The sequence below is a fragment of the Coffea arabica genome, chromosome 10e, assembly GCF_036785885.1.
Source record: "Coffea arabica cultivar ET-39 chromosome 10e, Coffea Arabica ET-39 HiFi, whole genome shotgun sequence".
NCBI classification, from domain to species: Eukaryota; Viridiplantae; Streptophyta; class Magnoliopsida; order Gentianales; family Rubiaceae; genus Coffea; species Coffea arabica.
The window spans coordinates 10,369,880-10,441,968 of record NC_092328.1 but is presented as its reverse complement, the minus strand read 5'-3'; the positions used below and the strand labels follow the sequence as shown (position 1 = coordinate 10,441,968).

The following is a 72,089-nucleotide window of genomic DNA, read 5'->3' as shown; positions in this document are numbered from 1 at the left end:
AGGATTTTTGTGTTGCAATCAATGATCCCAAAACCGCTGGTAATTACTTATACCCATCAGAACATGTTGCAAAACATTTTTCTTTTTCTAAGGACAATTTTCGTATCCTATCATGTTTGCCTTGACCTATAAGTTCTCTCTTTATTATTATTATTATTATTATTATTATTATTATTATTATTTTCACAACATCGTGCATGATACCTAACAAGACATGCAAAAATCAATGTGGGTTTGTTTAGTCTCATTATTACATTATTAACAGCTAGTTTTTTTAATGCAGTGTTTGTGAACGGAAAGATTTGTAAGGACCCAAAGGTCGTGAACGCCAATGATTTCTTCTTTCAGGGACTGAACATACCTCGAAATACAGCAAATCGACAAGGTTCTAATGTTACTGCTGTGAACGTCAACAATCTAGCTGGGCTCAACACTTTGGGAGTTTCCCTAGCTCGTCTCGATTTCGCTCCTTATGGCCTAAACCCACCCCATACTCATCCTCGTGCAACCGAGGTCCTATTCGTGTTAGAGGGCACTCTTAATGTTGGGTTTGTCACTTCAAATCCACCAAATAACATGAAAAATCAACTCTTTACGAAAACGTTGAATCCAGGAGATGTTTTCGTGTTCCCTGAAGGTCTGATTCACTTCCAATTTAATGTTGCGAAGACGAATGCTGTTGCATTTGCTGGTTTTGGCAGCCAAAATCCAGGAGTCATTACTATTGCAAATGCAGTCTTTGGATCAGATCCTCTCATTTCTGCAGATGTTCTCGCCAAGGCATTCCAAGTCGACAAGAAAGTCATTGACTTACTTGAGGCACAGTTTTTGAAATGATCCATGGATTTGTTCTAAATTTCTACTAGCATGACTCTTGTGCTATATATGCACAGGGCATTGTAATGATTGATTTGTAATACTACTTTATTAAATGTATGAGAATAAAGTGATATTTTGTTAATTACTTAATCTGTCCTTTTAGATCAAGTAATTTTTGCATATACAAGTCAACAAGGAAGAAAAAAGGAGTTATGTTGAATTACCAAACGTCACGTGGCTTGTCCAAGCTCAAAATAAAATGGTTAGTACACAAATTGAAGGTGACAGCGTCAGAAAATAATGACCTTGCTGAGTTTTATTGATTAGACTTCATTCCAACGTTGTCGAGTAGAGGACTGAATTATTAAAATTTGAGAAACGTAAATTAATTGGCATCAAATAACTCGCTACAAAATTCTCTTAGAAGAGTTAGCTTAACACCAAAGTTATCTCTTCTGTTTGCTAAACAAAAAAATTTGCACCGGGTTAATGTTCTTTTATGGATATAACAAATAAAATGGCTGAACAAAAACAAAGAATTCGACCGCGATCCTAATGTGCCAAAATACAAAAATGTGCCAAAACAAAAAATTGAAACTTTTTGAATGCTACTAAGAATTCGACCGCGATCCTAATGGATCCATTTATGGATCCAGTTTGACAGATTTCGACAAAATTTTCACAATTCTCTGGATTGAATCCGGACATTAAATCCATTTCAGTTTCCATAGAATCCAACCCCGGATTCTCAATTTTGAAAAATCTTCAGCATGTTCTTAGGCAAGGCAGAACTAAGGGCAGGGAGGGGCCACCATCTCATAAATTCTAGAAATTCATGTTTTGTCTTCTATAAAAGTTTAAGAATTTTTAAAATATTCTATATATATTTAGCCATTTGCTCCCAAGTTTCTAGAAAATCATGCTTTTTCTTTTAAAAGTTTGAGAATTTCAAAATTACCTATATGCATTAAGCTATTTGTCCCTCGAAACTTTTCAAAAATTTTTATATTGACTCCAAAGTTTATATGTGTATGCATTTCACACCCTCAAATTAAATTTTCTAATTCTGCTACTATTATCAGCAAAAATTTGATCAGGATCTAACATGTCAAATATATTTTTTTTATACTCCTAAAGGAAGTGTATAAAAACGGGAATATTGTTTGTACTTCTTTAAACAAGGAACCACATTGTTTGCGGTGTATATGTGATGAATAGCATAATTTACTGCATTAATCCAAAAGAAAATTTGTGTGGTACATCTTTAAGCCTTTATATCACAGGCCATGTACATCACGATCAAATCATAAAGGACTTTTGCATAGATATAACTATCTAGAATATCTGCAACATGAGAAGTAAGCTTGATCAGTGGCCTAAACGTGGGGCTTCAACAGTGGCGGAGCCCGAAATAATTGTTAGTGGGAGCAAAAATAATATCAAAATTTCTTCCTTATCTTTCCTAAAAGTAGTACATAACAACAATATTCACATAAACTATATTACATCTATTTAGTGGGGATCTTGTATATTCACATGGAAGTCTTTTATTGGTTTTTGGAGCAACAATTGGACATGCCAAGTAGTCGCTTTGAACAGATATAAAAATTTCTATTCAATGAGTAATATAACACAAAATTACATAATAATACAATAATTTTCCTTAAAAAATATATGAAAAACCTTTTAAAGTAACCACAGAGCTATAGTTTTCTAAGGCACAAGGATATAAAACTTCTTGTTTTATTAAAAAGTCACCTCCACTTTCTTGAAAAAAAAAATTAGGTTTACTTTATTTTTACTAAGCAACACAATTACTCTATATTTTTACTTTTACTGAAAAATTCACAAAATTCATTTTGTTTATGTAGAAGGCCATTGTTTTGAATTTTGCAACGTTTCATTTTCATTAAGTTACAAAACTAATTATATATATACACACAACATAATGGGGGTACAATTGAAAATTTTTCAAAATTACATGGGTCATAATAGGGGCATAACTGAAAAATTCTACTATTACATGAGTAATAGTAAAAATTTATTATGAATGGTGTTCATTTTTTAATATAATTTTTAAATTAATTTTTTGGGGTGTAATGGAGAAAAATTCTTTTCAGTGCAATGAAGAGGAGCCTAGGCTATTAGATCTTATCTCCCATAAAAATCAAGATCTATTTGAAGTCGAATTTGTTTATTTATTATTAATTTTTAATGTAATTTTATCACTTTATAAAATATATGTTAATTAAGCCTTGATTTTATCACTTTATCACTTTAATTTTTAATGTAATTTTATCGAGCCTTGTTGAGTCATAACAAACCAAATGATATATAAATTTGAACTCAATTTGATAACATAGCGAATCTTAATCACTAGGGTCAGCTGAGTGGCCAAAAAAGGGTTTTAAGAGTCTTCAAGTTGCTATCACAACTAGAATCAGTAGGAAGATTTAAGAGAATTAAAGATGAAGAAGAATATAGGGGAAGGAGTGTAGAATGAAGACAGAAAGAGAAAGAGAAAAACAAAGAAAGATAGGAAGAGAGCGAAAGAGAGAGAGAATTGAGCAAGGAGGAAGAATCTTTTTTTTTTTTTAGTGCGTTGGAGGACTCAAGGCCCACTAGCTTTCTACAAGCCTTGGGGTAGCAACCCCTATAATATTTTCAAGTAAAAGACTCCTCATACTATCTGGTGGTTCTTGCACAATTGTCAATCCCATGTCCTGTTCCATATTGCGCTTAGGTAAACAATCAGCTACTCTATTTCCTTCTCTTCATGTATGGATTATCTTGCACTCCCAATCTCTTTTCACCCACTCTAGAATCATCTTCACCAAGTTTGCATACGGTCCCTCCCTATTCTTCTCCTTTATCAGCATAATACTGGTTAGTGAATCTATTTCTACCTCAATCTTCCCGATGCCTTCCTCCCATGCAAGTTCCAAACCCCGGATTATGCCCCATAGCTCAGCAGTGGCATTGCTAATTATTCCTAAGTTTGTGCAAAATCCCCTTTTCCAGATTCCCATTTCATCCCTAATAACTCCTCCTACCCCAACTTTCCCAGAATCTTTCATTCAGTTATCCGATACAATTTCTGTTATATCTCTTGCCTTTAATACGTAGCCATTAGTATTCTGACCTGTGCTAGGCACAGATTTATATTTCAATTCAAAACAATACTTATATATTATTGTATAGGATAAAGTATATGAAAAGACAAAAAAAATCAAAGAAGTGTTTACTTAACATGTTAAAAAAGGTTTATTTCGTAAATTCAAAATGAACTTTCTTAATTTTAATATTTTAAATAAGTTGAAACCAAATTTTGTTAACCTATTGTTTGTCAATATATGATAACAATTTGAATGAAATAATTTAACATATAACAATTTATATGATAGAGCAATTATAAACTTATTCATTAATATATCATGTTATACCTATATATCAAAATTTTTAACATTAAAAATATAAAGTACAACTAATTCATTTTCCTCAATTTTAGAAAATTATTTCTCCTATCTTTTACCTGCTAACTGGCTATCTGCTACCTTCTATGACTTTCAAACTTTTTACCACAGTGCCATTTTTCCTGTCATATCCCCATAATCCCATCCTTTCTTGTCCCCCTCTCTCCGTCCAATCTTGTAATAGTTCACCTTCCTTTTTCGACTTTTTCCACCACTGTTTAACTCCTTGTTATTGTCTTTCCCTCACCTATAGCTAGCCTCTAGCTCTCTATCATTGCCCCCCTCCCCCCCCCCCCAATTTTCTATTATTTTCCTTTCACCATTCTCCTAAACCCTATAAATCCATAATTTGTTTTTTTAGGCTAGTAATATTTTTTTTATTCAATGATTTCATAATTTAGGATTCACAAATGGTACCATTATTGATATTTTTAATCCAAGACCAACGAATATTATTTTCTTTTTGTTTTCTATATAATTTGCCCCTTTAGTTAGAATTACTAAGTTGAAGGGTAAAATATTGTTATTTACTTTTTTACTTTTAGTAGGTTTGGTAATTTTTCCTCTTTATTTACCATCACATTAATATATTTCAAATCAAATCCTATATAAGTGGGCCACTTCTTACTTTTAAATTCAAAAAACATGAAAGGATATATAACAATTTAAAAAATTCAAAATTCTATTAAAAAAAAGGAGTTATAAGCATTCGGATTTAATCATTCTGAAAACTCTTCTTGCAATACATATAGATATTTGTAAAAATAACTGCCACTAAAGTAAACGACCTAGTCTAGGGCGTGTAATCACTCATATTACAAACGGCAAGTTACTTTATGTAAAATGGACAATTATAATAATTTTAAGTTCCTGGCATTCCCTTGTCCTTAAAACACAGCTTCTTCTCAAGCTTGAAAAGTAGGAAATTGATGGTCGATAAAACTCTTATCTTCCTATGAAGCTTTATCTTCCTCTTTGATGGTTCCTTTTTTTTTTTTGTCGCAACGGTAACATTCTTATAATCTAATCTATCCTAATCTAGGGGGACAGGGAGCTGATAAGAGTAGAAACTCCATCTGAGAAAGCCATTGAAAACAGCCACATATAGTGGCAATTTGGTGGGAGACAAGGGTTGAACCCTTGCCGACCTCCCAACACCACCAAAACTTAAGTGTTTGACAGTGACCACCAGGCGTCGTAATCCATTTTTGAAAAATAAAGTAAGTGATTAGAAAAATATGGTTTTTTTGATTAATTTTTATTTCAAAGTTGGTTTTTGATTTCAGAGGATAAATAAAGAAAAAAAGGGCCTAAATGGGACTTAAAATATGTGACGATTTTAGCCTAAAATAAGTCTAAAAAGAGTTTTAAGAAAAAAATAGGAGTCACCACTTGGTATTGAGTTAAGGTATATCAAATCACCCAAAATGTGTTTTTTTTTTTAAATAAAACCTTTTTTAGACAACTCCAGGTCTTCGAAAAACAAGAAAAAAGAGTTTGAGAATCACAGTTGAAGAAAGGGAAGGCAAAGACTTGATCAAAGGCACCCTCTTTCAATCTAACCAAAGCTAGTTGCGAGATTTAGTCGAAAATTTTTTTAGTCTAACCTATAAAACTTATCACATTTAGATGTTTCTACATGGATGCAAATCTAGACCTAATGGATATCGAGATGGTCGAAATATCTCTTGAAAAGTTAATTGGTACAAATCACATTAATTGTGATGCCCAAAAATGATTCTTAGAAGAGGTCACGAATATGCAAAAATGGGACCCGAAGAAAAGAAGAATTATAATATGTGACCTAAAGGAATGAATTGCAACATAACAAGTACGGGGGACTAAGATTCGTGACTCTATTTTCCTTTTTATAGAGAGGATGAGAGTGTGCTAAGATTAAAAGCCACAATCATTCATTTCCCATATTTGAAGGGTGACTCTCCTAACCTAATTAAGCAAATGAACTAGTCTATTTCTAATTTCCTAAATGGAATACAAGTCTAAATATCATGTTTCACGCACATAGGGATAAGGGAGATAATATATAGAGGAAATATTATACAAGATGAGAAAGTATCCTAAAAATGAAAAATATGTATGAAATGCAATGAATGTCATGCAAAAAATGCGATTCTATCGCGAGACGACCTAAAGGGTCTAGCATTGAGTTAGCCCATTTTTACAAGTCTTCACTAGCGTTGGACTAGTGAGAAATCGGGGAGAAAGACCACAACTAGTGTTGGACTAGTGTGGTGACGTCATACATTTGTTATAACTAAATAAATCATATAAAGCATAATTAAAACAAATAAACACATAATGCACATAGAACACATAACACATAAGCATAATTTCTAGATGCAAAACCCTAATGAAAGCAAATAAACAAGTAAACACACAAGAATGCAAGCACACAAGCAAATAAATGCAAATAAAAATTGAATTATTACATTCGGGGCCCTAACTACAATCTAAGAGGGAAACTTTAAAAATAATAACCTAACTATTACATTTATCTAACTAAATACATTTTTAGCAAAAATTAAAACCTATCTATTACATAGGCTACCTAAATACATGTCCTGGGCACCTATCCATTATAATTTGACATTTTAATGCCTTTCAGATAATCATCAAAATTGAATAAAATAAATGAAACTTAAATTGAATAAAAATGAATAATTAAAAGAAAAAGCACTCAAAACATGCAATTACATATAAAAAACACATTGGAGCACATAAAAGAATTTAAAATAATAAAAGAGATTGCCTCCCTTGAAGTTGTGGTTAAATGGAGTGAAATTTGCCCTACTTATACTCCAAAATCAATAAAATGATCAAGGCACCAATTTAATTATAAAGAAATGGAAATAATCATGAAATCTACCAATTAAATCACTTAAATGAAGTATAATTAATAATTAAAGAAGAAAAGTAACTTATATTTAAGAAATCAAAACTATTGGGGACTCAATTGCAAAAATTAAGAAAGTTTTTGAGGTCAAATTATAATTGTAACAAATATTAGAGGTCAAAATTAAAGAAAAATAAAATTTAGAGACCAAAATGCATATAAATTAGAGACCTAATTGAAAGAAAACTCAAGGTTTAGGGCATATTGTAGTTACACAAAAGTTCAGGGACTTATCTGCAAAAAAAATTTCTGGTTTCTTGACAAATCAGGCCACCGAGCCATTTTCCTTATTTCTTTGGGCCAGAATTCTCTAAGCCCAGTCGAAAGTCCAAGAAAACAAGTAGGCCAACCCATCTTTTTTTACCAATCAAGCTCAACCGAAAAAGCGTGGGTTTTGTCGTCCCAAACCCGTGCCAAAACCCATAAAATCAAACTAAAACACCCTTGCAGCAACCCTTATCTCACATAAATGGAACAAAATGCTGCACTAGAGAGAGAGGAAGAGAGGGAGGTGGTGGAACGAGAGAAAAAGAGAGAGCAGAGGGAGAAAAGAGGAAAAAAGAGCAGAAAATTTCTGGAGCCAGGGTTGAGTTGTTCAGCCCTCTTTCTGATCAAAATTCTAGTCTTTTAGGCATTTTTTTTTTATTTCTGCACACTCTCCGAAGTCAATAGAGAAAATTTTGTTCAGAAATCTTGTGGAAACAATCACTGGAAGTCCATCGTATTTAGCCTCAAACTCGCTGCAGTCGGAATTCTTGAACTTCTGCAACAAAGCTAGTTTTTCATCTTCCAACATCTGGGTTCATTTGCTTGTGATTTCCCACGTTATTTTGGCTCTTTAAAGTGCTAAAAGGTAACTTCATTCATCCCTTTTCATATTTGCTCAAATCCTCACCAAATTCGTGAGATTCTCGTAACTTTTGCTTGTTCTTTCTTGCTGGCTTTCTTATCCATGTTGCATCATGTTAAGTTGGATTTATATCACATAAGATTGTTTAAATAGTCCATTTGAATGGTGGATTTGTAGTTGGGTTGCATAAAACCTTGTGTGTTTGGAAGATAATATGAGTTTTGCGGTAATCATTCTCATGCGTTCATAGAGAGTTGGTGGGTCTGCAACTCCTCTTCAAGCTTCGAACCAGATGCATTGAGTTTTCAGAAAATTGCACTTAGACCCCATAATTTTTACATAATTTCACTATGGCTCAAAACCTTCTGCAAATGAACCATTTTGTCCCCTTTTAAATTTTAATCATCTTTTGCATATTTTAAACATGTTTTTGGACAGATTAAGTTTGGATTTTAGGGCATAAATAAACCTTAATGATTTTTGTTGATTTAATATGTTAGTTGGGTTTTGTAAGAAAGGGAGTTTTTGGGTTTAGGGTTAGTTTGATTGGGTTTGGCAAGTGGATTTTAGTTTATTTTTATCAGTTTTCGCGTGGGCTCGGAACGACAAAACCCACACTTTTTTCTGTTGGGCTTGATTGGTGAAAAAAGATGGGTTGGCCTGCTTGTTTTCTTGGACTTCCAACTGGCCTTTGGGAATTGTGGCCCAAAGAAATAAGAAAAATGGCTTGAAATGTCAAGAAACCAGAAAATCTTTTTGCAGATTAGTCCCTAAACTTTTGTGTAACTATCATATGGCACAAAAACCTTTAGTTTTCTTTCAATTAGGTCTCTAATTTAATTACATTTTGATCCCTAAATATTATTTTCTTTAATTTGACCCTTAATACTTGTAATAATTATAATTTGACCACAAAAACTTTCTTAATGTTTACAATTAGGTCCCTAATCGTTTTGATTTCTTAAATATAAGTTACTTTTCTTCTTTAATTGTTAATTATACTTCATTTTAGTGATTTAATTGGTAAATTTCATGATTATTTCAATTTCTTTATAATTAAATTAGTGTCTTTATCATTTTGTTTATTTTGGAGCATAAGCAGGGCAAATTTCACCCCATTTAACCACAACTTCAAGGGAGGTAATTTCTTTTATTATTTTAAATTCTTTTATGTGCTCTAATGTGTTTTTTTATATGTAATTGCATGTTTTGAGTGCTTTTTCTTTTAATTATTCATTTTTATTCAATTTAAGTTTCATTTATTTTATTCAATTTTGATGATTATCTGAAAGGCATTAAAATGTCAAATTATAATAGATAGGTGCCTAAGACATGTATTTAGGTAGCCTATGTAATAGATAGGTTTTAATTTTTGCTAAAACTGTATTTAGTTAGATAAATGTAATAGTTAGGTTATTATTTTTAAAGTTTCCCTCTTAGATTGTAGTTAGAGCCCTTTATTTGCATTTATTTGCTTGTGTGCTTGCATTCTTGTGTGTTTACTTGTTTATTTGCTTTCATTAGGGTTTTGCATCTAGAAATTATGCTTATGTGTTATGTGTTCTATGTGCATTATGTGTTTATTTGTTTTAATTATGTTTTATATGATTTATTTAGTTATAATAAATGTATGACGTCACCACACTAGTCCAACGCTAGTTGTGGCCTTTCTCTCCGATTTCTCACTAGTCCAACGCTAGTGAAGACTTGTAAAAATGGGCTAACTCAATGCTAGACCCTTTAGGCCGTCTCGCGATAGAATCGCATTTTTTGCATGACATTCATCGCATTTCATACATATTTTTCATTTTTAGGATACTTTCTCATCTTGTATAATATTTCCTCTATATATTATCTCTCTTATCCCTATGTGCGTGAAACATGATATTTAGACTTGTATTCCATTTAGGAAATTAGAAATAGACTAGTTCATTTGCTTAATTAAGTTAGGAGAGTCACCCTTCAAATATGGGAAAGGAACGATTGTGGCTTTTAATCTTAGCACGCTCTCATCCTCTCTATAAAAAGGAAAATAGAGTCACGAATTTTAGTCCCCCGTACCTGTTATGTTGCATTTCACTCCTTTAGGTCACATATTATAATTCTTCTTTTCGTCAAGTCCCATTTTTGCATATTCGTGACCTCTTCTAAGAATCATTTTTGGGCATCACAATTAATGTGATTTGCACCAATTAAATTTTGAAGAGATATTTCGACCATCTCGATATCCATTAGGTCTAGATTTGCATTCATGTAGAAACATCTAAATGTGATAAGTTTTATAGGTTAGACTAAAATAATTTTCGACTAAATCTCGCAACTAGCCTTTGCTAGGTTGAAAGGGTGCTTTAGATTAAATCTTTGCCTTCCCTTTCTTCAACCGTGACTTTTGAACTCTTTTCTCTTGTTTTTCGAAAATCTGGAGTCGTTTAAAAGGGGTTTTATTTTTTTTTATTTTAAAAAATACATTTTTGGTGACTTGGTACACTTTAATTCAATACCAAGTGGTAATTCCTAATTTTTTCTTAAAACCCTTTTAGACTTATTTTGGGCTAAAATTGTCACATATTTTAAGTCCCATTTAGGTTATTTTTCTTTATTTATCCTCTAAAGTCAAAATCCAACTTTCAAATAAAAATTAATCAAAAATCATATTTTTCTAATCACTTATTTTATTTTTCAAAAATGGGGCGCGATAGTTGGCGGCTCTACTGGGGACTTTTAGAGAGTCCAAGCATTTGGTTTAGTTGATTCTTTTCTTTTTCTAACCCTTCTACATATCACATTGGAATGTTATAGGTTGCATTTTTCCTTTTTAGAGTTTTTTGCATTTCACACACGTAATCATCTCTCGATATCCGTGTATGCAATGAATAATTTATTTATTTACTTTCATTTACTTATGTTTATCGCGCTTTGCATCATGGGGTGGTATACCTACTCTAGAACCTTCACACATGTTTAATGTTATTTAATCCCTCCCCTCAAAGGAACACTTCATACGTGCATATGCTATTTCTTTATAATCCTTCATCTTATTTTCTTTTTAGTGGCTGTCACACCACTCCTCCCTATTAGGATTAGAATTGATCCACTTGGACATGTGACCGTGGCACAACGTGGGCGTAGCAATGTCTAAGGGATCATTCGAACCACCGACTGAAGATCTTGGGATTGATGACCCTTCGCCTCTTGGTCTGAAGGTTTGGGAGTCTGAAATCTTATCGAGTCTAGATGCATTAGTGAGCCCAACTTCATGTATACATGTTAAAAATTGCCCAGGATAGAGTCAACCTTATCATATTAAGCACACTAGACACGAGGGGAGGGATTTTACCCATTTTCTCTTCTTTTATATTTCTGTATCATTTTATTATTCCAACGTGCTATGTGTTCTTTATTAATTGAACTAATCTCTCTTTGTTTTTTCTTCTCTTGCATTCACAAATCTTAGAAATAAAAGTCCTGACATGGTACTCATTTAGGACAGACTACCTTTTGTAAATAGCACGTTTAAATTTTAGTTATTGCATTAATACTATGTACATATTTCATGTTATTTTAGACTTACCCCAACATCTAAATGGGGCACCTTTAGGTCATATTTTAATTATTATATTGTGTATTTATTCATTTTAATAAAATGTCATCATGCATCAACAATAAAGGGAATGCTGCATAGGGAATCCCACGTTACGAATAAACCACCTTCGTCTCGGATATATAATCTAATGAGACTTGCACGTTTATATTTTTTGTATCATCCAAAGGAGTAGTGCACAAGGTAAGGTAGGATCCGATCCCTTCCATGATGACGACATTGAGAATGATGGAACAGCTTTTGCACATTAGAATATGAGTCTCAAATAATCATTTATTAGCCATTTTATCAAAATTGGTAAAAATCCCTTGCGTAAAGGACGCTAAGTTGAAAAAATTTACAAATGATTCCTTATTGTTGAGATAATAAATATATCAAGATCAAATCTTACTTTTAGAAGGCTCATAGACTAATGTATTGCAACAAATTTGTGAGATTTGAATCTACAAATAGGTGGATAATTCAGTCTTTTTTCGAATAAATCGTCAATTGCATCCAATCCATTTTACCAATTTATTCATTTTTGAATTCCATCCAATTCTTTTGACCAATTTATTCATTTTTAGGATAATTCAGGCACTTTTTTTTTGAATAAATCATCAATTTCATCCGATCTATTTGACCAATTTATTCATTTTTATGACAATCCAGTTAATTTTGCAAAAATTTTCAATTTTATCCAATCCATTTTACCAGTTTATTCACTTTTAGAACAATTTAGTCAATTTTTGAATAAACTATCAACTCTATCTGATCTATTTGATCTATTTATTTATTTTTAGGACAATCCAGTCAATTTTGAATAAATCATCAATTTCATCCAATTATTTTGACCAATTTATTTATTTTTAGGACAATCCAATCAATTTTGAATAAATTATCAATTCCATCCAATCCATTTGATCAATTATTCATTTTTATGACAATCCAGTCAATTTTGAATAAATTCTCAATTTTATCCAATTCATTTTATCAGTTTATTCACTTTTAGAGCAATCTAGTCAATTTTTGAATAATCCATCAAACTCCATCCGATCTATTTGATCAATTTATTCATTTTTAGAACAATCCAATCAATTTTGAATAAATCGTCAATTTAACCCAATCCATTTGACCAATTTATTCACTTTTAGGACAATCCAATCAATTTTTAAATATATCGCCAATTTCATTCAATCTATTTGACTCGTTTATTTACTTTTAGGATAACCTAGTCAATTTTTGAATAAACCATCAATTCCATCTGATCCATTTGACCCCTTTATTCTCTTTTAGGGTTTCGATCTATAGATCACTGTAAAAACTAGTCGAGACATTGCAATCTTTTGAAAAATAACATCTTTCATACTAAATTGACTTTTAACATCATTTTATGTATTGATCAAAACAATCAATCCATTCGAACTTTATCCTTATTTTGTTAGGTCAAATGTTTTCAGTCACTCTAATTAGCCAAATTTTTCAAATTGCTTTTCACTCGAATATCAATAAATTGATCGGATCCATCAGGTATTGAATGGTTTCCACCCCAGATGATTGCATTTTTCACGTTAGTCCAACCCTTGGCATAAAAGGATTTTCCCATAGAACATGCATACCGATTTTATATTTTTGCTTACTAACTCTGGGTATTTTTCTTTTATTTGTTCCCCTCCCCTTCATTTATAAAAGATGTTTCAATAAGGTAAAAAAAATATTTTTTTCTATATCAGATATCAATTATGGTTTGATAAATTTTGAAAAAATAACAAGTATTACTTGATTTTTGGGCAGACCCTATAATGTAAACAAAAAAAAAACTTGGAGAATCCATCTGGAAGCCGCTAGTCTGAAACATCTAAGAGATTTCATAATTACTTGTCAAAAAAAATCCTTTTTGAAAGTGTATTCTTTAGAGATTTTCTTTTCTCATTTGTATTATAGTTGAGTAAAAATTTCGTTTAGACAATTATTGTTTTGTATATATTCATGTACATTTCATTCTTTATTTGCTCATTAAGAGATTTCATGATGGACTTTAAAAATAAAACTAAGTTGAGATTTTTCAATCTCTTGCCTGAAAATTCACAAGTGTATATTTAATTTTCTAAAATCTTTGCATATATTAAATTTGTGATCCAGACTATTCGATGAGAGCGTTCAAAATCGAAAGAGTAGTTTGTTTTAAAAGACCAACTACGATACCTTTTTTCTTTCATTTTACAATTCATATTTTGTCCGCTTCTATCAAGCCTTCAAAATCAATCACATTGGTTGACAATGTTCAAAGTAGGACAATTTTTATTTTGGAAATGCCCACTGTGTCTAACCAGATTCAATCCACATCTGAATGAAAGCAAAAATGTATATTACTCTTATTTGTTTTGAAAATTTGCAATGATACTTTAGGCATTCGTTTCTCTATCTATACAGATTTTATCATTTGTTCTCCCATTAGAGCCTTTAAATGTACAATTTTGTTTCACATAAGAGCCTTAGTGATCATAACCCTACATTGAAAAAATTTTCAAATGTCAAAAGGGAATGAATTCTCCCAATGGGCTATTCTTTATTTTGGTTGCCATACGAAATAAGAATGATACTTTAACCATCATTTTTACAATCTAAACATTGTTTATCCTTTGCATCCTTATTTGAGTTTAAATTGATGGTTCGTTTCAAAAGCACTTATGATCGCACCTCACATTGGAGAAGAAAATTGGAGAATTTTTCAAAAATAGCAAAAATGCTAAAATTAAAAAAAAGAATAGAAAGAAACTACAAGTTGGGGGAATTTGATCCTACCATTAATATTTGGACTCCAATTTTGAAAAAAAGAGAGAGGGCATCTATACTCTAAAAGTTAGGGGGTTTTCAATTCTATTATTAATTTCGGTATTGGCAAAAAAAGAGAGAAAGAAAAGAAAATGAAAAGAAAATGAAAAGAAAATGAAAAGAAAAATGCAAAGAGATTTAATGCTGAAATTCCCTTGTGATTAATGATAAAAGTCAAGATGGAGTCCAAGATCTTTGAATCCAAAACTGGGGCAATTTTTGAAAAGAAATGCGATTTTAAGTGCAATGTCCTTGAAAATCTTGTTTCTTTTAGCTATCGTTATTAGAACCACATTACAAGTTCATAAAATCCATTGCTGACTTATCTTTTATGACAATTCGAAATAAGGATCATGCCTCTAAGAAATCTACCAATCACTCGTGATCATAAGACCATAACCTGTTTCTATATGTTTAACTATCGTTTCTACCCATATATTACAAGTTTATAGAGCTTATATGTTGACTGAATTCTCTCAAAGAAATAAGAGCGATAAACTATTCACTTTTACCAAGATGTGATATTAAATGAGTTAAACATAATTTCGGCACAAAAGCAAAATAGATACTGACATACCATTTCTCATAACCACCTCAAAATAAAAAATAACACCCACTTGATTGGTCCTGAAAAATGATGAGCTAACAAGAAGGGGTAACCATTTTCCCTCAACACCGATCTTCAAGTGAGGAAGAGATCTTTTGCAATTTGGTTTTGTTTTAAGAGGTTCATCATGGAATCTTCTACATGAGTCTAAACACGACATTTAAATTTCTTCATTTGAAAAATGCAATTTCTACTGTACATCAATTCATATTGCAAGTTAGTACGTGATTATTTTCTAAATTTTAGAAAACAAAGTTTTCTTGTTCTATCCAAATAAATGGATAGTCATCCGAACAAAATTTTTTGCAACTAAAATAGGTCCAAACTAGGGCAAATTTTTGTAATAAATTTGTAAGATTTCAAAAAATAGGTTCAAATTGGGGCAAATTTTTTGTAATACATTTATGAGATTTCGCCCAAGAATCAAGTAATATACTTTTGAATCTATTGTTCAAAATTCGATTTTGATAAGACCGTTCCTTTCATAAATAGTAATTGCATCATTTTTCAAATAAAGTAAGAAATTTTTTTGTGAAAATTCAAGTGCATGTTGTAATTTGGCAAAACCTCTCTGTGCAGGTATTTATGACTGAAAATGACGAAGAAGTGCAAGTCAGAATTTTACAAATTTGAAGGTCAATCACAAATAAAAAGGAGTAATAATACTACATGGCAAAGTGGAGGATTGGCTTATTCATTCAAAATGAGTACAAACTTCAAGAAAAAAAATGAAGAAGAGAAGTCCAATCAGAATTAAATTGGGGCAATTTTTAGTTCAAAAAAACAGCCAAATGGGGGCAAGTTTTGAAAAATGCGATTTCATAAGTTATTTCAAATCGTTTATTTTGTTGAATTTGGGTTTTATCTCACCAACCTTTATCTTGTTGGGTTTGGATTTTATCTCACTAACATTTATTTTGTTGAGTTTGGGTTTTATCTCACCTACTATTTATTATGTTCGATTTGGGTTTTATCCCATCAACCGTGTCGGATTTGGATTTTATTTCACCGACCATTTATTTTGTTAGATTTGGGTTTTATCCCACCAACCGTGTCGGATTTGGGTTTTATCCCACCGACCATTTATTTTGTTGAATTTTGATTTTATTCCACCAACCGTGTCGGGTTTGGGTTTTATCCTATCGACCGTTTATTTTGTTGGGTTTGAATTTTATCCCACCAACCATATCAGGTTTGATTTTTATCCCACCGACTGTTTATTTTGTCGAGTTTAGATTTTATCCCACCGACCTTTATTTTATCGGGTTTGGATTTTATTCCACCGACCGTTTATTTTGTTGGATTTGGATTTATCCCACCAACCGTATCAAGTTTGGGTTTTATCCCACCGATCGTTTATTTTGTTGGGATTGAGTCTTATCCCACCAATCTTTATTTTGTTGGGTTTAGGTTTTATCCTACCAATCATTTATTTCGTTGGGTTTGAATTTTATCCCACTAACTTTTATTTTATTGGGTTTGGATTTTATCCCATTAATCGTTCACTTTTTCGGATTTGGGTTTTATCCCACCAGTCCTTTTATTTTTTACGTTTAAATTTTCTGATTCATTAAGTTTTGCTAACTGTTTCGATTATAGTTGAGTCAGATAGGCGAGTAATTTGATGTCTACGTCTTTGTCTGGAGTTTCTTCAAAACCGAGACAAAAAGGGGCAAGTTGGAGACATCAAAATTTTACCTTAGTTTAGTTTATTTTTTTATTTATTATTATTATTATTACTTTATTTTTTTGTTTTATTTATTTATCTATTTATTCCTTTTCATGTCATGATATTTTTATTTTTCTTAAGAAAATCATTTCAATACATTTTTTTAGAAAATTAGAAAGAAAAGAAAAGAAAGGCAGAAAAAATCAAAATCAGATTTTTACAAAAAAAAAAAAAAAATCATTCCCACGAGCACACACACCATTCTTCTTCAATGGTACAAACCCATAAACCAGAAAACAGTACAAGGAAGATGCAGCTGCCATTTGATCACATTTCCACTCTATTTTTTTTTTTTTTTTGCATTTTTTCTTTCCATTCAAGCCCCTCGGTACAGAGATACGTAACCACAACCAGAAACATCAAGAAAGATCTAGAATCAAACTATCTAATGGCTCTGAAAGTGTCACAAAAAATGGGTTTCATAGGATCCATTGAGATGTGGGTTTGGCAACCCTTATCTCATATAAATGGAAAAAAAGGTGCATTAGAGAGAGAGGAAGAGAGGGAGGCGGCGGAACGAGAGAAAAAGAGAGAAAGCAGAGGGAGAAAAGAGGAAAAAAGAGCAGAAAATTTTTGAAGCCAGGGTTGAGTGTTCAGCCCTATTTCCGATCACGATTCTAGTCATTTAGGCATTTTGTTGATTTCTGCACACTCTCTGAAGTCAATAGAGAAAATTTTGTTGAGAAACCTTGTGGAAACAATCACTGGAAGTCCATCGTATTCAGCCTCAAACTCGCTGCAGTCGGAATTCTTGAACTTCTGCAACAAAGCTAGTTTTTCATCTTCCAACATCTGGGTTCATTTGCTTGTGATTTCCCACGTTATTTTGGCTCTTTAAAGCGCTAAAAGGTAACTTCATTCATCCCTTTTCTGTCATATTTGCTCAAATCCTCGCCAAAGTCGTGAGATTCTCGTTGCTTTTGTTTGTTCTTTCTTGTTGGCTTTCTTATCCATGTTGCATCATGTTAAGTTGGATTTATATCACATAAGATTGTTTAAATAGTCCATTTGGATGGTGGATTTGTAGTTGGGTTGCATAAATACTTGTGTGGTTGGAAGATAATATGAGTTTTGCGGTAATCATTCTCATGTGTTCATAGAGAGTTGCTGGGTCTGCAACTCCCCTTCAAGCTTCGAACTAGATGCATGGAGTTTTCAGAAAATTGCACTTAGACTCCATGATTTTTACATATTTTCACTATGGCTCAAAAACTTCTGCAAATGATCCATTTTGTCCCCTTTTAAATTTTAATCATCTTTTGCATATTTTAAACATGTTTTTAGACCGATTAATTTTGGATTTTAGGGGATAAATAAACCTTAATGATTTTTGTTGATTTAATATTTTGGTTGGGTTTTGTAAGAAAGAGAATTTTTGGGTTTAGGGTTAGTCTAATTATTCTAGATCTTTCTTGATGTTTCTGGTTGTGGTTACGTATCACTGTACTGAGGGGCTTGAATGGAAAGAAAAAGTGCAAAAAAAATCGAGTGGAAATGGGATCAAATGGCAGCTACATCTTCCTTGTACTGTTTTTTAGTTTATGGGTTTGTACCATTGAAGAAAAATGGCGCGCAAGCTCGTGGGAATGATTTTTTTTTTTTTTTGCAAAAATCTGATTTTGATTTTTTTCTGCCTTTTTTTTCTTTTCTTTCTAATTTTCTAAAAAATGTATTGAAATGATTTTCTTAAGAAAAATAAAAATATCATGAAATGAAAAGGAATAAATAGATAAATAAATAAAACAAAAATAAAAGTAATAATAATAATACTAAATAAACAAATAAACTAAGGTAAAATTTTGGTGTCTACACCAGACCAAAGGGCTAGTGGTTAATGGTTCCATTTTATTAGGTACTAAATAACTGGCTTTGAGTTCCTCAAAATAACCCTTCTCTGTAACACTTTCTCTAGTTCCAAAAGACAATGGTCAAAAAATATAGGTGGCAAACTAACTCATTTAACTAAATTTACTCATACCTGCCAATAAATAGATGGGTATAAGTATCTTAAATTTTTGCATATGGGTATAAATGGATTACTCAATAATACCCATTAAATCCAATTACCCATTTAGAATTGTCTTCCCCCAAGTTTCCTCTCTTCCCCTACCCATTTTTTTTTGAATTTTTTATTTTGTCATGATGTTAACTACTTTTGTTTAATTATTATTATTATTTGTTGGTTTTATCTTATCATTTTATTTTCTCTTAGTTTGTTAACTTACTCATTTTTCAGCATTACCAATTTATGATAAGTTTTAGGGGTTCAAAATTTTTGAATTAAGTTTTTATGTTAACTTTTATAATACTTAGTTCAAATTTTTATATTTTTATTATTCAATTATTAAATGGTATATATTTTTGTGACATAAAGTGCGGATGGAAAAAAATTGGTATTTAGGTTTATTGAGTATTATAAGTAAACATTTAAAACTAATGATGGGTGCAAAGAGTGGTATAAATTGATGACTTAGTTTGGAAAAATGAATTTAAATGAGTTTACAAATAGTTAAAATAAATGGGTTATAAATGGGTAATTGAGTTAGCCAATTTATTTTTTGACTTATCCATTTTTACCCATCTAATTAAATAGGTATAAATGGATTGACTCACTTATACCCATTACTCATTTTACCCAATCTAAACCCGTCCAAGTCATTCATTTTGACACTTCTATCAAAAAGTATCCATTTCTGGCAACATAGAAGTAATACTGTGATCAGTCCCAATTTTCTTTTTTAGTAACGAAACATGAAAACACTCGATGAATATGTGTTGGTGGTGGAAGTTTTAGCTTATAAGCAACATTTCCAACCTCAAGATCTAGTACGGGCCATAATATTTGGTTGATAGTTTTAAATTTTTCCCAATGGCCACTGTTTGTTGTTTGTAAGGCTGCAATTTGAGAAATGCCCAATCTCCAACCAAAAACCCTCTTTCAGTCCTATGCTACTCAACATAGTACTTCATTCGATTCTGTGCCTTAACCAAATTCTCCTTGATGTTGGATAATACCTGAAGTCTGTCCTATACTAAAGCAGCTGCAGTAGGTATTGGAGCATCAAGGAATGGCCCAAAGAAAGATGATTTGGTTGATAGCCACATAACACTTCAAAAGGAGTGAGCTACAAACTAGTATGGAATTTGGTGTTATACTAGAATTCTGCCAAAGGGATCCAATTACTCCATTGCCTAGGATGCTCACTGCACTTGCACCTTAGGTAGTTTTCAAGGCACTGATTCACCCTTTCATTTTGGCCATCCGATTGAGGATGGTGAGAAGAGCTATAATGAAGGTTTGTGCCTATCATCTTAAACAATTCCTGCCAAGATCTGCTAATAAACACCATATCCCTAATGCTTTTGGTAAATCATGAAGTCTATAAATATTTTCAATGAGCAACTGAGCCACTTGTTTGGTAGTAAAAGGATGAGTGAGTGCAATGAAGTGACTGAATTTTGTCAAAAGGTCCACCACCACTAATCTGGTGTAAAACCCTTAGATAGTGGCAATTGTTCAATAAAATCCATTGTTAAATGGGACCAAGCTTGAGTAGGTACAGGAATTGGTTGCAGTAGACATGGATAAGGCATGTTTTCACTTTTTCTTCTTTGGCAAACATCACTAGTTCTCACGAACTGTAGCACATCATTTTTCATGTGAGGCCAATAAAAGAGTGTATTGACTTGATGTAGGCATCCTTTTTGCCTAGAGTGTCCTCCTACAGCTAAGGTATGTAAAGCTTTGATTATTTTGATTCTGGTCTCATTGACAGTCCCCACATATAGTCTACTTTTGAACTTGAGCAGTCCATTCTCCAAAGAATATCTAGGATTGGAGTTTGGATCCAACAAAAGTGGAGCAATGATATCCTGAGCAAACACATCTCTCTCATAACTTTGTAATAACTCATTCATCCATATTGGTTGAGCTGAGGATAAGACATATAGGGTTCCAATTTATGATCCAGACTCTATATTCTCCAAGATCCTCCTTCTAGAGAGAGCATCTGCTGCAACTATTGTCGGTCCCCTTTTTGTTTGGATTTCATAATCCAATCCCAACAGTTTTCTAAGCCACTTATACTGCAGTGAGTTAGTGAGCCTTTGTTCCAACAAGTATTTGAGATCGAGCTTGACGATTTGTCCTGATTACAAAATGATGGCCAACCAACTGATGTTTCCACTTAGTTACTGCCATTACTGAATCAAGCAGCTCTTTTTCATAAACTAATATATGGAGGTTTTGAGGTGATGAAGCTTTACTGAGAAAAGCTATTAGTTGTCATTTTTGCATCAGGACACCCAATTTCCAATCGATAGGCATCAGTTTCTATTATAAATAGAATTTCAAAGTTAGGCATGCTTAAAATTGAGGTTGTAGTCATTGCCTGCTTTAATGCCTCAAATGCTGATTGAGCATCAGAATCCCAAACAAAGCCATCTTTTTGAGTCATTGAGTTAATGGTTACATATGATTCCATAGCCCTTGATAAACCTTCTATAATAGCCTGGGGTTCCCTTAACTCCTTGACAGTCTTTGGAACTTATCTAAGAAAGAATGCACTCTACTTTTGAATCATCCATCTTTTTCGAATATAATATGTCCTAAATACAGCATAGAAGTCTGAGCAAAAGTGTATTTAGACAGCGTACAATAAAGCTGATTTTCTGCCAATAATCCTAGTAAAATCTGTAGGTGCTGCACATGCATTTCTAAGGTAGGACTATAAACAAGAAAATCATCAAAGAAGACTAATACAAATTTCCTCAAGTATGGTTGAAAGATTTGCTTCATTAGAGTTTGAAAAGTAGTTGGAGCACTTGTCAATCCAAAAGGCATCACCAGGAATTCAAAGCGTCCATGGTGAGTCTGAAAAGCTATTTTGGGAACATCTATAGCTTTAACCCTCAATTGATGATATCCAACTCTAAGATCTTATTTAGAGAGATTTTTGTGCCATGCAGTTCATGTAATAGCTCATCAATATTGGGAATAGGAAATCTTTCCTTGACAGTCATTTTATTCAATTTCCTATAGTCTACATACAACCTCCAAGTGTTGTCCTTCTTTTTAACCAACAAAACATGAGATGCAAAAGCGCTGCCACAATGTTTTATAATTCCATTGGTTAACATTTCAGCAACTTGCTGCTCAATTTCAGCTTTATGGGCATAAGGATACCTGCATGGTTTTAATTTGAAAGGCTTAGCTCCTAGTTTGAGTGTAATTTGGTGATCCAATGATCTCACTAGTGGCAAGCCTTGTGGAGTACTCTCAAATACTTTGGAAAATTGTTGCAACACAGCTTTGACTTCTCCAAGAGCTTTACTAACTTGTACATTTATCTTGTCCAATTGCATGGAAGCACGACATCTTTTTTGTCCTGTCTAAATGTCCTGAGGTCCTTCCTTTCACCAACTCCATCACTGGTTAATTAATAAAGCCAAATGTACCAGTTCCCTCTCATTGTTGAGAGCAATGCTTAACTCATGGAAATCAAAGGTAATTGGACTGAGATGGCACATCCAATCTCAAAGGTAATTGGACTGAGATGGTACATCCAATCAACACCGAAGATTATGTCCCAACCACCAAGTTCTATGATTCTCAAGACAAATCTCAACTGATGTTCTTGAATCTTCCATGGCACCCTTAAATAGATTGCTCCGCTTGTAACACTAGATCCATCAACCAATTTCATAGAGAAAGGCTGAACTATCTGGAAAGGTAATTCCAAGAACTTGACCAGTCCATAATGAATAAAGCTATCAGTACTGCCTGTATCAACCAACTGGCAACATGATCGATTTCCTTCTCATAACCCTAGAAAGTGCATTCAGAGATAATTTTGCTAATTCACATGGCCTCCTTTTCTGTTCATCTTGCTTCCCAATGACATCTTTATAGATCCCTTTATCATCTTCTTCACGAACTAAGAAGTTTAAATGCCCCATCTTGCATTGATATACCACACCAATTTTTTTCCCACACTTAAAGCATAACCTTTTCTCTGCTGAGATTTTCTTGGAATCCTTTGATATTGAGTTAACTTTCTTGAAATTGGGTGCTATGGTAGGAACCTTATCAAAGCACTAGAGGGATTATGACTTCCTGCACTGTTCTTGTATATTCCAAACTTGGATTCTAATATAGTTTTGCCATGATACTTAGAGTGTTTCTTTTGCAGATCTATTGAGTATTCCTATAGTTTTGCAACTTTAAACACTTTAGACAAAGACCCTGTTTGATAATCCAATTCAATACTTAAAATTAATGGATTTAGATTTTAACATATTCAGATCGTTTGATAACCAAAAATTGAATATCTGAATTAATTTAAGTGGCACTAAATTTCCTGAGCAAAAGTTGCTCTCAAAATTAAGTGATAAATTATTCACTTATTAGTGAATGTGATATGTACTCAAATATATTAGATTTAATACTTAGTAATTCAATAACTTAATGGATTCAGAATTCAAATTTTAGATTTCAGACTTTAGCTTTATTAAAAGAACCCAAAGTCTCTAGTTGAACATCTTCACCATGGGCTTAACTTCTTTCTTTAGCCCACTAATAAAGCTAGATTTGAAATATGCCTCATCTAGCTTAGGATTCTTGAGTAGCATAAGGGTTTTTAACTCAAATTTTTCTTGGCAATATTCTATTGACCATGTTTGTTGCAATTTGTTGAATTCTTCCACTACATCTCTTGATCCTCTTACTGTAAATCTTTCACAAAGTAATTCCCTAAATTTAGGCCAAGAAATGCTGGGTTTTTAAAGTTTAATCGCTTGAAACTAGTTGTCAGCCTTTCCCTCAAAGAACATATCTCTATTATCCATCTTCTGGCCATGCAGACTTTGATAATTCACAAAATATTTGTGACATTTTCTCAGCCATTATCTAGGGCTACCAGAAGAAAACATAGGCAATTCAATCTTTGAAGAATTTGGAATAGGAATTTTACCCCTTTTATCTTGCAACAACATGTTGGAGTTGACTTATGGAACTAATCTCTGATGAGGTGATGGAGTGGGAAGAATTGGCCCCTTCTCTTTCAATATTAGCTTAACAAAAGCATTGAAATTCTGATCTAAGTTTCCAATCATGGCATCTAACTACCTATTATTTCCTTCCAACTCTTCGCGGAATTGCTGCTGCAAATTCTGCTATAGAGTTTGCTAACAACTCACTTGAAATGCAGCCATTGAGTCCAACCCTTCTTGAAGGCGAGTTTCTTGTCGCTTGATTGTTCCTCAAGAGAACGATATCTGGCAATGTTGTTAAACTCGGACCGAATAGCGACTAGGCATTAGACCAGGGGTCAACTGGTTGGATCAGTCAAACTGTTCTAAAAAATTCACTGATATCAGCATGATGTCATAATTATTTTTATATTTTTATGAGTTTCCAAAATATTGAAATTAAGTTCTTGGTTATGTCAACCAACTCTACAAAATATTCCAAACATATTAGACTTACAATTAAACATACATCTAGAAATTATATATAAAAATGTAATTTCATGGCTAAAATATGTCAGTTCTCCAAAATTACTTGAAAAACTAAATTAAAACAAATTAATGCAAGTTGGAATCATTGATGCTAAATTGATAAGATGATAGGAATGAAAAATTCTTGATTTAGATCATTTAGGGAAGCAAGTGATTTTGGTGTTTACACTAAGTGGGTAGCGTTTTCTTATTTCTATTAATAAATAAAAATTTTAATTTTGTAACTCAAATTATGTTTGGAGAAAACAAGAATTAAAGTTTAAGAACCGAGTCAATCAGTCAAATCAGATCACTGGTTTAGCTGATTTTTGACCAAAGTGATTTTGCATTACAAACTAGGAAGAAAACCGATTCACGATCAAACTGACCATTCCGATTTGGGTCTAACAAGACTAATATCTAGGTTTTCCACCATGAAATTAGTCTCAATGCGACAAGGGCTAGAATCAATAGAAAGGTTTTAGTAGCTTAGAGTTGAAGATAAAGAAGCATAAGTGCAGAAATGAAAACAGAAAGAGAAAAGAAAAAGAAGACAGAAAGAGAAAGAGGAAAAGAGAGAGATATGAAGAGAGCGAGAATTGAGCAGGGAGGGAGAATTTTTCATTTAGTTATCAAATACCAATTTCAGTTACATCCCTTGCCTTTAATACATAACTGCCACTAAAATCTATATCTATATGTATTGTAGGGAGAGTCTTTAGCATGGTTAAATTAGAATGCTTATAACTCCTCATTCTTTTTTTTTATATAGAATTTTGAATTTTTTAAATTATTATATATCGTTTCATGTCTTTTGAATTTAAAAGTAAGAAGTAGCCCACTTATGTAGGAATTTGATTTGAAATCTATTAATGTGAGGGTAAATAAAGAGAAAAAATCACCAACCCTACTAAAAGTAAAAAAGTAAATAACAATATTTTACCCTTCAACTTTGTAATCAAAAGGGCAAATTATATAGAAAACAAAAAGAAAATAATATTCATTGGTCATGGATTTAAAATATCAATAATGGTACCATTTGTGAATCCTAAATTATGAAATCACTGAATAAAAAACAAAGTATTACTAGTCTAAAAACAGAGTATGGATTTAAAGGGTTTGGAAGAATGGTGAAAGGAAAATAATAAGGAATTGGGTGGTAATAATAGAAAACTGGAGGTTAGCTATACGCAAGGGAAAGACAATAACGAGAAGTTAAAGAGTAGTGGAAAAAGTCAAAAAAGGAAGGTGAGCTATCACAAGATTGGACGAGAGAGGGAAGAAGAAAGAACGGGATTGTGGGGATATGACAGGAAGGATAGCACCGTGGTAAGAGATCTGAAAGTCATGGAAGGCAACAGATAGCCAATTAGCAGGTCAAAGATGGGAGAAATAATTTTCTAAAATTGAAGAAAATGAATTAGTTATACTTTATATTTTTAATGTTAAAAATTTTGATATAAAGGTATAACATGATATATTGATAAATAAGTTTATAATTGCTCTATCATGTAAATAATTATATATTAAATTATTTTATTCAAATTGTTATCATTTATTGACAAACAATAGGTTAACAAAATTTGATTTCAACTTATTTAAGATATTAAAATTAAGAAAGTCCATTTTGTATTTACGAAATAATTTTTTTTTAAACATGTTAAGCATACACTTCTTTGAATTGTTTTTGCCTTTTTCATATACTTTATCCTATAGTATAATATATAAGTATTGTTTTGAATTGAAATATAAATCCATGCATAGTATAGGTCAAAATACTAGTATACAATGTAGTTTAGGGCTTTTAATCACCCTTATTACAAAGGGGTAATTTCATAAACCTCCTTTGAGATTTCTGACTATTTCGCTGGCCTTCCTCCAAATTTCATAAATTACACTAACCTCTCTTGAAATTAATTATCTTGTAACATTATAAGACTAGACATGTAAGTTAACTGTTTGGTTGGTGAGTGTTCTGGATAATTACAAACTATTGCAATCATTGGTTAATTGGCTTGAGGTTTTAACTTAGTACTGTATAGTGCAGAAAAATTTTGAAAATTAGTAAATGTTTCCACCCTCTCTGTGCACATTTCCCCTGTCGAATTGTGAGACTCTAAGTACACAAATTTTTTTCTTGGCATGTATTAAGGATGCAATTGCTATAAGACAAATTTACCTACCCAAGTTGAAGTTCGACAGAAGCGTAAATGAGTGGTGGGGGGCGACAAACCAGTGGTGACACGAGAGCCATTGCCGTTGGTGATGGAACTTTGATGGTGACACCACTGCCACTACCGTTAATGATGGTCTAGAGAGTGATTGGTAAAATTATAAAGACTATTAACGTTAAGAGACGTTGACATGTATTGCACGCTCTCTTGTAGACTTGTACTCTATAACTTATTACCGTATATATACTGATGAGATACCGCCATTTGGAAAGCATTTAGAGAGAATGTGACTGTATAATGGTTGCATATTTACGCTTGAAATTAAACTAAGAGAATAATGGTCTTCTTTAATATCCTGAACGAATTAGGATGATGCAGAAGAAAAATTATTTCCACTATATTGGAAAATATTTGGAATCAACCAAAAGTAAAGTGGAAAAATATGGGCACTCAACTACGGACAGGAAAACTGCAAGGCATATAATATAGGGATAATTTTAGAAACTTCTCTTGAGGTTTCTAACAATTTGACATAGCACTTTTGAATTTTGAAAAAATCACTTGCCTTCCCTATTTTTGACTTTTTGTGCATTATCGACCCATTTCAAAATAAATTATTAAAACACTCATTTTTGAAATAGAGAAAAAATTAAAAGTATATTACAAATGCTTGAAATCAAAAGGCAAATTGTGTGAATGTGCAATTTTAGGGATACAATATAACCATAGTTGCTTTAAGGTATAAATAATTTATTTTAAGAGTATATTTAAGGTGTTTTCAAGCCAAAAATATTGTTAACTACAAAGTGTTCATAGTCTACTTGAGGAGTTTTTTCAAATTATTATAATTTTTGAAAACTTGGAAAAAATTTAAATTATGTTTACAAACTCATTTGATATGTTTTCAAAGATCAAAAGAAGTTATTCTTTTACTAAAAAATGCTTTTGAATTTATAAATTTAATATTTATTGTGCCAACTAATGGCATGAACACTATTAAAATGTTTTTTAATCTTGTTAATATCCTATAATTCTTAACTACAAAACCATATCTGTGAAGTTTTTAAAAGTTTAAAGGATTAACTACATTTGTTATGAAAACTAAAAGGTGCAGAAGAAAAGGGCAATATTGGATTGAATACAAATTCTCTATCCAAAAATGAGTTTTCCTAATAATATATTTTAAAATGGATTTATAATGTTATAAAAAGTTAAAAATAAGGGAGGTAAGTGATATTTTTTAAATTTCAAGAATGCTAAATGATATTGTCACAAACTTCAGGGGAGGTTTCTGAAATTATCCCTATAATATATGTAGCCTTCTTATTATAAGCACTTCTATCATTTCTAGTTCAAAGGCCCGAACTAATATGTAACATAAACTCGAGAACGAATATGTTTTGAATCCTTGAAGATCATGTTTGAGCATGTTTGCATAGAAATTATGTTCAGTTCCTCTTATTTATTATTAAATATCAACTTTTTTTGCTTGATTTGCTTCAATTAATTCAATGTCTAACAATCACATAGTGGGTTTTTGTTTTAGGACTTGTATTGGAGGAATGGAGCTAATAAAGCATCCAGGTATTTAATCAAGTGTTAGTTAACTGAATGCTCAAAGTTCTCTAGTATTTTGTTAAATTCTGCTGAAAAAGATTAAATTTTTTGGTGATTTTCCAACTTTGGTGGTGATATTAAATGTAGTTATTTGGATGTTAATTCCAATGGGGGATGCATAATGGGGCGCCAGTCAGGATTGCCAATATCAATTATTATTGGGTAATAGTTAGCTAGCTTTGCTAAATTTTTCTCTATTAGGTGATCGATATTGAACCTCTCAACTGTTATGGCGGCTAATTATTAGTTGTAAGATGTGATTTGACATATGAATTGATAACAATGTCGTGGAAATTAGAAACAAAGTCATCTTCAAGTTTTTTAATAAATGGTAATATTTGAAGCTACTTAATCTCACCTTGGCTTTTCAATGTTTTATGAATGTATACGTGAATTAAAAGATGCGTTTTGTGGTGATTGAACATAACCTTTAACTTCCTGCAGAGCTCGCCTATGATGCTTCAGATTTGATTTGACAAATGAATTGATAATAATGTTGTTGAAATTAGAAACAAAGTCATCTTTTTCAATAACATGGTAATAATTGAAGTCTACTTAATCAACCCTTGGCTTTTCAATGTTTTAGGAATATATACGTAAAAATAATTGCAGTCTACTTAATCACTCCTTGGCTTTTCAATGTTTTCGGAATATATACGTAATAACATGGTAATAATTTAAGACTACTTAATCACCTATTGGTTTTCAATGTTTTAGGATTGTACATGTGAATTAAAAGATGCATTTTGTGGTGGTTGAACATAACTTTAACTTGCTGTAGAGCTCTCCTATGATGCTTCAGACTTGAGGGATAGGGAATTAGATATGCGGATGTAAATTGGAAATGCAAAAAAGATTTGGCCATGCAGATCGGGGAAAAAGTTATCTTTGATGCATCTTGAACAATCAATTAGAGTCTTCTAATTCTTTCCCCATCTATATCTTGGTGAGTCCCATATACTACCCAAATAAAAGCTGGAGCTCCTAATGCTGGGTTCAAGTCCGAGTATTACTACCCAAATACTTGACCAAGGAGAAATAGCTCAGCATTGGTCAAATTTTGGCAATTTTTCTAACAAGACAGTCATGTGTTTGATAGGAAAAGACTTGGGGGGAACTTTCTTAGTATTCATGTTTAGCAAAATTGGGCTCTCAGGTACTAATAGTGGGGTTCTTTTTATCTTTTCTGGGGCTTTGTTGAATAATTACACTCTCCAAGAGATTAAATTATTTATTTATTTTTTACAGATAAATATTTCAATCTTGCACATTTAAGTTGAATTGATGAAGGTTTCTTGGTATTGAGATCCATTGGTTATGTGCATTGGAATTTCAATTTTGTCCCTTTAATTGCTTTACCATACTTGCTTTACCATACGAGTCAATGGCATTGGTACCAATATGCGTCGTACAAAGAGCAATTCAGAAACCTGCGAAGTTGTTAATGATGTAACGGTGAATGCCATTCTCTTGAGAGTAAGGATGACAATGTTTGACATGACACGATAACACGATTAAAATTAATAGATTTTCGCATGATCCGAACTTTAGTAAGTCATTATTGGACAAACCCTATGAGTGACACAACCCATTAACAAATAGGTTATGACATGACATAACACGAAAGTCTAATGGGTTGAGTTAGTCTTGAAAATTTATGACACGAACACAATAATGACATGACACGATAAGTACACGACTCGACCTATTGTCATCCCCAGCTACTTAAAAGTCGACAAAAGAGGAGCTCAAATGGATTGCTTGACACACATCATATTTCTTATGTAAGTATGTAATTTACTAACATCCTTAAATTATGAATTGATGCAATCAAATTTTCAGTATTTGAGTTTTGAGTAATCCCGGTGACTGTTTAGAGAATGCAAGAATTAAAAAACCTAATTGACTAGATGCAACCTCAATTCCTTTATTCTTATCTCAATTCTTTGAAGTTTCAAATAAGCCGCATCTCAAATCTTTGAAGTTTCACTTATTATTCCGCAACATGCACTTCGATTAGTATTAAAATGGACCGAACCCTCTCAAGATTAATCTCCGTGCAACGAACGGGGTTTAAAACTAGTTAAACTAAGAAAGAGAATAATGGGTTTCTTTAATATCCTGAACGAATTAACAAGATGTAAAAAAATTTATTTCCACTACAGGAGAAAATATTTGGATCTGCCAAAATTCAACGGTAAAAAAATGGGCACTCAACCACGGACAGGAAAAACTAAGACGTATAATATATGTAGCCTTCTAATTATAAGCACTTTTATCATTTCTAGTTCAAAGACCCAAACTAATATGTTACATAAACTCAAGAAAGAATATGCAATATTATATTTAGATCGTTTAATTTCTAATGAGATAATTTCACGTTTTGTTTTTCGTATAATATGGAATTTGACACAAATTAATCCTACTTATTTAGGACACCATGCTACTCATAGTACCATGGTGTTCTAAATAAGCAGTACTAACTAAATCAGGTTATAACAAAACTGTTTACCATTTTGGTTAATTGTTTACAACTTTTAATTTGGAATTTAAGATGCCACATGTTGGAGGAATTCATTTGGGAGAATATTGTTTATTGAATTCTTGATTTATACAACAATATAATGCTTATATTTATAGCCTTTACAAAATGAACCTAGACACTTAAAACCAATGAATTTAAACTAACATTATACAAGATAAGATCTTAATTGATGCTAATGAACAGTAATTGATATAAAAATAATAGTTTAAATTAGCATCTCCCCGAACTCAAGATGGTTGCAAGAAAACTAGGGTTGCAAACGAACCGAGCCGCTCGAGAGCGTCGAGTCAAGCTAGACTCGAGTTCGATACTCGAGTCGAAATCGAGCTCAAAATATTAAACTCGTTAGCTCGCAAGCTCGAGTATATATATATAAATATATATATTATATATTTTTTATTTTAAGTATATATATATTTTTTATTTTAAGTATAAAATTACATATATATTCTTAATATTTTTTAAGGAAAAATATTATTTTATTTATTTATTTTTAAAATAAAATAATTATTTTTTTATTTTTTTCGAGCTCGAGCTCTGCTCGAATCAAGTCGAGCTCGAGCTTGAGTTTTAAATTGTCAACTCTTCGAGTTCGAACTCGACTTTAATAAAATTAAGTCAAGATTCGACTCGATTAGATCAAAATTCGACTCGACTCGGCTCGTTTGCAGCCTTAAAGGAAACCAACTCCAGTTTGCACATGATCAGATCATTTGGGAGAAAATTATATAAGGTAAGATCCTGATCGATGCTAATGAACAGTAATTGATATAACAGAATATTTTACATTAACGGCACAAGTGACCATACCTAATTGAAATTCAAACTAATTTCAAATATATCATTTTAATTGTATATAGCTAATCTGGTATCAAGCCTTAAACTTGCCGTATGCATCTTTTCTTACCGTAGAAAAAGGCAAAGAGGATTTTTATTGCTTTAGTTGAACTACAAAGAAAGGCTTTCGAACATCTCTTATCCTTAACGTAACACCTCGATTAGCATCGGCGTTAAAAGGGTTAAAGGCACTCAACCCCCAACATTTGTTGTCCTTTGCGCTTGCCTACCGTTATTTTTGTCGAGCTCCGTCCCATCTATTAAGTCACATCAGTTTTTACCATTTTTAAAAGTTTTGATTTTACCTTTATCTTCATTTTTCTCTATTCTTCCTTTCCCTGCCTAGACTTCTCATGTCACACATTTCTACAATGAAATCATTTTTTTTTTTGGGAAGCTGAGTTTCCAAAATATTTCACTTCTACTGAATATAAATCTAAGGATATTAAGTAAATTCAAAATTTTGTTTTTTAAAATTATGTGATATTCTTTTTTCTAATAGTTTTATAATTGTTTGTGTACGTGAAATGATTTTGTTTTTCATATCATAGGGAACTTGACACAAATTAATCCTACTTATTAGGACATCACCTTACTAATTAAATCAGGTTTATTACAACTACTAATTTTGGAATTTAAGACGCTACCTGTGGCCATGCCTGATTAAAATCTAAATCAATTTCAAATATCATTTTAATTGTATATTTATATAGATAATTAGGGATCCAGTATTCCCTGCATCCATCTATTCTTATCCAAGGGAAATGCAAGAGATATTTATTCCTCTAGTTGAACTAGTAAAAAGGGCTTTTGAGCATCTCTTTTCCTTAACACGTAAGTATATATATATATATATATATATATATATATATATATATCCTTTTCAAGAAGTACCTCAGGCCAGTCTGGAATTAATGTACTTTCTGTATTTCCAAAAACCAGGTCATGAAAAGTAATCGCCTAAAAGCTGGATTGGTATTGGTATTTAAGTTGCAATCATGACCTTTTCAAATCAACTAACACCACTAACTGAATATTAAGAAGACTTAATTTGCAAACAAGATTAGTTGTGGTACGAAATTTCTCTGGATTTATAATGGGTAGAAGTGCATGAGTATTAACTTCTTAACTTCTAGAAACAATTACTCCTAGTAAGGTTTGACTAGGTGCTATGGAAAATTACAATGGCATTGGATAGTACGTTCTATCACAAAACCTTTTTTTGAGTTTGGATCAGATTAGTGCTCTAATTTATTATTGCACATACAACTTAGTATATTTAGTTAGAGGATTCGAATCCACCCAAACTTTTATTTAATAAAAAAAATATTTTGTGAGGGTATCTAAATCTAAAAAAGATAAGATTAATTTCTGGCTGCTCCTCGTAGCTAATTTTTTAGAATTTACCACACTATTCTTCTTGGGAATTATTTTCGTTTAACGGCTAAAAAATATGGAAGGTTAAAAAAAAAAGCACCAAATCATCCACAGGTGACAGTTGATTGCAGAATTCTAAGAGGAAATGGAGTGGTACATGTAAAATTAAGTTTTTGTAATAGCAGTCTATTTTCAATAATACCTTATGTATATCCTTCAAAAATAATGTAAAATTAAGCATCAATCAAGGCTCTCTAAGGAGTAAGTTCAAAGTATTAGTTGTATTCAGAACATTCAAAGATAGCATCTCACTAGTACCTGTTGGAAGACCTTACGAGGAATTCAAAAATTAGATCACGAACAATTCAAACTTTTTGCCATCAAAGTAAAACTCTAATCAGGAAATTAACACTGATAGGGGACCGTTCCGATTGGTATATACCTTTCTTGTTCTTTTTTTTTTTTTTCATAGGAGCAGGAAGGGAAAAACCAATATTGAATGCTCAGAATGTTAGCTAGATAAATGCATCTACTTTTTTTTTTTTTTTGGTCAATTGTTAACCCTACTTCTACTCCTACGCTATTCTAATCTAACTACGGGGGAGACCCAACTAGATCTATGGGGGACCGATGGAAACAGAACCACCACCGGACCAGACGGATGCGTGATAAATTGATGGTGGCACAAATGTGGCAAATTGGTAGGAGGCAAGATATTGAACCCTTGCCTCCCACCCCACCAAAGCCTCAAAGACTTGGTGGTGGCCATCAGCCTAAGGCTGATGGTTAGATAAATGCATCTACTCAGTTGTTGAGAAAAGATTCATCTTGCTGTGACTTAATATTTAAGTATAAAAAGTCACCAACCTAACCTGTAGACCTAGGTGTCAATCAGGTGTAATTGTCTTCATGTGATAGAGATAAACTTGGCGAATAGTCAAATGAAATATGCCCATATATAGCTTCAAATCTTTGCCCAAATGCCTCGAACCATCAACTAAAGAGTTAGTGTAAGAAATACTAGATCTCGTCCACAATTACCATGGGAGCTCCATTCCTGATAACCATAGCCACAATGGCACTATTTTCATCCCTTGCTATCGCTTCTGATCCTAGCCCTGTGCAGGATTTTTGTGTTGCAATCAATAATCCCAAAACTGCTGGTAATTCCTTATACCTATCAGAGAATGTTGCAAAACATTTCTCTTTTTCTAAGTACAATTTTCGTGTCCTGTCATGTTTTGGCTTGAGTTTTAAGTTCTCTCTTTATTACTACTCCCTCCGTTCTATTTATTTAGTCATGTTTGGAGAATCCAACCTTTTAAGAATAGTGATTTGACTGTGATGATTGTGCTTCTCTTTTTAATTTTACCCCCACAAATTCAAAATTTAAATTTAAATGGTAACATGCATATGATTAGAAAGAAAATTCATATTGGAAAGAGAGATTAAAATGTGTTTTGACTTTTGTAACATAACAATTGTCTTAGGATATCCCAAAATAGAATGGAAAGTTTGACACTTTCAATGAGACGGATGAAGTATTATTATTATTTTCACAACATCGTGGGTTTGTTTTTTCCGCATTGTCACATTATTAACAGCTAGTTTTTTGAATGCAGTGTTTGTGAACGGAAAGATTTGCAAGGATCCAAAGGTTGTGAATGCCAACGATTTCTTCTTCCACGGATTTAACATACCTGGAAATACAAACAATCCAGTTGGTTCTAATGTCACTCGTGTGCTTGTCGACAATCTACCAGGGCTCAACACTTTTGGAATTTCCCTAGCTCGTATCGACTTCGCTCCTTATGGTGTAAACACACCTCATACTCATCCGCGTGCAACCGAGGTCATATTTGCGGTAGAGGGCACTCTGGCTGCTAGTTTTGTCACTTCAAATCCACCAAATAACATGAAAAATCGCCTTTTTACCAAAGTCTTGAATCCAGGAGATGTTTTTGTGTTCCCACAAGGTCTGGTTCACTTCATACAAAATCTTGGGAAGACGAAGGCTCTTGCATTTTCCGCTTTTAGCAGCCAAAATCCAGGGGTCAATACTATTGCAAATGTAGTCTTTGGAACAGAGCCCCCCATTTCTCTAGGTGTTCTTACTAAGGCATTCCAAGTTGACAAGAAAGTCATTGACGCTCTTGAGGCACAGTTTTCTTGAGACAACTCGAAAGGATCCATGGACTTGTCCTAAATTCTACTAGCATGACTTTTGTGCAATGTATGCACAGGGCATTGCAAAGATTGATATGATAATATCATAAAACTGTGTTATATGTGTGAGCATAAAGTGATATGTTATTAAATAAGTTAATCTCTCCTTTTTAGTTCAAGTTATTTTTGTTGAAATGGAAGAAAAAATGAAGATGACAGCGTTAGAAAATAATGACCTTGGTGAGTTTTACTGATTCGACTTGATTTCGACATTGTTCGGGTAGAGGACTGAATTATTAAAATTTGGCAAACGTAAATTAATCGGCATCAGATAACTCGCTACAAAATCGACTAAAAGAAGTTAGCTAAACAATATAGGTATCTCTTCTGTTTCTCAGTAAACATTTAGTTAGGGTCTATCATGTCAAAATATTTTTGATACTTCTAAGGCTATATATATTGCTTGTATATAAACAGGAATATATATTGCTTGTATATAAACAGGAATATATATTGCTTGTGCTTCTTCAAAGAAGGAACCGCCTAGTGTCTGCCCACATCCTTCGTCCTGTGTCAAATTCCCAGCGATAAACATAACATGCAACCGTGCTGCAAGGCTAGGCTAGAATGCCTAATGCTTGTGTCACGACGCTCTAAAACCAACTCAGGTACCGTTTTGCGAATTGCCGAATTCTTGGGCAATTATCAAAGAGGCAAAAAAAGACAAATATTGGCTAGTCATCATTATTAAGAAATTTAATTGTTATTTTTGTAGCGGTAATTGAAGAACACAAAGGAAAAAGGAAAAAATTTTAGATTGAATTGACACATAAAAGAAATTTTAAATTGACGTAGGGATTGTTGCTCAGTTTGCCATAGCATCGCCCAGCCATTCTCTGATAGGTATAAGGAATAAGCCCCAGAGTGAAATGACGTAGGTACTTCTCAGGTCTAAGAATGAATATTCAACTTTGTCTAAGAATGGATTCACGACAAACCAAATAAGCACAAAGTCCAACTTACCTCTACAAGGGCAAAGTTCAATACAAATAACATTTCATTAGGTTTGTCTTCTGTTTTTTTACTCTTTTTGGGTTGATGGATTTATGACAAAGCAAATAAGCACAAAGTCCACCTTACACCAAAAAGGGCAAAGTTCAACATCATCATTAGGGGCGGTTAACAACAAATCACCCGTTCGAGTAGTTCGATCAAAAAAACTCGTGAGGTTTCAATATATACATTAGTGTATAAATGGAAGGTCTTGAATTTAGAACATTTTTCTTACACTCCTCCTTCGATACCACCCAATCCATTCCTCCTCCAATTATTTATTTAAATTCTATATTTTTATTTATTATTATGAAATGTTGATTATATTCTTCGTTTAAAATCATATATAAAATAAAAAATTTTATTAGGTGAGCTCAATTAAGTTCAATTCAATTCTATTAGACTCGATTGAATTCGAGTTTAAGTGAATTGAAGTTCTAAAAGCTCAACCAGTAAAAAGTAATAGTTAGCACGCAAACACCACAATTTCTGTGGCACGATTCAAATTCAACATCCAGCTTACCATTTGAAACAATAACAAGTGGAAAAAATTAAACCAACAGCCCCAAAAAAAAAAAGAAAAAGCTCTTCGGCTAGCTCCACACGCCCGTGAAAACTGCACCTCCATTGGCGGCTGGCTGGAGACTTGAATCATGAACACTGTCTCTACAGCCGCGGAGGCTGTTGAAACTCTTCGACATCGTTGAAGAAGCGTGGACTACAAAGGCCGTCCGGTCAAGCGATCCAAATCCAGTCGATGAAGATAACTAAATCAGGTTTGTAACAAAACTAATTACCTTTTTAGTTAATTGTTTACAACTTCTAATTTGGAATTTAAGACGCCACCTGTGACTATACCATATTAAAATCTAAATCAATTTCAAATATCATTTTAAATGTATATAGATAATCAGGGATCAAGTCTTTCCTGCATCTATCTATTCTTATCCTAGGAAAAGGCAAGAGATATTTATTCGTCTAGTTGAACTAGTAACAAAGACTTTGGAGCATCCCTTATCCTTCACGGAAGTACATATATCATTTTCAGGAAAGAGGCAAAGAAATTCCTCTGGTCAGTCTGGTAGTGAATGATTTTTCAATTACGTGGTTGGAATTAACTACTTTCCATATTTTCAAAAACCAGGTCATGATAAATGATTACCTAGAATTAGAGCTGGATTAGTATTGGAGTTTAAGTTGCAATCATGACCTTTTTGAATCAACCAACACCACTAACTGAATATTAAGAAGACTTTGCAAATGAGATTATTTGTGGAACAAAATTTATCGGGATTTACAGTGGGCAGAAGTGCATGAATATTAACTTCTTAACTCCTAGAATAAATAGGGTTTGACTAGGTGATATGGAAAAATAGAATGGCCTGGGATAGTACCCTTTATCACAAAACCTTTGAGTTTGGAACAAGTTAATGCTCTATTCATTATTGCATATCCAACTAAGTATATTTAGTCAGAGGATCTAATCTTAAAAAGGATAATTAAGATTGAATTTCTGGCTGCTTCTCATAGCTAACTCTCTTGCACCAAGGAGTAATTTCGAAGTATTTTTAACAGATGTTTTTGACTACTCCCTTTATTTTAAGGGCAAATTTGTCAAATCAAATTTTGATCTCTCAGACGTGATTTCTGTACTCCATCTGCCAAGACATCCCTCGGATCATGCACCATTGAAAATTACTTTTTCTGATCGATCAGACAATAGTCCACGACCTTTCAGATTTTTGAATGTCTGGACGAGCAAACCAGAACTATTGGATGTGATTCGACGGGCTTGGAATCAAGATGTGAGTGGATCTCCGCTACGTGTTTTGTGCTCTAAATTATTGGCAACGAGGAGGGCTATTCATACATGGAACAAGCAACATTTTGGGAATATATTTGATGCTGTACGTTCTGTGGAAGTGGTGGTCAAACAAGCAGAAGAATCGATGGATCAATATGCATCGGAGGAATTTCAGGTTGAGCTCAGTAAGGCTCAGGCAGAGTTGCGGAATGCATTGTCAATAGAAGAGCAATTTTGGAGCCAAAAAGCCAGGGCAAAATGGCTTAAATAGGGAGATCGCAATTCAAAATATTTCCATGCGGTTGTAAGACAGAGACGGATTAAAGGAATGATACACCGAATCAAAAAGTCAAACGGAGTTTGGGTGGACACCAATGCTGATATAGCAACTGAGGCCATATCATATTTCTCTGATCTCTTCACTGGCTATCTTGAGTCATCTTCTGATATGCGACATATGATTCCGCACATGATATCGGAAGAGGAAAATAGAAAATTGGAAGAAGTGCCTTCGATTGAAGAGATTCATCGAGTCCTGAAGTCAATGGATGGGGATAGTGCTGCTGGCCCCGATGGCTTCACAGGCAAATTTTTTACATTCGCCTGGGAAATTATTGCCCAAGATGTCTACAAGGCAATTCTCAGCTTTTTCTGTGGGGCAGAGTTGCCTCGATTTATCACCTCTACCTCAATTGTATTAATTCCAAAAAACCAAATCCTCAGGAGTTTTCTCATTATAGGCCAATCAGTCTGTGTAACTTCTTCAACAAATTGTTATCCAGGATCTTAGCTGATAGAGTGACTTCTCTATTGCCCAAAATTATTTCGCCCCAGCAGACAGGCTTTGTGAAGGACCGTAATATAACAGAAAATTTTTTACTAGCACAGGAGGTAGTGTCGGGTATTGGGAAAAAGACTAGAGGTGGTAATGTGGTAATGAAGCTGGACATGTCTAAGGCATATGACCGAGTGGCATGGGATCATATCATTGGTGTTCTCAGGAGATTTGGCTTTGGAGAAAGATTCATTGATTTGGTTTGGCGATTGATCTCCAATGTCTGGTTCTCTATCATTATAAATGGGGAATCGCATGGTTTCTTTAAATCTACACGAGGCCTACGTCAGGGTGATCCATTATCGCCTGATTTATTCATTATAGGAGCTAAGGTGTTATCTAGAGGATTGAATAATCTTGCTATGCAATCGGGGTTTGTGGGTTTCAAAGTCCCCTTTGCATGTCCTACTATAACTCATTTGGCTTTTGCGGATTATATTCTAATTTTTTCAAATGGATCCTCTTATTCTCTAAAGCTTATCATGCAAGTGCTAGATGCGTATCAAAGGTGTTCTGGACAATTGATAAATGTGCTGAAAAGTTGCTACTTAGTACATCCCTCGATATCACCGGCAAGAAGAAGGGTGATTGAACGTATCACCAAATTTAATTATCAACCATTTCCGATACGTTATTTGGGATTCCCCCTCTACTTTGGCAGATGTAAATCATCATATTTTGGGGAAGTTTGCCAATCTATCCTAGGGAGAATAAGGTCATGGAAATCAAGGATGCTTTCTCTTGGAGGCAAAATAGTTCTAATCAAACATGTGTTGGCAACGATGCCAGTACATCTGTTGTCAGCAGCGGTTATCCCGGGTAAGGTATTTAGAACTATAGAAAAAGCCTTCTCGACCTTCCTATGGGGGTCATCCTCTGAGGAGTCTAAATTTCACTGGATACGGTGGTCTCAGATGTGTTATCTGGTTGATGAGGGAGGAGTTGGTTTCCGGAGGTTACAGGACATCTACACAGCATTCTCATTCAAGCTTTGGTGGAACTTCAGAAAGGGATGCTTGTTGTGGGCTTCGTTCATGAAAGCTAAGTATTGTAGACTACTACATCCTTGTCAGGTAGAAATCAGGTCAATAGACTCCGCAATCTGGAGAAGGATGGTCAATGTAAGTTGACAAGTGGAGCTATCTATGCTATGGGATATAAAAAACGGAGCCTGTCATTTTTGGTACGACAATTGGTTGGGTGGGGGTGCCTTGTTTCTCCGTACGACGGTTGTCTCTAATTTGTCGTTTGGTGATTTTATCATCAATGGACACTGGGATGTGATTAGATTATATCAGACATTGCCGACGAATCTGGTTCCCTCTATTTTAGAGCATCCAGTCCCGGAAGACTGGGGTAAAGCTGAAGTCATTTGGATGTCCACAACATTTGGAAATTTCTCTCTAGCTTCAGCATTCCGGGATATTAGGCAAGCACGAAACAAGTCTATGGTTTTTGATAGCATTTGGCATCCTCAGATCCCACTCAAAATTTCATTCTTCATGTTAAGATTGTTGCTGGAGAGGCTGCCTTTACCGGATAGGTTATGTAAACTTGGTTTACATTTACCATCAAAGTGTTTCTGCTGCGATTCCGCATCTGAGGAGTCAATTGAACATTTATTTTCCAAAGGCCATATAGCTTCAACAGTTTGGAATTATTTTGGAGCTTCATGTGGATTGACTTTTCCAGGCTCTTCTTTACGCTCCCGTATAGTGAGTTGGTGGTTGCACTCATATGATTCAGAGATACAGCGATTCATTGGACGCATTCTTCCCAGTATAGTATGTTGGCAAATTTGGAAAGCAAGAAATAAAGCATTATTTGAGGATGTCCATATGAGATCGCCCGCCATTTGTGTTGCCATTTCCTTGGAAATCCATACCATTGTGGAAATTTATTTCAAACAAGTTTTCAAGGCTCATTCATTCTATCATTTGTATGATTGGCCGTATTCATCTCACACTTATGTCACGTACAAACTTGTTCGTTGGAAACCAAAGGAAACCGGTCGGTTTACACTAAATACCGATGGCTGTTCTAAGGGTAATCCAGGATTGGGTGGAGGAGGTGGGGTTCTTCGGGATTCACATGGCATTCCTTTGATTGGTTTTTCGGCATATCTTGGAGAAACTACATGTCTAAGTGCAGAGGCCCGGGCTCTTCTTATTGGCATTCAAACATGCATACATTGGGGTTTTGAGAATCTCTATATTCAATCGGATTCTTTGGTATTAATTGGAATTCTTCAGAAACGTATTCACTGCCCTTGGAAGATTCGACGAGAGATTAGGCAGATTTGGCAGTTCGTGGAAGATCCTGATCGTTTTTCACATTGTTATAGGGAAGCTAACACAGTCGCTGATGCATTGTCCAATGTGGGCGTCTCTCATCCAGAGCATCAACTCAAGTTATACGACTCCTTCCACATGTTCCCAACTATGGCTCGTGGAGCAATTCACCTCGACAGATTAGGAATGCCTTCAATTCGGAAAATTAAGCGTATGAAGGGCTGAGGATATAGGAGAAATGGAGCTATTTTGTTTTTCAACTAAGCACCAAACATTTCTGGTTCATTTGTTGTCTTTATAGTTCAATCCTGTACTTCAAAATGATGTTTCTCTGTGTGTAACATTTATTCTCATCAATAAAAGACTACAAATTTAAAATTAAAAAAAAAAAAAGAACATTCAAACAAAGCATATCGAGAGAGGGATTACAAGTAACAGTTCTTGGGTTCAAACCTCCTACTTACAATATAAATAAATAGAAAGCCATATCATTAGAATCTGTTGGAAGTACTCGATATCAGTTGGAGGAAGTTCAAAAGAAAAAAATCATTATATCTAGAATTACATGGAGTTCACGAATAGCTTCATGACCTTTTCAAACATTTTACCATCAAAGTAAAATTTCAATCAGGAAATTAACACTGATAGAAGACCGTTCCAATTGGTATAAGCCTTGCTTGTTTTATTTTTATTTCTATAGGAACAGGAAGGGAAAAAACAATATTGAATACTTAGAATATTAGCCATAAGAAGAGATAGGCTTATAAATTTGGAGCAACATGCTTTCCTACAATACAAATCGAGTGGTAACAAGTCTAAAATTTCATGCAAAAACATGCCCCACCTTATTACATGGTACACTATCTGCCCAAACCAATTTCAATAAGAGAAGCAAAGGTGCCCGTTGAAAGTTCGAACATTTTCCAGTAAAGGACTAGCCATGGAGAAATGATCGGATTGGTTGGGGCATAACATTGAGGGAGGGAGGAGGGGGGGGGGATTCAAGAAAAAGAAAAAGAAAAAAATTTTTAAAAAAAAAGCGTTCAGCTAGATACATGCATGTACCTAGTTGTTGAGGAAGTCACTAAAAACCAACCTGCACACCTAATTAAGTTACGAATTAACCAACCTGCACACCTAGTTGTCAGGCACTCTAATTTTCTTCAAGTAATTAATAGAGATAAACTTGGTGACTTGTCAAATGAAATATGCCTATATATAGCGTCAAATCTTTGCCCATCCCTCAAACCATCAGCCAAAGAGTTAGTGTAAGAAATACTAGATCTCATCCATAATCACTATGGGAGCTCCATTCCTCATAACCATTGCCACAATGGCACTACATTCATCCCTTGCTGTCGCTTCTGATCCTAGCCCTTCGCAGGATTTTTGTGTTGCAATCAATGATCCCAATACTGCTGGTAATTCCTTACAACTATCAGAACATGTAGCTGATCGACGAATTTTTGCAAATGTATAGGGTCAATCGTAGTAATAAAATGACTTGGAATATTCCGAGAGTTGAATCTAGAGGGAGGAGTTAATTTTTCTACTTTAGTTACTATGAAAAATAATAAATTTAAATTAAAAATGTTTTTAACTACTAATTAAGAAGTTAAATAGATAATCAAACCAAACAGCGTAGTGGTAAGAAAACAATTGGCAAAACTCAGGGTTCAGATTTTGATCCAGAGTTAGAATTACAATATAGTTAATTTCTGGACATAGCAAGTGTAGACACCAAAATTTTATTATCTTCTTTATTCCATTTTTATTTTATTGCTATTTCTTTTTTCTAAGAAAATCATTTTTTACTTTATTTGATTATTTCCTTGGCTTTGTAGGAAAAAAGAAAACAAAAATGAAAAATATCATTTTTTCAAAAAAAAAAAAAAAATTTCTGCCCCACGCGCGCGTCATCACCATGGTTTAAAGTCACGGTCGCGGTCGCGGTCGCGGCTTGGACCGTTCCACGTCGATCTTGGCACATCGGTCGTGGTCTCGGCGAGACGTGAATTTTTGAAATATTTAATATTCTAAAAATTATAAAAAATATGATAAATAAAAAAAATTTAAAATTAGTAAAAATAATAAAAATTCAAGTTATATCGGGATGACTCGGTGTGACTCGATCGTTTCAACCCTTCACGGTAACATCTCGACCTGTCACATATCTCGGAAACGTTTCATCGCGGTCTCATCTCGGCTAGGCCGAGACGGAGACGACTCGGCCGAGTCGTCTCAGTCTCGGCCGAGTCTTCGAACCATACTCATCACCTTCTTCATTAGTACCACAAACAGGTACAAAGGAGAGCTGGAATTTGGAGGCATCAAATTTGCAATTTTTTGCCTTTGCTTTTTTCCCAAGTCTGGCCAGTACAAAGGCCACCTCACCTGCAAGATTTATCAAGAAAATTCTGGAAGAAAAGCCATCAAATGGCCCAAAATAGCCAGCAAAAAACCAGCTCTCATCCTCATCATAGAGGTGAGAGTTTTGTGGTTCTCATTTCGTTTAAATAGTAAAAGACGCAGCTTTAAGGCAAGAAGGAGGTAAGAAAAGTCGGTTGCACAAAAATCTGAGGTGGGAGAAAAGAGAGAGAAAAAAAAAAGGGTTTTGCAGAAATTTTTCGGAAAAAACAAGCAGGCCGACCCGTGGTCTTAGAGCTGGATTTTCTCTTTTGATACAGTTTCGTTGGGGACATCTTGATTTCTGGGTAATCTAGGATCTTAGTAGAAGAAGTTTCATTTAGAAAAATTTCGAAAAAAAAATGCTGCAATCCCTTCAAATTGAGGCTTGAACTTGCTGCAGTCACAATTCTTGAACATTCTTCGACGAAAGTTGCTTTCCATTGTTTCAGCTCTTAGATCTGTTCTCCTTGAGGTTTACCGCGCTTATTTGACTCCACAAAGCATCAGAGGTACCCTAGTTCATTCCTTTTCTTTCGTTCATGCTTAGATCCGTGCCAAATTGGTTGAAAAGTTGCTACACATCATTTGGTTTCTTTTCTCTGCTATTTTCTCTTTCATGTTGCAGTCCATGTATTTAATCTTCCGTTGAATCCTGTGTTTACGTAATGAGATCTTGTGTTAATGTTGGAGGTTGCATAGCCTTATGTATTTAGGTCCGAATTTTGGAAATTATTTTGGTACGGTTTTTGGGCTTGATAAGCTTCTAGAATTGCAGAAAGCTTCGAGGAGCTTGTATGGAAGAATTAGGAAATTGTAATTTTGCCCCCCTCGACTTTTGCATAATTATACTAAGGCCCAAATGTTTGTCAAAAATGAATCAGGTCTTCCTTTTCAAGCCTTGATCTTCTTTTGTATATTTTATGTATGCTTTGAGTGATTTATTTCTGGATTTAGGATATAATTAAGGCTTAAATAATTTTGTTGGATATAAATTACCTAGTTAAATATTTTCTTATTTTTTTTTCGGGATTTAGGAAAATAATTTAAGAAATGGGCTAAGGTTATTTGTTGGGTTTTGGTAAATGGATTTGCTTTAAATTTCTTTGGGTTATGACATAGACTTTGAAACAAAAGCCCAACGTTTTTAGCTGGCCTTGTTTTAGTACAATAAATGGACTAGCCCATCCTTTTCTTCGGGTTTTCTTTTGGACCAAGGAAGTTACTGCCCAGAAAAAGAAGCAAGATGGCCCAAAGGCCTTAAATCAGAAAATTCAATTTGCAATCAAGCCCCTAATCTTTTAAGTAATTTATCATGGCACTAAAACCTTTTGATTTCTTTCAATTACATCCTTAATTTAATTGCATTTTGGTCTCTAAATTTTATCATTTATTCAATTTGACCCTTATTTTTAATAATTATAATTTAACTTCAAAAATATTTTTTGCAATTGGGTCCCTAATAGTTTTATCTCTTAAGTATGATTGTTTAACTCATTCAATTGTTAATCATGCTTCATTTAAATGCGTTTAATTAGTAAATTTTAGAAATTTTATGTTTATTTATATTTCTTTATAATAATAAAGTGAATTTGCTATAAGTTTGCAATTTTTTTAAAATTGTTAATTAAATTTATGTCTTGACTATTTTGTTAATTTTAGAGTATAAATAGGACAAGTTCTACCTCATTTAACCACTACTTCAAGGGAGGTACCTTCTATTATTATTTTAAATTCTTTTATGTGCTCCTATGTGATTTTATGTGTGATTGCATGTTTTAAGTGTTTTTTCTTTTATTTATTCATTCTGTTCATTTAAAGTTTTAGTTTGTTTTATTTAATATTTATGATTATTTGGGAGGTATTTAAATGCCAAATTGTAATAGATAAGTGCCTAAAAAATGTATTTAGTTAAATAATATAATAGTTAGATTTTATTTTTGCCAAAAATGTAATTCGTTAGACAAATGTAATAGATAGTTTTTATTAGTTAGACATTCTGTCCCTCTCAATACCCCCTAAATCTAGATTTGCATTCATATAGAAATCCCTAAATGTGATAAGTTTATAGGTTAGATCAGAAAAATTTTCGACTAAATCTCGCAACTATTTTTGGTTAAATTGAAAAGATATCTTAGATCAAATCTTTGCTTTCCCTTTCTTCAAATGTGACTCTCGAACTATTTTCTCTTATTTTCAAAGACCTTGAGTCGTCTAAAAGGGTTTACGTATTTTTTTATTATTTTGGGTGACTTGGTACACCTAAATTCAATATCAAGTGGCGACTCCTATTTTTCTTAAAAAACCCTTTTTAGGCTAATGACTGCGTGAATTTTTCTTCTTCATATTTGTACCAGAAACTAGTACATGTGAGCTGGAAATTTTGGGTGTGTTTTCCCTCATTCTTTTTCCCCAAGCATATTAGTACAAGAAGCCACATCATCTCTACAAGAATGATCAAGAAATCTCTGGAAACAAGATCATCAAATGGCTCAAAATGAGCCAACAAAACCCACCTCATCCTCACCATTGAGAAAAGGGTTTTGGACCACTTAATCTCTGTGGCGACCCCACTTCCCCCTAAGACGAACCAAAGGGTTGGCGGGCCGTTTGCCCAGCTCTCGCCAGGACTCACACAAGCATTCTAACCCAAAACCTTCCGACGATTAACCTAAGCTATTACAAAAATGATTCTTCCGAAACAAATCGATTTCTATCACCACATTAACTTCAAAGATAACAGCATATAACTTAGCCAATCGACGGCTCTTAAACACTTCGCGCGTCGCTCGCAAGGGTTAAGGACATACTATACCAATACAAACATACATACCGAATACTAGAATTAGGGATTACACTTTTCCAGCTTCAAGTGGCAATCCAAAATGAAAGGTACAATGCTTAGCTTAGAAGTCATTACAAACCGAAAATTAAATTCAAGTTGTTCAAGTACAACCATAGGAAATATAAGCTGTTCAAATACTTTCAAACCTCCCATCCTGTAAGGAAAACAAATAAACATGGGGTGAGCTAACGCTCAGTGGTGCCCCAAAACATGCAGTCACATAAATCAAACAGCGAGAAATAACTTAAACAAATTGAACAGTTAGGAAAGCGTATAACAGCACAAGGTAGGATACAGGGGCTCTCAGGAGCCATTTTCCTCGCTTGACCACCATTCATCGTAGTTGACCCTCCGTCAACTCTCACTACTTATAGTCCATGTAGATCCACTCATTTTAATCCTAACCCGTCACCATTCATACCCCGGTCCCGGGCCCGCTCACCGACTAAGGACGCAGTATACTCGAGATATACCCGTAGATGATTGGTCGAGGGATTCACCCAACGACATTATGGTAGTTAGATTCATGCGTCGAGGGATTCACCCAACGACGTAACTACTTTTAGATTCAGGGTAGTTGGATACAGAAGTCGAGGGATTCACCCAACGACGCAACTACATTTAGAATCAAGGATTCAGGAGAAAAATGGTTTTGCACAAGTCACCACTCGAACGGCTAGTGCGATAAAGTACACACAGCTCACTTCGATGGATCAAAAACCAGTTTTGCAAATTATCACATATCGAGTCAAGGAAGTACTTTAAACAGGTAAGCATAGAACAGACAGGGACACTCACCAAGAGTGAAGTTCAGGTATCAAGTTGGGAATCGAATTCCGCGTCCTCGAAATATCCTAAAAACCAAAATTTGAAACTATGAGTTTCTACTCAGTTTTTAAGCTTATAGTCATTGAAGTATATCTAATATACTATTAATTTACTTCCCTTAGAAAAATCAAGAATCTTTTTAGATTAAAACTTGACAAAAGTAGAAGAGATGTTTCTTATAGTTTTCCTTGAGTCACTTCTCTTATAAAAGGGTAACTAGAATTATTTTCCTGAAATAATTCGACAAACCTCTTAATATCAATGTTAGAAAGTTACTTTGAACATTTCTTTAAAGTTACGGCTTTTGCAAAAATTATCCTTAAAACTATTTTTCCTAAAATAGGGTTTCTTGCCGAGCAAGTCTCCCAAGCTTTTCACTAAAATTAGTAAAACTCATATTTTGGAACTTTTCCTATAGTTAATTATCCAAGTGCAAAGCTTAAAGTAAGAAAAGGAATTAAAATAAGACTTAGAGTTTCCAAAAGCTATAGAACTTATTTACTATAGCTATCAAGGCTAGTTTGAGTTAAAGGAAATTATCGAGTTAGAAAGTTTTAGGCAAAACACTAGATATGGAGTTTTATAATATAATACTAGTTGGAAAAATATTTTTGATTAATTTGATCGCAGTTACTCGAGTTCGCAAGGTCGATACAACTTCCACAGCTCCGATTCCGTTTCGAAGTTATAATATGGATCAAAATATGGCAAAAATCACATTGCAAATTACTAGGGCTTCGTCAATCATTAGCCCTAGATTTCAACAAGTGCATCTCTGAATAAAATAAAATGATCAACCAAGGCTTCATCAATCATTAGCACTTGGTTTCAGCAAGCCCATCATAAGCAAATAAAAATAAAAGTAAAGCCTCCAAGACATTCCAGCAATTAACTTTCATCACCCTGTAGTACTTATAAAATCATTCAAATGGCCAAGGGCTTCATCAATCATTAGCCCTTGACAACATCAATCACTTCCAACCACAATTTAATCAAGAATTTAAACCACAAGTAAGCTACAAGTTCAATCCAAATCAAACTTTAGTTTCACGAAGAAAACAGGACATTCATACCAAAACAGTCTACTTCAAGGATTCACAGACAGCAGTACACATGGAGGAAAAATACGAAATTCTACAGAACAAATGCCTATGTTTCTAGTTTCAAATGCCACTGACGGGGCCTTAAACGGATTTTTCTACACCAAGATATGAGCATTTTACTGAAACTGGTCAGGGACATCCGAAAATCTGAAGTTTCATTCTTCACTTGTGAAAAACTCCTTTTTCTCTTTTAACACCAAAATGTTTTTATTCAACCATCCATACATTTCTTATAGAACTCCAAAACAACAAATTCCAGACATTTCCATCCATCAAGATTCAGGGAAAAATTTAAAATCAAGTTAAGATCCCAACTCCACCGTTTACTATCACATAAAATTTCAGCAACTAATATACTTTAGATCAAATTTTTCCCTTGGTTTAAACAGGGTGTTAGGTACTCAAATTCAGCATTTAAACACTTAGCTAGATATTAAAAATTTCCACTTCAAAACCAAATTCATTCAGTAACTAAAATCATCCAGAAATAGTTTAAAATCCAAAAGAAAACAAACTGAAAATTTCTGATCAAACCTCTCGGCTATTCCAGAATTTTCCAACCCTTGGGTGTTTATAAATCCAATTTTCCTCGGCTAAAACATGGTTTTAGATACCCAAATTAGTCATGCAAAAACTTATCTAGCTAATTAATATTTCCAATTCAAAATTTAACTTAAACAACAGCTGCAAATCCCCAAAATTTCCAGAATTTCTGTACAGCTAGCTTCGGACAAACATGCATGCAACAGATTGCATTTTTATTTTATTTTTCTGGTTTAAACTAACTAATTAGCTGCATGCAGAGCCTAATTAACTTGTTATTAACCATCTAATCATGGTTATAAGTTTAAACAACAACATTAAACCAAATCAGGCTGCAAAACTTTAAGCTAAGCTCTCGGCCAAAACAGAACCTCTTCCAGCATTTGCTTAGTCACAAACCAATTTTTTTTCTACGGCTAAAACTTATATTTTGCACTTAAATCTCACATGCACAACTGCTGAATTAATTTAGCTATCATATCCAGACCAGAAATCAGTTCGACAATCAACAAAATTGAACCAAATTAGGCTGCAATAATCAAGCTAATCTCTCGGCAGAAATTTTCTTAACCCAAACCAGAAATTTCCTCTGCTTTAACACATCATCCGAATGCACAATTCAACATGCATGGTCTAAATCTTCAAGTCTTCACTCAGCTAAAGGCACTTAGGTGTTCAGATGTCACAGAGAAACACAAATGGAGTTGCATTATCTCCTCAAATTCTCAGTAGCAACATTTTGTCAAAACAGAAATTTCCTAATGGTTTGATTCCAGTAGCCGATTGTATAATCTAAACATGCAAGCTCAGATGTAGTTTGCTCAACTAATAATCAACCTAATTAGACCAGAAATTACCTCAGTTAGCAGCTAATCCTTCACACGAAATATTCCAGAAATTTCTTCCCTAGCTCTCGGCCAAGTGCAGTCGGTGGTTCCTGGCTCCTAAGTTGCGGCTGGAATTGTTGTAGCTGGTGGCTTTGAGGTCGGTTGGTTGGAGTTGGTGGAGATGAAGGTACAGAATGGTGAAGCTTCCTGCAAATCTCCTCCCTGGCTTCACTCCAACTCACGGCAGAACCAGAAAAATTTCTGGCAGCTCACGTTCGCTCCTCCTAGCTCTCGGATGCAGCTCACCAGGCAGCTCTCTCTCTCGGATGCTCTTGGTCGAATGCAGAGGAAGAGGTGAGGTGCGGTTGTGGAAAGGGATTGCAGTAGTTTCGGTGGAGTGTGCAGAAAAGAAAATGAGACTTGGTGATGGTGGTGTCTCGGTATCAAGAGAGGAAGCGGTTTGTGGTTTACTTGTGCAGAGAAGAAAGGAAGTTGCGGTTTGTATTTGTGATATGAAATGTGAATTAGAGTGAATGGTTTTTGTGGTTTTAGCCGTGAGATAGAAAGGCTGGTTTGGTGGTGCCGTTGTTTAAGGAATAGAGGTTTGATTGTAAGAATTGGTTGCGTACAGAATTAGTAATAGCAAATGTGATTTGATTTGCGGTCAGACGTCTTGTTTGGTTTGCATGGAAAGGTAAGGGTATTTTAGTCTTTTCACTTTGCTCCCTAATCTCAACTTAATTTCTCAATTCCAACTTAATTCTAAAAATTATCCCCCAAGTGTGATTTGAACGCCTAATTATACCCTAATATACCTAAACCATTTTTATCGAATAATTATCGATTAAACTTGAATATTAAGGTTCCTAGTAATTCTTATATTAATTAATGATTAAATTAGTTATTAGAATTTCCAATTATTATTCCTCAAGAAATAGAGTTAGTCTAACTCGAAATTTATCGATTTAATAATATAAAGTCAAGTGGAATAATAATTTAATCCAAGGGTGTCAATTTGCACATAAAAATTATTTTTACGCACTTATTTGAAAACAAAGAAAGATAAGGATATATTTATCGAATTTTCACGCCTTAAGCATGTTTAATATATTAGAATCATATTTATCGAAAATTCATTGGTTTTCATCTTAACGCGAGAGTTCCTATTAACATTTAACATTATTACCTAATTATTTTAAACTATTAAAATCAAGTTTGACCTTAATATGAAAATTTGACGTTCTTGATATTCGTTTATCCATTTATATCAACATTTATTAACTTAATCATTGTTAACGCTTAAGATTAGCTATCGGAATTCAAAGAGGTTTAATTGTTAAATAAATGAAATAATTTACCTTCGAAATATGAATTTAATGAAACAAAACTAGAAATTTAATAGTTTAGCACAATTCTTTTTATTTTGTACATAAAAGTTATTGGTTTTGGTCTTAACGTGAAATTTCTTATTAGTATTTAACGTTATTCACTAATTAGGATTAATTAGTGGAATTCAAGAAATTTTATAGAATTAATCTACTCAGGTAGCATTAATTTTTAACATAAAGAAAACTAAGTATTTTAGCATTTTATTTTAAGGCGATAAATTATTCTAACTCCAGATGTATTAATTTAGTCTAGCAAAGTCTAGAAAATTCATATCTTGGGAAAATTATATTATTCTTCACATAAAATTGTTTTTACGGACTTATTTGCAGACAAGGGAAATTAATGCTAAAGTTTATTAAAAAGTTAAAAGAAGTGCAAATGAAATACAAACTGATATTTATATATATATTTTTCAGGGTTCTCACAATCTCATTTAAAAGAAAGAGAAGGGGTTTTTGGAGGAGGAGGACGAGAAAAGGTCTGCAAAAGGAAAACAACAAAAAGAGGGGAAAAAGAGAAAAGTGGGAAGAGAGAAAGAAAAGGAGTAGAAAATTTTGGCTGGAAAATTCTGGAACAGGGTTGATGGTTCAACCTCCTTCCCGGCCGAAATCTGATTTTGAATATAGTCTTTAGGGCAATAGTTTTATTTCTACACCATCTACGTTTAAAGGGGAGAAACTTTTGTTTAGGAAACTTCCCGAAAAAAACGTCTCCAGGTCTGTCTAATTTCAACTCAAAATCACCAGCTCGCCAGCACTTAAACATCCTACAGCACAAGTTTGGTTGCTTGGTTCTAGCGTTTGGATGCACTTTTCTTGAATTTCTCCACGTCTATTTGACTCCATAAAGCAACAAAGGTACTTTCAAATATAGCTACACGTAAAATCTCCATCATCACACGGTCCCATAGCAGAGCCTCGAGAAACCATGAAAACATGAGTTCCCATTTGGAGCCATCAGAAAGATCTGCAATGATTTTCTCATTGGACGTTCCAAATCTAGGGGCCTAATTGAATGAGATGCTAAACAGATTTAATGAGTTAAGTGCAAAAATAGTGGCGCAAAGACGCATGATGGATCAACTGGTCTCAAATAATACTGGCGGTGTCCAAAATGACCATGTACCTGTTGACGATAATCAACATGAATTAGAAATTCAACCACCTCACATGTCACACATCCAAACCACCTTTGCCCCACCTTTTACAAGTCCACCTGGGGGTGCCTTCACTTACTCCATCCCAAGTTTACCACACACATACCCGAACAGTATCTTAGTTAACCCTACTAACAATCAAATTTTTAAAGTTATCCACAAATCAACCTGAACATCCCATCTAACCCTCAGGGGCCCATCACCCTGCCACAGAGCCATTCATGTTGGATACCACCTTTCACGGGAAAGTGAAGATAGACAAACCCTCTGCTCCGATTGATAAGAATCTGTTGAAGAGGTTAGACCGATTTGATAAGTTTATGAAAAAAAACTAAGGATTGAACAAGCATAGAGGTTTGGATTATAATGAACTGTGTCTCTTTCCGGATATGCAATTGCCTTTGGGTTTCAAAACTACTAAATTTTTGTAAGTACGATGAAATCGAAAATCCTAAGATGCATCTTAAAATTTTTGCTAACAACTTGGCAAATCTTTGGAAGATGAAAACTTACCGGTGCGATTGTTCCCTGAAAGTTTGGAAGGCAACGCTTTGGATTAGTATTCTAATTTGAAACCTGAAGAGATGAAAACTTGGTTGGATCTGTTTATAGCTTTCGTGAAACAATACGAGTACAACTACAAGTTTGCGCTGACAAGAACAACGCTTGAAGAAATCAAGAGGAAACCATCAGAAGATCATAAGACATATGCTAAACGTTGGAGGAAGTTGGCCACTAAGGTGGAGCTCCCAATGACTGAAGAGGAAATTGTCTGCACCTTTATTAAGCCACATGATCCATCGAATTTTGAAAATTTTTTTGCATGACTGGTAGTTCATTCGCAGCTATCGTCAACAAATTCGAAGAATTCGGTGAGTTTGTGAAGGCAGGAAAAATTATTAATGTGTCAGCTCGGAAAGTACGGTTGGAGGCCCTACAAAATCAAAACAATCCTAGAAGAAACCTCAGTTCAAGAAAAAGGAAGGAGAAACTACTTTTATGTGGGATCAAGACCTCTCTTTTAGATCAAAATTTCAAAACCACCATACATACTTACCTCCTTACTACTCAAACCTCCGACCTATTTACCACACCACTGTCAACCCTCCTCGTCCTCATCCAAATTACACAAGTACACTCGTACCACCTTTTTAGACTTCTCAACCAAACTTGCAAATTCGACCCCGACTCCCTTATAATCCAATGCCCATTCTATCAAGTAACCAAACCTATAACCATACCCAAATCAATGAAATTCAAAATCAAAACCAGTATCAAACATTTATCAATTTGGGCCGACTTATCGACCAATTATGTGAACAACTCAAGGCTGCTGGCAAGATTGATATTGTGCCTCCTAAGACCTATCTTAGGAGTGTTCCCATTGATTATGATTCTCAAGCCATTTGTGCCTATTATTTTGGGAGTTCTGGTCACTCTACTGCTAATTGCTGGGTATTGAAGTACAAAATTCAAGAAATAATTGACACTGGAGATATAGTTTTAAGAAGGAGAGGCGAGTAAGGGCCGAATATTAGCAAGAATTCTCTTCCCAAACATAAGAGCACTATGGGGGCTATCACCACTGATGAGGAGTTTGAAGAGCCAGTCCAATATATTATGAACGAGGCTGAGGTAGTTGGGATAATTGAGAAACCATTTATACTGAAAGAAAAACTCTCTGAAATTAGCAGGGATCCTTTCATCTTGGACTTATCACCCTTTGAATGTGAATCGTCAGAACCTGTGGTACTTGAATTTTTCGAGAAATTGCTCATTCACAATTTGCAAGAAGTACCATGGGATTATAGTGAATCCACTCTATTGATTGGGGATATAGAGATGCCAAAGGAGGAGGTAGCTACCGTTACCGAATTTGGAAATATTATGGGCAATTTTAAAGTTTTTGGCCAACCAAAGGAGAGGAAGAACACTTTATCATTGAAGTCATCTATGACTAAAAATGAAGCACTTGATTTTCTTAAGTTGTTGAAGAGAAGTGAGTACAAGGTTATGGAACAGTTGGACAAAATGCCTGCCCAAGTCTCTATTCTGGACTTGCTTTTAACTTCTAAATTACATAGAGAAGCACTGCTTAGAGTTTTGAGTGAGACTCAAGCACCAAAGAATATTTCGATTGATAAGTTCGCTCATATTATGGAGAATGTTTTGGCTTCCAATCATATAACTTTTTCTGATAAAGAATTAACTCCGAAGGGAATCAGGTACAATAAGGCGTTATGTATCTCAGTACGGTGCAATGGAAAGTTATTGCCCAAAGTTTTGATAGATAATGGATTTGCTTTGAACATTTGCCCGTGAAATACTCTTACAAAGTTTGGACTTCATGACTCTAGACTTCGCCCATCAGCAACTGTAGTAATAGGATTTGATAGTGTAAAGAGAGAGTCGATGGGTGAAGTGGACCTGGTGTTAGAGATAGGATCTGCTCAGTTTCAAGTTGCTTGCCAAATCATAGATTTCCAAAGTGTCTACAACTTCCTGCTTGGGTGACCCTGGATCCACACCTTTAATTCTGTGTCATTTTTGCTACATTAGATACTGAAATTTATTGTAAACAATCAGTTAATTACCGTATTCACCGAAGATGATTGCACCTTTATTGTCAATTCTGGTTCGAGTGGAGAAAGTAGTAGAAAATGTCTTAATTCTCTTCACCATGTGGCTGATATTGTATCAGTTAGATGGGTGTGCAAAGAAAAGACAGATGCACCTAAAACTAAAGTCATGATGGCCAAGGAGATGATCCAAGAAGGGTATGAAATAGATAAGGCTCTTGGATTCCAAGGTATCTTGGAGCCAATACAGCTTTTTGGCTAAGAAAGATACATTTGAATTGGGATTTTAGCCAACTGCTAAGGACAAAAGAGAGATACAAGCCCACAAGAAAGTAGAAAAGAAAGGAAAGCAGATTGTCATGAGTATCCCGCCATTGCATTACTTATTTCCTCTTCCGTTAGGAATAATTCTCTCTGAATTAGATGAGGAGAACCCAATTGAAGAGGTTGAGGTAGATCTATCTCAACTATTCGTTGGAGCCACTTGCGAGGATGAACCGTTGGAAGATATGAAGTTTCCAATAATTCCTGAAGGAGCTATGCAAAATTGGATCTAGGCTTGTCAACGGGCCGGAATTAATAAATCCGGACTCGGACCCGTCATACTGTATTACTTTCAGACCCGGCCTAAATACTCGACGGGTCTCTTAATCTTTCTCCCGGAACCGCACCCGATGGGTCCCGGGTCCGGGTCGAGCCTATCCGGATAGTTAAAGGACAGATGTAGAAACTAGACTAATTCAAAACCACCAGGAAGTGTGCCGTAAAAGTAGTTATTTTTCAAAGAAATCACGGTTAAATTAGAGAGAGCAAACAATTTTTTCGGTATATTACCCGCCAAAGCATTTTCAGAGAGATTAAGAAGCTGGAGACTCTTTAGACCTCCAATATTCTCCGGCAGCGGACCAGAAATCAGGTTATTAGAAAAATCAAGAACTCTAAGCTGGGAAGCACGGAATAGATACAAAGGAAGAGAGTCATTAATTGAATTATTGGAAAGGTCGAGACTTGTTAGGTAGGGGATCATACCAAGATTAGCAGGGAGAGAACCAAGAAGCTGAGAGTTTGGAAGAGAGAGGTTGGTGACTCGGTTAGCCTCAGGTGAGCCAGGTGCATCATACGTGACTCCTTTTCAGGAGCAAGATGTCTCATTGTGGAAGTCCCAATTCTGTAGCACCCCAAGGGGGTCCTTGAGAATGTTGTACTTCAAGGATAGCAATAAAACTCCATCTACGTTGAGCCCAACAGAAAATTGAATTTCTAGAAGAAGAACAAGTGCAATAACTCTCCACCATAAATGGAGATCAAAGCTTTTGCAGGAGGCAGAGGAGGAGGAGGAACTCATCATGTCTTCTCACAGCGATCCCACATCTTTGTACTTTCTACTAAAACAACTGTGAAAGAGAGGCAATTGAGGAAGGGGTGGGGGAGACTAACAATACTTGAGATTTATGATATTCAGGGGACCATGTGAGGGAAGTTTGTATAATATTTTGAGAGCAAGTGCAACAAGACGTACAGCTCACCCAAAGCCAAACTTCCCTCACCAATATGCTCTCGCTTCAGACTTCTTTGGGGCTGCAACCGTCAGGCGTCAGAGATGGAGAGAGCGTCGTGGGTTTCACGGCGGACTAGCGGAGACAGAGCAAAACAGAAACTGCTAGAAGCCTGGAAGAACTGGGCTTCTTTGAAGCTGCAACCGTCAGTGTCAGAGATGGATTTGGCTTCGCTTCTTCCACGACGGACTGGCGGAGGGCGAAGGCAGAGCAAAAGAGAAAAGACAGTGAGAGGGAATAAGGGTTGTGCGGCGGCGAGGGTATTAGGGTTGGAAAAATTTGGGAATGAAAGAACATGTATGCCTTTTGGTGATTTCTGATAGATTGGTATATTTTTCTAGTTATTAATTAATTAAAACGGGTTTAGGTCTAATACGGGTCAAAATGGTTTATCCCGTATCCGACCCATTTTTCTGTTAGATAAAATGGGTCCGGGTCCGGGTCGCGGATCTATATACCTACCCGTACCCGAAAAATGTTAGCGGGTCCGGTCCGGGTTCGGGTCCGGACCCGGACCATTGACAGCTCTAATTGGACTGTTGACTATCTTCCCTCTAGAAAGGAATTTTGATGGCTAATAATAAAATTATTTGACCCTTCGGATATCACTATTATGGAATTCAATGATTGCAAACTCGATATCTCTCACAAATTTGAAATTATAGAGTCTAAAATTCAAAACAAGAGTGATAGCGAGGAGGAACTTGAGTCTATTTCAAAAATTCTTGAACAATATGAAGAAAAATCCAAACCAAACTTAGAAGAGACAAAAATCATTAACATTGGCACTAAGACGAAAGCTAAAGAAATCAAAATCAGTGTGCACTTGAATAAGAAGCAAAGAAAAGAAATGATTGAATTCTTAATCATGTTTCAAGATGTATTTGCATGGTCGTATGATGAAATATTCGAAATTTCTATAGATATAGTGGTTCTCAGACTGTCCACTGATCCAAATTTTCTACCAATAAAGCAAAAATTATGCAAATTTAAGTCAGATATAAGCCTCAAAATCAAGGTGCAAATTGAGAAGTAACTCAATGCCAAAATTATCATGGTGTCTCATTATCTCATTTGATTTTTAAATTTCGTACATGTTCCGAAGAAGAGTGGAGAAGTACGGGTGTGTGTTGATTATAGGGATCTCAACAAAACCAGTCTGAAGGATGATTTTTTGCTGTCAAACATTCACATTTTCTGGACAACACTGTTGGATACGAAATCGAATCTTCTGGTGATTGTTTTGCCCGGTATTATCAGATTTTGATGGCAAAAGAAGACAAAGAGAAAACCGCTTTCATCACTTTGTGGGAAACGTTCTGCTATTAGATATTGCCTTTCGGGTTGAAAAATATCGGAGCAACCTATCAACAGATCATTATCACCTTATTCCATGATATGATTCACAAGAATATGGAGATTTATATGGACGATATTATCATTAAATCTAAGAAATCTGAAGATCATCTGATCGATTTAAAGAAATTATTTGAAAGGTTAAGAAAGTACAATTTAAAGTTAAACCCTGTAAAATGTGCTTTTGGAGCTCCCGCTAGTATGTTATTAGGATTTATTATCATTAAAAAGTGAATAGAGATTGATCTTGCAAAAATCAAAATAATTCGAGAGATGTTCATACCGAAAACTTAGAAAGGTGTGAAAAGTTTCTTAGGAAAAATTAATTTTATCAGTAGGTTTATTACTCAGTTGACGTTTACATGTGAGTCTTTATTCAAATTATTAAAAAAAATGTGTCGATGAACTGGAATGAAAAATGTCAACAGGCTTTTGATAAGATTAAAGATAACTTATTACACCCTTCGATCTTAGTGACACCCAAATCGGATCGATCTCTGATTATATATCTGTCGATGCTGGATGAGGCTATAGGATATGTTTTGGGACAACATGATGATTCGGGGAAGAAGGAACAAGTCATCTATTACTTCAGTAAGAATTTCACCACATACGAGACCAATTATTCCTTTCTTGAGAGAAGTTATTGTGCTTTAGTTTGGGAAGTTCAGAAGTTGAGACACTACTTACTCAGTCATACTACTTATCTCATTTTTCGTTCTGACCCTTTGAAATATTTATTAGAAAAGTCAATGCCAACAGGGCATATGGCAAAATGGCGGGTGATCCTTTCTGAGTTTGATATCATTTTCACTACACAAAAGCAATCAAGGGGCAAGTCATGCGGATCATTTGACCGAAAATTTGAGGAAAGATGATTAGCAGCCATTACATACCTATTTTTCTGATAAGGAGATCTTATTTATTGGTGCATCGAAAGACATGAATGAACAATACTCTGGATGGAGATTGTTCTTTGATGGTGCATTAAACTCTTTTGGGACTAGAATCCAAGCCGTTCTAGTATCACCCGAAAGAAAGCATTATCCTGCTACGACTAAGTTACAATTTCATTGCACCAGCAACATAGCTGAATACAAAGTTTTGCACTTTTGGATTTAAAATGGTATTGAAAATAGAGATAAAAGACTTGATAGTATTCAGTGATTTTGATTTACTTGTGCATCAAACACTCAAGCAGTGGATAACTTGAGACTCAAAAATCATGTCGTATCATTGTAGTCTATTTAGTTTCGCTAATAAGTTCAGAAATTTAGAGTTTAGGTATACTTCTCGCACTCACAATGTTTTCGCTGATACTTTAGCCATCTTATCTTTCTGATTCAACATTTAGATAAGTTAGTAATTGAACCCATACAGATTCAACTTTAGGAAAAATCGACGCATTGTCTGATTGTGAAAAAAGTTTCTGATGATCGTCTCTGGTATAGCAATATCAAAGAATTCATAAAGACAAGATCTTACCCGTCAGGTGCCGAATCAGTTGTTAAAAGTTTCTTGCGCAGAATGTTATCAAAATTCTTCTTAAGCGGAAAGGTGTTATATAAGAATAAATCAGATTTGGACCTTTTGAGGTGCGTTGATAGAAAGAAAATAGATTATATTATGAAAAAAGTGCACAGCAATGTATGCAGATCATGCATGAATGGGCATTTATTGCTAAAAAGATCATAAAGACAAGATATTTCTGGCTCACTATGGAGCATGACTAATAGGTCATAATTTGTTGCTAAATTTATAATTATTTTCCTTTTGATTTTAACTAAATATTGTTTTAATTGTCGGATTCTACTTATATTTGGTATTTTGTGCTTATTTCAGGAGCGGGAATGAAAAGTGTTTAAATGAAGATTTTCTAGTGAAAAACATCTAATGGTTGCACGTGAGTGCGCCTAAACTCACTGCTCAAAACCAGAAAGTCGGGATTGAAATTGGGCAGTCTCCCAATCCGAGTCAACTTCCTAATTTGTTAGCTATTGGGACTTTCCTTATTTTGAGAGATCATTCTCAAGGAAAAGGAAAGCTGGAGGAAATTGATTTGTACTAGGAATCTTTTTAGGAGTTGGATTGGTATTAGGAAACCAATCAATTAGGTAATTGAGCCAAATCAAATTTGGCAGACATCAACTTTTGGCTAGGTACGAAAAAAGCATTTTTGCTTTTGTCTTTACTTTTCCCTTGGACCAATTTTTGGAGAAGACAATTGTAAGCTTCTGGCAGATGCTTTTTTGCATGGCTTGGTCTCCATTAATGGAGAACTAATTTCGTACTTCTAGTCAAGGGGACAACTGAAGATTTGGTTCAACAATAATTGTGAGATCTAAATTATTTTAATTGCTTCTTTCATTCATTGGTATTTGTATGTTTTCTGCTTTTAGTGGCTGTGACTATTGTGGATGATTGAATAGTTGCGTAATATTTAATTATTCACGTAGTCTATTTGCTAATTGAGGGTAGTTGAATCTGTAATTGTTTGATAACTCCCATTCCGGTAGCAACTGGCATAATTGGATTTGTGTCGGGGAAACATACAATTTAATTTAAATAAACCCTCGTAGTGTGTTTATTGATTAGAGTAGGGTTTCTCTAGTTTCTAATGTAATTAGAGAATTAAATCCTATGGTTGTACCTAGAGTTATTCCTAAATTAGGGAAATAGTCAATGATCGTACATTGACTATCGAAACAGTAAGGAGAGACTGACTGTCAGATCGTATTGGCAATTAAAATCCTACTTATTAATGAATGTTGGAATTATATTAGAATCAATGATCAGTTACTTGAACCATTTCTGAAGTGTATCATTGGCTAGAGTTTTCCCATTATTTCTCTCTCTTAATTATTTTTCGCAGTTGATTAATTTAGTTAACAATTCATTAGCATTTAATTCTCAAAACTCCGTTTCGCCTTGACTTGAAAAGGAACGATCTTTCCTCAGTCCCTGAGGATACGACCCTAGTTACCTTATATACAAATTAAAGATTTCTCGTGAATAAATTCTGGTATATCGGATTTAGCAAACTCTTCGGAACCATAATGAATCTAGTAACCCATTGCACATCTAGAATTCATACTCCAGTACTAGAACTGACATGAAATTTCTTTGTTGGCAACTAGGATTATTATTATTATTATTATTGCACCGGTTCGACACCTGTTAATTTTTGGTGCCGCTGCCGGAAACTGGTGCCTGATTTTTCTCGTTCCTTTTTGAGTTAATTTTATTTCATTTCATTCAATTTTTATTTTTATGGTATTTTTACTAGTGTATGCCTCGTTCTTCACTCACAGGTGAATTAATACACGACTCTGAGATTGAAAAGGTAGCACGTAGGCGAAGACAAGAGACCAAGAAACGCAAAGAAGGACAGTCATCTACTGCAAACGATTCAGAACAAGAAGAGTATATGATAGCAAATACCAGAACACTAAGGGAGTTGGCTGCTCCTGATTTAACTCAGCAGCCCCTTTGCATTACCTTCCCTAATCTGAATGAAAATACCTTTTTTGAGTTGAAATTTGGATTAATTCATCTCTTACCTTCTTTTCATGGTCTTTTAAGTAAAGAGCCCCATAAGCATCTACAAGAATTTGAAGTGGTGTGTTCAAATACGAAACCTCCCGGGGTGACACAGTGATGTATGCGGACCATGCATGAATGGGCATTTATTGGCAAAAAATATCATAAAGACAAGATATTTCTGGCTCACTATGGAGCATGAATGTGTAGATTTTGTTAAAAAATGCATAAAGTGTCAAATGCATGCCGATGTTATACGTGCCCCTCCTACAAAGCTACATAGTATGACTGCTCCTTAGCCATACTCAATGTGAAGAATGGACGTGATTGGAGCTATTGATCTTCCTGTCTTGAATAGGCATCGATTCATCCTGATAGTGATTGAATATTTTATCAAATAGATCAAAACAATATCTTACAAGTATGTAACCAAGAAAGTAGTAGTCGGATATGCTAATCACTAGCAATGCAAGAAATCTCAATAATGATATGATAGATGGATTATGTGAACAATTCAATATCAAAAATTGAAATTCTGTTATCTACAGGTCTCAGATAAATGGAGCTGTGGAGGCCGTAAACAAAAACTTGAAGAAGATTATTCACAAGATGATAGAAAAATACCGAGATTGGCATGAAAAGTTACCTTATGCATTAATGGCTTATCGAACTGCAATCAGAATTTCTATTAGGGCGACGTCTTACTCTCTCATGTATGGAATGAAAGCAATATTAGCCGTAGAAGTTGAGATCCCATCTTTACGCACTTTGATGGAAGGTCAATTGGAGGAGGTTGAATGGATTAAACAGCGATATGAGCAACTACATCTAATTGATGAAAAGCGGTTAAATGCTGTTTCTTATGGACAATGTTATCAAAGGCGAATGGATCGTATTTACAACAAAAAGTCAAATCTTGCCTATTCAAAAAATGAGACAAGATCCTGAAGCGAATTTTTCCTATTCAAGATGAAGGCAAAGGAAAATTTGCTCCAAATTAGTAAGGACCTTTTATTGTTAAGAAGGTATTATCTAGAGGAGAACTCATTCTCACAAAAATGGATGGACAAGTTTTTCCTCAACTAATCAATTGAAATATGTGCAAGAAGTTCTTCATCTGATTATGTAAGTTTTCTTTTTGAAATACTGCATAAGGTGGACTAAAAGATAGGCCTTCTTCTTTTTCCTCTAAACATTTTATCCTTAATTTTTCCTTTAAACCTCCGAAATGATCTACTCTTTCGTTTGGTAACCCCTTGAGGATCTCAAACCCCACATTGGGACAGATTTTATTTTTTGTTTGGTCGAAAACAAAAGAGTACACAAAAACAAAGGAAAAAAGAGGAGAAGCCCCAGTCAAAATTCAAGTTGGGGCAATTTTTAGTTTTAATAGCCCTCTATTGGGACAAATTTTATAGGATGCGGTTTTAAAATTTTTAAAACTCCTTAAAAAACCTGCTTTCGAACCTTAACACTTCTTAACACCCTACCGACCTCATTACAAAAACAAAAAAATTTTTGACTTCCACCTCTTGCAATATTCCTAATAGAAAATTGCTTAATCAAATGGTAGATGATGTAAATACATCTTCACCAATTTTTACAGGGGAAGAATTGTCTCACTGATGCCATCAATTTTGAAACATATTTTTGAATCGACAATGGTTGTCATTAAAGGTTGTTCATTAGGTGAAAACTCGAAAGGACGCATTTTCAAAAAAAAAAAAGGGAAAGCAAAAGAAGAAAAGAAAGAAAATAATAATGAAATAAAATAAATGAAAAAGAAAATGATGAAAAAAGAGAAAATAAAAAGAAAATAAATGGGCGAAAGCAACCTTAGAGAAAATCTGAAAGGACGCTAAGGTAGGATTTTGAAGCACAAAGAGAGCCGTGAATGGAACAGAGAGTTGATTGTTGAATAATTGGTGACTATGTTCATTTTAGTTTCTCTTCAGACTAGGGCTGCAAACGAGCCGAGCCGAGTCGAGCTTTGAGCTAATCGAGCCGAGCCTCGACTAAATTTTACCAAGCTCGAGCTCGAGCTCGAGCTCGACGAGCCGGCAATTTTCGAGCTCGAGCTCGACTCGAATCAAGTCGAGCCGAGCTCGAGTCGAGCTCGAAAAAAATAAAAAATAATTATTTTATTTTTTAAAAAATAAATAAAATAATATTTTTTTCTTAATAAATAATAAAATATTAAGGATATATACGTAATTTTACTATGAAAATAAAAAATAAAAAATATATATATATATAATATACGTAATTTTATTATTAAATAAAAATAAAAATAAAAAAAATATATATATACTCAAGCTCGAGCTTAATATTCTGAGCTCGAGCTCGAGCTCGAGTTTGACTCGAGCCGGCTCGAGCTCGACTCGAGCTCGAATCGAGCGGCTCGCGAGCGGCTCGATTCGTTTGCAGCCCTACTTCAGACTGAGGCTCTTTTGGCAACATTGAATTCTAGAAAAGTGATATCAAAAAAGGTCAAATGTGACGTTTCTCTCATCATAGACTGGCCGCTCAAATTTGTATATGAATCTCTAAGTTGTTTTTCATAGACTTAATAAAAATCATTGAAAATTGTTTCTTTTTTCTATTTTTATGTTGTTGCATAAAATAATATTGTTTAAAACCTTTCATACTTTTCAATGAATTTTGCCATGAGACAATTCTCGTTATTTATCGTAATGGATGTATAGACACATACGTCTCATGATATAGGCATGGTTGACTGAATACAGACACTAGAAGATCAGGAACAGATTGCACAACATTTTCTAACCGAACAGCTTTTTCGACATCTAAAGCGCTCATGTTTATATGGTTCTCAAGACTCGATGGATCACATGGTAGTGGCGTTATATTTCGTCACAGTTGTTTCCATTTTCTTGTGCAAGATTGGATTACACATGCCTTCTTGGAGGGAAAGAAAGAATCGCACTTATTTAGTTGAGTCCGATCTACATTGGGGCAAATTTTTCATAAAGGTGATATCTGATTCTGTAAGTGAGTTCAATATTTGTTTAGAAAAATAACGAAAATTGCTTCACACCTTTTTCTTTTAATTGGAACGCATTTTCATTTCTTCGTTTATTTTGTTGGGTTTGAATTTTATCCCACAAACTATTTATTTTGTTGGGTTGAGTATTATCCCACCTACCGTTTATTTTGTTAAATTCGAGTTATATCCCACTAACCGTTTATTTTGTTGGATTTAGATTTTATCCCACAAATAATTTATTTATTGGGTTTGGATTTTATCCCACTAACAGTTTATTTTATTGGATTTGAGTTTTATACCAAACGTTTATTTGTTGGGTTTGGATTTTATCCCACTCAATCGTTTATTTTGTTAGATTTGGATTTTATCCCATCAACCATTTATTGTTGGGTTTGAGTTTTATCCCACAAATCATTTATTTGTTGGATTTAGATTTTATCTCACGAACCATTTATTTTCTTGGAATTGGATTTTATCCCACCAACCATTTTTTTATTGGGTTTGAGTTTTACCCCACCAACCATTTATTTTTTGGGTTTAAATTTTATCTCACAAATCATTTATTTTGTTGAATTTGGGTATTATCCCACCAACCGTTTATTTTATTGGGATTGAATTTTATTCCACCAACCATTTATTTTGTTGGAATTAAATTTTATCCCACCAACCATTTATTTTGTTGGGTTTGGATTTTATGCCGCCAATCGTTTGTTTTGTTGGATTTGGGTTTTATCCCATACGCCGTTTATTTTGTTGGGTTTGAATTTAATTCTACCAACTATTTATTTGTTGAGTTTGAGTTTTATCCCACCAACATTTTATTTTATTATATTTGGATTTTATCTCACCAACCATTTATTTTGTTCTGTTTTGGTTTTATCCCACCAACCATTTATTTTGTTGGGATCGAATTTTATCCCACCAACCTTTCATTTGACAGGTTTGAATTCTCCAATCCGTTAGGTTTTACTAGTTGTCTAAAGATGGGTTATATCCTACAGATCAATCTAGTTTCAAGAATAAATTTTTGCTAATTGTTTGGGACTAAGATCCCATGATCGATTTAAATGCTTACTAATTTCAATGTTGTTTAAAACTCGTTTTGTTTCTTTTGATTCAGTTGCATTTAAAGCATACAAGTAAATAATTTGGTGTATACATTTTTATCTTAAGATTATTTGAAATTCAGATAAAGAGGGGTAAGTTGTAAATACCAAAATTTTATTATCTTCTTTATTCCATTTTTATTTCATTTTTAATTTATTGCTATTTCTTTTTTTCTAAGAAAATCAATTTTACTTTATTTGATTATTTACTTTGCTTTGTAGGAAAAAAGTAGAAAAAAAACAAAACAAAATGAAAAATATCATCTTTCAAAATAAAAATAAAAAAATTCTGCCCCACGCGCGTGTGTTGCATCACCTTCTTCATTCGTACCGACTTTTACATAATTACACTAAGGCCCAAAAGATTGTGAAAAATGAATCAAGTCTTCCCTTTTCAAGCCTTGATCTTCTTTTGTATATTTTATGTATGCTTTGAGTGATTTGTTTCTGGATTTACCATGTAATTAAGGCTTAAATAATTTTGTTGGATATAAATTACCTAGTTAAATATTTTCTCTTTTTTTCTTTGGGGATTTAGGAAAATAATTTAAGAAATGGGCCAAGGTTATTTGTTGGGTTTTGGTAAATGGATTTGCTTTTATTTTCTTTAGGTTATGACATGGACTTCGGAACTAAAGCCCAACGTTTTTGGTTGGCCTTGTTTTAGTAAAATAAATGGACTAGCCCATCCTTTTCTTCAGGTTTTCCTTTGGACCAAGGAAGTTATGGCCCATAAAAAGAAACAAGATGGTCCAAAGGCCTTCTGGCCTTGAGAAATCAGAAAATGGAATTTGCAATTAACCTCCAGATCTTTTAAGTAACTTTACCATGGCCATAAAACTTTTGATTTCTTTCAATTAGGTCATTAATTTAATTGCATTTTGGTTCCTAAATTTTATCTTTTATTCAATTTTTACCCTAATTTTTCAATAATTATAATTTAGCCCTAAAAACTTTTCAATTTTTTGCAATTGGATCCCTGATGGTTTTGATCTCTTAAGTATGATTGTTTAACTCATTCCATGGTTAATCATGCTTCATTTAAATGCGTTTAATTAATAATTTTAGGGATTTTATGTTTATTTATATTTTTGTATAATAATAAAGTGAATTTGCTATAAGTTTGCATTTTCTTTTAAATTGTTAATTAAATTGGTGTCTTGACCATTTTGTTGATTTTGGAGTATAAATAGGGCAAATTCTACCTCATTTAACCACTATTTCAAGAGAGGTACCTTCTATTATTATTTTAGATTCATTTATGTGATCCTATGTGATTTTATGTGTGATTGCATGTTTTAAGTGCTTTTTCTTTTATTTATTCATTTTATTCATTTAAAGTTTTAGTTTGTTTTATTTAATTTTTTATGATTATTTTGGAGGCATTGAAATGTCAAATTATAACAGATATGTGCCCAAGAAATGTATTTAGTTAGATCATGTAATAGATAGATTTTATTTTTGCCAAAAATGTAATTAATTAGATAAATGTAATAGATAGGTTTATTATTTCCAAAAATTCCCCTTCTAGATTGTAGTTAGAGCCCCCAATGTAATAGATAGTTTTTATTTGCTTGCATGCTTGTGTGCTTATGTGTTTATTCACTTTCTTTAAAATTTTGCATCTAAATGTCATGACTATATGTTATGTGTTTTATGTGTTTATTTGCTTCAATTATACTTTACATGTTTATTTATTTATAATAAATGCATAACTTCACCACACTAGTCCAATGTTAGTTGTGGCATTTCTCCTCGATTTTTCACTAGTCTAACATTAGTGAGAACTTGTAGAAATGAGCTAATTCAATGTTAGACCCTTTAGACCGTTTATGCATTAGGTTCATACCTATGTGACACTTATTGCATTTCATGCATTTTTTCTATTTTTAGGTTATTTTCATTTGCATGATATTTTTTCTACTGTTATTCCCTTATCCTCTATATGTTTGGATCATATCATTTAGAATTACATTTTATTTTAGAAAATTAGAAATAGGTTAGTCCATTTGTTTAATTAGGTTAGAAGAGTCATCCTTCAAATATGAAAAAATGAACGAGTATGATTTCTTAATATTAACACGCTCTTATTCCCTCTATAAAAGGGAAAATTAAGTCATGAATTTTAGCATCCAGTACTCGTTATATTGCATTCCCCTATTCTACATCATGTATATTTATCTATATATTATAATTTCTTTTTTTAGTCTCGTATTTCACATTTTTCATAATCTCTTCAAAGAATCATTTTTGGGCATCACAATTAATATGATTTGCATCAATTAAATTTTGAAGAGACATTCCGTCCCTGTCGATACCCCCTAAGTTTAGGTTTGCATCCATTTAGAAATACCCAAATGTGATAAGTTTATAGGCTAGATTAGGAAAAATTTTAACTAAATCTCATAACTAACCTTGATTAGATTAAAAGGGTGTCTTATATCAAATCTTTGCCTTCCATTTCTTTACATGTGACTTTCGAATTCTTTTCTCTTGTTTTCAAAAACCTGAAATCGGCTAAAAAGGTTTTTTTTTATTTTTTTTTCATTTTCAAACATTATAGGTGATTTGGTACACCTAAATTCAATATCAAGTGGCGATTCCTATTTTCCTTAAACACCCTTTTTAGACTAAAATTTTAGCCCAAACCGTCGGACTTTATATGTCCTATTTTAGGCCATTTTTCTTCATTTTTAAAATAAAATCAAAAATTCATTTTTAACATTCATTTTTTCTTTTATTTTTTTTCAAAAATAGGGTGCGACACCAAGAGCGTGAACCCAAAATTATTTTAAATTATCTCTCAATATATATATATATATATATATATATATATATAAATTGTGCCTAATTCAATCTCACATACTTTTCAAGATCATATATATTTCATTAAACCCTTTAAAATCTTATATAATTTAATTATATCATACAAACTTTGACCTATTCTCATGATTAGGTTAAATATATCTTTTTTTATTTATCTAGTGCACGGCTACATATCCCTTTTCAATTCAATACAGATTCTAAGAGCATATCTATGATGGCCGGATACAAACATGTAATTAAATCAAAATAGATAAGCCAAGGTAATGGTATAGAATTTAAGTTGGATAAATAATCAGAACTCCTTCACAAAATCCTAATCCGAGATATAGATTAGTTCATAACAATAGTAAAAGTAAACAAGACTTCAATATTGAAAAATACAAAACTTAGAATAAGGAGTGTGTAGAACTTCCCAATTGATGAAACTCTCATGCACGTTAATCTCCCACTTTGATTCTTGAATCTCAAAATAAAAAATCCTAAAACTAATATCTAAACCAGTATTTTCTCACCTAAAAACGTCTTACGTACTCCTATTTATAGTTTTCTAAAATTTCGGTTGCATCTCAAAAGGAATAAGTTTCTTAAAGTTGAAGAAAATGAATCTTGTGTAGTTTTTCGAGGAAGTCGGGTGCCAAGACTAGCCACAAGTCCGGTGCCATGTGTGGGGCCGAGCATGGTGCGTAGTTGTTTCCATTGTCTTTTTCCATACAAAATCTATAAGTTTGGTCTTAAGTCTAGCCTCCACTTTTGGTTCAAGTTCCACGTGCAATTTCCAAGCCAAGTTGCATCAAATCAACACGTTTTTCTCCTCGACCTCACTTTTTCCTACAAAAACCACATCTATCCAAGTTAGACAAGTCCTCGTCTAATTAAAGCATGAAAAGGCACAATTAACCAACAATTGGAACATGTAACATTGCTAAAATCCACTCCCAATTAGTAGCAAAATATTTTTCTTTTTCTAAGCACAATTTTCATGTCCTATCATGGTTGCCTTGACATATAAGTTCTCTCTTTTTTGAACGCAGTATTTGTGAATGAAAAGATTTGCAAGTACCCAAAGGTTGTGAACGCTGACGATTTCTTCTTTCAAGGACTGAACAAACTTGGGAATGCAGCAAATCGACAAGGTTCTAATGTTACTGCTGCGAATGTCAACAATCTAGCTGGGCTCAACACTATGGGAGTTTCCCTAGCTGGTCTCGATTTCGTTCCTTATGGCCTAAACCCACCCCATACTCATCCTCGTGCAACCGAGGTCCTATTCGTGTTAGAGGGCACTCTTCATGTTGGTTTTGTCACTTCAAATCCTCCAAAAAACATCAAAAATCAACTCCTTATGAAAACGTTGAATCCAGGAGAAATTCCTCAGTACTCCCCTCTCTCTACCGTCAACTTTCTCTCTACTCTTCTTCCTCCATATGAGGGAGTTCTTGGCCTTAAAGCAAAGTCTCCCTTCATTTTCCTTTGTTTTCCCTTTATATTTCTTTGTTCTTACTTTTATTTAATAAAGTATCTCTTAAGAAATCTTGGTGTGAGTTTTCTTCTCTTCCAAACTATCCTAGTGAGAGTTTTGTATAGTTTTAATTTTTTTTTGTTATTTATTTTCTTAGATTTAAGAATTTCTTTAGATCTATATGCTACATCTAAAATTTCTTAGGTCTTCTCGTCAGATCTTAACATCATCTTTGAACTTGAACCAGCTGGATAGCAGATCTGAGGAAATAGACATGCATAGATATCTATGGAGCGGTTTGTTCAATTGGTCAAATTTGATGATTTGTGATTCACAGTGTAATTTTTTATATACTGTAACTTTGTTAAATCTTATGATTTTTCATATCAAATATATCTGTGATATGTTCAACATATTTTCTGCCATTGGTGCAGATTACTTTGTCAAACAAATCGTGCTAGGCGATTTCCAACTAGATGATTAATAATATTGACTTATGTTTTATCAAAAAAAAAAAAGGTTTGATTCACTTCCAATTTAATGTTGGGAAGATGAATGCTGTTGCATTTGCTGGTTTCAGCAGCCAAAATCCACAAGTCAATACTATTGCAAATGCAGTCTTTGAATCAAATCCTCCTATTTCTCTAGATAGTCTCACTAAGGCGTTGCTGCTTGACAATAAAGTCATTGACTTACTTGAGGCATAGTTTTCTTGTGACAACTCAAAAGCATCCATGAATTTGTTCTAAATTTCTACTAGCACTGCTGTTGTACTATGTATGCATAGGGCATTGCAAAGATTAATTGGATAATTTTAGAAACCTCCCTTGAGGTTTCCAAGGAGCTACGCTCAAGTTTCAAAAATTACATCTACTTCTCTTGCTTTTAAGGCTTATGTAACAATATAGGCCCAATAGTATGTATTTATTTCACAAATATCTTCAAATACTATTCTTCTAGAGAACAAGGTAAAACAAAGCAAGTTTTTAGCTCACTAAAGTAAATGGAGTCCAGCGATTCCAACTCACTTCAAAATCCATTACTCACTAATCTTGCCTAATGCGGCTTGTTGCCACCACTACCAATACTAAACCAAGAAATGCCCCCATGTCCCCAAAAACATAATTCATCATTGCTCTAGCACTCTTAGAAACAGAGGCAAAATTCTACCTTCATAGTAAAATCATAATTAATACCTAGAGATTAGTCATTACAATAGTAGGCCAAACGTAAGAAACTTACTCCAAAACAACCAAACAAAGCATCAACATTGAGAACTAATCTTCCAAATTCTTCAAAAATTACTTCTAATAAGTGACTAATTTGAGTTATATTTGAATGGCATATTATGTTATTTTTAGTCACTTTTGCAAAATTATAGGAAGAAAATGGATTATTTTGACTATAATTAGTTTAAATGCTCTTAAGTGATTAAATGAGGTTTATGTTACTTTTTACTTTCATTTTGTCCATAATTTTTATAGGAGTTGGAAATAGACTTCATTTGGATGAAAAGGAAAGTTGACAGTTTTGATACATTTTCATATTTTGGCTATAACTTGAAAATAATGATCGGATTGAGATGATTCTTAAATTATTTTGAAGATAAGAGATAGATATACAATTTTTGTGAAGACATCGAAATCCAGTTTGAAGGTTTTCTTGGTCAAAAAGCCAAATTACAACAGCCAATTTCTATGGTCGAAACTGAAACAAGATATTGAGCAGTCAAGGGTATTTCAGTCATTTCTCAGCCTACACAAATCCAAATGAGATGATTCTTGGTGCATTGGAAAGCTAACCCAAATGACTACAAGTTTTATGTTTGATCAAGAGCTAATTCAGCTTCTATCATTGAGAAAAGTTCAGTTGAAGTTGATGCAAAATTGGAATGACCTTGAAGATTGAACAGAAATTAGAAAGAAAGGCAGGGGAGAAATCCGGCCGGATTCTGGTTAGAAATGGCTTCTCTCCACTTGTACAACTTGTTTCCTCCTCCAATAATTCACAGCTATTGATGGACGTGTGACAACCACTTTGTAGCTATAAAAAGGATGTTTGAAGCCTCATTTCTTGACTACATTCCTCTATAAATAGCCATGGACTTGCAAGGATAAAAAGAGTTTGGAGACTGCAAGAAATACCACAAAAAAGTAGATCTTACATTTTCTTAGTGTTAGGTTAGTATAGTATAGGATAGTTTAACTAGTTAGTTCATCATCCTTGTTTGTTAGTTAGGTAGAGATGAAGAAGGAGATGAAGGTGGAGGACATGAACTCATGTGACAAGGGTTACATTTCTTTCCTAACTCTTTATCTTTTGTACTTGATTCTATTGTTTAGTTAATATACAAGTTTGAATTTTATATTTATTATGTGTTTCTAAAGTTTATACCTTGGGTTTGGTTGAACTTCTTATGATTGTTAGTGTTTATTATTTGGCTATTTGATACTATTATTTTGGGCAAGTTATTTAGCACTTTAGTTCTTTAAATCATGATTAACATGGTACCATTAATTGCGATTATCTAAAGGTGTTGTGTCTTTGATAGGTCATAATT

General features: G+C 33.8%; 3 protein-coding genes and 2 long non-coding RNA genes across 5 annotated transcripts in view; 4 read left to right on the top strand and 1 right to left on the bottom strand.

Annotated features, from left to right (window-relative positions):
• The window catches only part of LOC113711892 (putative germin-like protein 2-1), a 1,087-nt gene extending 126 nt beyond the window's left edge, over positions 1-961 (top strand). Inside the window, exons 1-2 of the mRNA XM_027235125.2 lie at positions 1-39; positions 284-961. The exon at positions 1-39 is cut by the window's left edge and continues 126 nt beyond it. Coding sequence (XP_027090926.1) covers positions 1-39; positions 284-837 — 593 coding nt within the window. The 3' untranslated portion in view covers positions 838-961. The remainder of the gene's footprint in view (positions 40-283) is intronic.
• A 32,872-nt stretch (positions 962-33,833) lies between these two features.
• Positions 33,834-35,184, top strand: LOC113711916 (germin-like protein subfamily 1 member 14). The gene is made up of 2 exons (XM_027235158.2): positions 33,834-34,017; positions 34,477-35,184. The coding sequence occupies exons 1-2, from the start codon at positions 33,897-33,899 to the stop codon at positions 35,025-35,027; spliced, it is 672 nt and encodes a 223-aa protein (XP_027090959.2). The 5' UTR covers positions 33,834-33,896; the 3' UTR covers positions 35,028-35,184.
• Positions 35,185-43,210: 8,026 nt separating this feature from the next.
• On the top strand, positions 43,211-50,222 carry LOC140015514 (uncharacterized). The gene is made up of 2 exons (XR_011822154.1): positions 43,211-43,921; positions 49,624-50,222. It is a non-coding gene; the product is annotated as an uncharacterized lncRNA (long non-coding RNA).
• On the bottom strand, positions 46,157-47,110 carry LOC140015515 (uncharacterized). The gene is made up of 2 exons (XR_011822155.1): positions 47,053-47,110; positions 46,157-46,408 (listed from the first exon to the last, which is right to left on the bottom strand). It is a non-coding gene; the product is annotated as an uncharacterized lncRNA (long non-coding RNA).
• A 6,057-nt stretch (positions 50,223-56,279) lies between the features above and the next one.
• LOC113712831 (germin-like protein subfamily 1 member 13) lies at positions 56,280-70,236 on the top strand. Its single transcript, XM_072066969.1, has 4 exons — positions 56,280-56,532; positions 61,431-61,454; positions 69,102-69,456; positions 70,047-70,236. The coding sequence occupies exons 1-4, from the start codon at positions 56,280-56,282 to the stop codon at positions 70,234-70,236; spliced, it is 822 nt and encodes a 273-aa protein (XP_071923070.1).
• The last annotated feature ends 1,853 nt before the right edge of the window (positions 70,237-72,089 follow it).

Bases quoted from the DNA above. Each gene is read 5' to 3' on its own strand.
- LOC113711916 (XM_027235158.2), top strand. From the start codon at position 33,897: ATGGGAGCTCCATTCCTGATAACCATAGCCACAATGGCACTATTTTCA. The intron at 34,018-34,476 runs GTAATTCCTTAT...TTTTGAATGCAG, and splicing joins CAATAATCCCAAAACTGCTG to TGTTTGTGAACGGAAAGATT.
- LOC113712831 (XM_072066969.1), top strand. From the start codon at position 56,280: ATGGAGAGAGCGTCGTGGGTTTCACGGCGGACTAGCGGAGACAGAGCA. The intron at 61,455-69,101 runs GTGATTGGAGCT...TTTTGAACGCAG, and splicing joins ACTCAATGTGAAGAATGGAC to TATTTGTGAATGAAAAGATT. The intron at 69,457-70,046 runs CTCTACCGTCAA...CAAAAAAAAAAA, and splicing joins ATTCCTCAGTACTCCCCTCT to AGGTTTGATTCACTTCCAAT.